Source organism: Humulus lupulus, chromosome 7 (assembly GCF_963169125.1).
Source record: "Humulus lupulus chromosome 7, drHumLupu1.1, whole genome shotgun sequence".
Taxonomy (NCBI): Eukaryota; Viridiplantae; Streptophyta; class Magnoliopsida; order Rosales; family Cannabaceae; genus Humulus; species Humulus lupulus.
In genome coordinates, this window is record NC_084799.1 from 143286856 (window position 1) to 143358944 (window position 72089).

At 39.8% G+C, this 72089-nt stretch overlaps 2 protein-coding genes across 4 annotated transcripts; one reads left to right on the forward strand and one right to left on the reverse strand.

Annotated features, from left to right (window-relative positions):
- The first annotated feature begins 17999 nt into the window (after positions 1–17999).
- Positions 18000–19767, forward strand: LOC133792250 (pentatricopeptide repeat-containing protein At2g28050). Its single transcript, XM_062230158.1, is given in 3 exon segments — positions 18000–18803; positions 18805–19250; positions 19252–19767. Coding segments are annotated over 3 exon segments (1380 nt in total). The 3' UTR covers positions 19382–19767.
- A 249-nt stretch (positions 19768–20016) lies between these two features.
- LOC133788679 (P-loop NTPase domain-containing protein LPA1 homolog 1-like) lies at positions 20017–25444 on the reverse strand. Of its 3 annotated transcripts, XM_062226227.1 has the most exons (8): positions 25139–25444; positions 24716–24864; positions 23361–23671; positions 22511–22592; positions 21880–22305; positions 21058–21759; positions 20715–20825; positions 20017–20547 (listed from the first exon to the last, which is right to left on the reverse strand). In XM_062226227.1, the coding sequence occupies exons 2-8, from the start codon at positions 24860–24862 to the stop codon at positions 20155–20157; spliced, it is 2172 nt and encodes a 723-aa protein (XP_062082211.1). In that variant the 5' UTR covers positions 24863–24864; positions 25139–25444; the 3' UTR covers positions 20017–20154. The 3 variants fall into 3 exon arrangements, with proteins under 3 accessions (XP_062082211.1, XP_062082212.1, XP_062082213.1); XM_062226228.1 differs by lacking the exons at positions 24716–24864; positions 25139–25444 and adding an exon at positions 24290–24419; XM_062226229.1 differs by lacking the exons at positions 22511–22592; positions 24716–24864; positions 25139–25444 and adding an exon at positions 24290–24419.
- Positions 25445–72089: the final 46645 nt, after the last annotated feature.

A 72089-nucleotide genomic window follows, 5' to 3' on the forward strand; every position in this document is an offset into this window, starting at 1 on the left:
GGATTGTAAGTCGTTATCAATCAAATCCTAGTTTGGAACACTAGACTGCAGTAAAGAACATTCTCAAGTATCTTAGGAGAATGAGAGATTATATGCTTTTATATTCAGGGGGTGAGTTAAACTCTATTGGATACACTGATTCTGATTTCCAATTAGACAAGGATAGTCGTAAGTCGACGTCTGGGTCAGTGTTCACTCTCGGTGGAGGAGCTATAGTCTAGAGAAGTATTAAACAATCCAGTATTGCAGATTCAACCATGGAAGCCAGGTATATAGCGGCTTGTGAAGCAACTAAGCGGTTTGGCTTAGAAAGTTCTACACTGATCTAGAAGTAATTCCAGATTTAAAGAAGCCACTAATCCTGTACTGTGACAATAGTGGAGCAATATCTAACTCTAAGGAACCCAGAAGCCACAAGAAAGGAAAACATATAGAAAGGAACTACCATCTGGTTAGAGAGATTGTTGCACCGAGGTGATATGACTATTATGAAGATAGCGTCGGAACAAAACCAAGCAGGCCTATTTTCCAAGTCACTTCCTACAAAGTCGTTTATGGGTCATTTATACAACATGGGATTAAGGGAGATGTCTCACTTGCTTTGAGGGCACGTGGGAGATTGTCAGGAGTTATGCCCAAAAAGCATGTAAGGACATTTTATTGATTTAAAAAAAAAGTACAATTTTATTATATGTTAATGTTGTAATTATTATTTGAATAATTTATATGAATATCAAGAAAATTCTATATGCATTTATGAGGATATGATCTTGTATTAGTACGAGAGAATTAAGATCATATACAATGAATAAAATAGTTAGCAACATATTAAAGTAATGAATGGTTCCTAGTATGGTTCACTAAGCATATTGGATGCAAGTAATCTAGATTCAGATTACTGATGTGGATAGACATCTTGGTAAAGGTACTATATATTATAGAGATTATATATGATAGGACCGATATGAGTTAATATCTATATAAACTTACCATTTCCCATAAAGATTTAACTTTTATCATAACAGATGATTATTTATAGATTAGTCTAAATCCTGAGTAGTCATGAACTCATGTTTGTGCTTATTGGATCTTTTGATTCACTCGTTAAGGCTTCTTAGTATAATGAGGCTAGTGACTTTTTTTTTAGATTCAATATAATGAATGGCTGGGAACATGATTTACAATAATGGAATTCATACTTTCCTAACGGATCAAATATTGGTTCCCTTAAGGGTTAATTCTGAAACTGAATAGTTATTGAGCTCAAATCTATAATTTGATTATAGATTCATTATTCTCTATTGAATTAATGGTACTTAAGGAATAAGAGGTAATTAGAAGGGTAAAACAGTAATTTTGACCAGCTTTAATTAACGAACCAATAATTGGAGGACAAAACTAAATACTTAGAGTGCAATTCCATATTTATAGTGGAGTAATCATGGAATTAATAAATAAGAGCATCAGATTAAATAGTTTGATTAATAATTTGAGTTTTGGAGCTTCGTATTATAGGTCAATGGTCCTTAGGTCACCTATGTCCTACGCTGTCAAGACTAAGGATGTCATAAGGAATATACGTAGAGAGAATGACAAAATTGCAAAGGAATTAATTTCTGGGCCAAGAAAATAACTGTGATAATTATGGGTAATTGATTAATTATGAATTAATGAATCATTTAACTATATAGTTTTTATTTTGAAAAATTATATGTTAAAATAAGTATTAATCATATTCTATTAATATAGAGAGATTAATAACTATCTTATTACAAGATGTTTATGATAAGATATTTATTTATTTAAAACTGATGTTTTAAGATAAATTTAATTTTGAATTAACATATATTTATTTTGGGATAAATATATTATCTTAAATATTAATTAAACAAAAAAATGACAAAATTAAGGAAGGAGAGAGAGTGGCTCACGCCACACTCACTGCACAGTGAGTGTGTGGCGCCACTCTCACGGATTCATATCCCTGGGATTTGAAAAGTGATACTTTAAGTGTACGCCTTGGTTTTCCCACGGGCTGATTAGCAAGCCGAGTTGCTGACTAATCGTAGTTATCTCATGAACTCCCCTAAGATCGGAGCTTCTGTCGTTAGCTCGAGGAAGCCCAAAGGGCTCGCCTCCATTGTCCAAGACTGGAGCAGGCCCCCTGAAGGCCGAAGGTCGAGTCCAGTATGCAGCTCGCGGTACGGGCTGGATATGGAGCTATGACCCCCTGAGATGTAAACACACGCAAGGTAAACATGCATATATCAGGCATCACGTGTTTGATATCCCCTGACTTCTCAGACACGCAGCAGGAACGTGCGTGATTCAGACACCCACGATTGGGTTGGGCCGTGCGGCCCATTACTTCCTTACCTATTGATTTGACCACACTTATGTGTCAGGTTTAGGAATTAATCATGAATGTCACAGAATTGATACGACAAGTAAGGAGGTCACGGGATGACCTCCCTACCAACTTCCAGGTGCCTTCTCCTATAAATATGGAGACCCTGGGAGTTGATAAGGGTTGGAAAAATAATCTCTTGTAAGAAATAGTTTGTAACCAAATACTCAGTATAGATCAATAATATTGACTAGTGGAGTAGAAGGATTTTAACCTTCGAACCACTTAAAAACCGTGTCTTGAGTCACCCATTTCGTCCTCTAAGATCATATATCTAGTTCGGTTCACATTTAGCACTAATCATTTTTCTCTCCTTCTCTTAATTACCTGTTGGCGAAGAACCGCATCAACAGTTTGGTGCTTTCATTGAGAGTCATTTCGATTAGTGCTGCTGCAAACATCCAACTATGGTGACTACTCGGTCCAGGCATGGTAACGAGACAGAACAACATGATGGGCAGGAGGCTCATCATACCACCATCCCTGATGAACAAGTTCCTGAAGTCCAGCAGCGGCCAGGAAAACAGCCGGCGGGCCAAGACGATACTGGTAGTTCAGCGCCTCGGCTGCCTAATCCGAACCCGTGTTATTATACTGCGGTGGAGATGGAGAACGCTCAACTGAGGAGCCAGTTAGCAACGGCCAGCCAGCAAATCAAGGATATCCTGGCCCGACTACCCCCTCTCACAACCGACGTTAACGTTGGAGAGAGGCAAGGTGAGGCTCCTAAGTCTCGCCGGGGTAACCGGTCCAGGCACAGCCGGTCGGATAGACCTCCAGCAGCCAACTCCACCCCTTCATCACACCATCGAGATGCAAACTTCGGAGAAATACCTAGGACCAGACAACAACAATACAGCCGTTCGGTTAGGACATCAACTCCTAGCTCTCAGCCGTCCTCGAGGACGCCCAGAGGAAACCGAGGAAATTCCCGAAGAAGATCCAGGGAGGGCTCGCGACGTCAGCCCATCCCCGATGACCGTCCAGCGCCTCGTCCAGATCGCCCGGCGCGGGACCAGCAGGTTGGCAGGGCCGAAAGGCCCCTACCAAACTTGATCCGTCCAAACGGAACTAGGATTGCCTCCCCCGTCAGGCATCCTCCATCTCCGATCAGATATATGTCTCCACCTCGGCCCATCCAGGACATCCCAACCTATGGGAGTAGGAGAAACTTGCCATCAACTGGACCTTCCCAGCGTAGCAGGGCGCCAGGGGAAAGCTCAGGTCGTCACCGCCAAAGGCGGACTCCAAGCCTATCCAGCAGGAGCCACTGGACCGGCAGTCGCCGGAGTGATCTCTCTGGGGGAGACCTGCGTCAGCGGTTAAGCTCGGCGCAAAGCCACCAGAGCACCCAGGGAGGTGACCTGCGAGATCGCCTCAACTCTCACAGAGAAGACTGAGCTGGAAGTGGTAGCCAGGCTCGCTCAGGGGGGGTCCTGTCCGAAATACGCAACGGAGGGAATGTTCCAAGTAACCTATCTCAAGATAGGAGGGGCAATAACCCACCAAATGTGTACAATGGATCCGGAGCTGTTGAACAGCCCCAGAATAACCAAGGACATCAGGACCAAACCCTCGATCGCCTGACCCAGATGGAGGAGCTGATGAGGAAACTTCTATCAGAAAAAGAACAAGACGAATATGATTCAGGGGATGAGATGGAACTCTTCGCCCCCAACATAGCAGCAACGGCATACCCGTCTGGTTTCCGTATGCCTCACCTGTCAAAATTCAACGGGGACGGAGACCCCTCGGACCATTTAGGGATGTTCAACACCCTAATGATGGCCCATAATATTGGCCCAGAGCTGAGATGCTTGATCTTCCCCTCCACACTGACCGGACCTGCCAGACAGTGGTTCAAGCAAAGTAAAAAACAGTCAATCAGCTCCTGGAAGGCCTTCTCAGCTGACTTCAAAAGGGCATTCCGAGCCTCTCAGGCCGCCCGGGTTCAGGCCGACTCCCTGGCCAAGGTGAGACAGCAGCCCGGTGAGACTCTGAAGGCCTACCTGAGTAGATTCGCAAACGTCGCTGCTCGGGCTAGAGACGCGGATGATAGCTCTAAGCTCATGGCCATGAGAACTGGAATCCTTGTCGGAGGAGACCTATGGAAGGATATACAAAGGAAGGGAGTCAGCTCGGTCAACGAATTCCTTAACAGGGCCCAAGAGTGGATAAACTTGGAAGAAGCCGAGGCCTCAACTACGGGAACCAGCCAGGTTCCCGATCAGCCTGCGGGAATAGGGGCGGAGGTTGTGGCAACGACCCCGAACGTCGCGCAGAGCAACCAGCCCGGTGTAGGCAAGAGAAAGGGCAATGGCGAAAACAATCAGCACGGCCAAAAGAAGAATAAATCTGCAGATAAGTCTAAGCCCATTTTCACGACGTATACCGAGCTCACTCATTCCAGGGAGAGTATCTTTCTAGCCAACTCTACTCGAGTCCCCTGGAAGAGGCCGGAACCACTGAAGCACCACAAAGGAAAGAGAGACACTTCCAAGTTTTGCCGTTTTCATAACGATGTGGGCCACAATACCGACGATTGCAGGCACCTAAAAGAAGAGATCGAGACTCTCATCCGAGCCGGTCCCTTGGCACAATACTCACGGAACAGGGTTCCGACGAGTCGACCTGCTCCAGAAGTCCCAGTCAGTCAGCCCGGGCCTCGGATAGATCAGGATGTTCCTCCTCCAGTGGTCGGAGGAGAGATATCCACCATCTCTGGAGGACCGCACATGGCTGGCACGAGTAGAGGCGCCCAGAAGAGATACGTGAATGAACTAAAGACTCACAACGGAGTGGAGTTCGTCCCGGAGCAGCGCCAGTCAAAGCAGCAACGATTGGAAAGACAACCAATCATTTTTACGGAGGAAGATGCAGGCCATGTCCAGTTCCCTCACAATGATCCCTTGGTTGTAGCAGTCCAGCTCGCCAACCGGAGAGTGAGAAGGGTGCTAATAGACAACGGGAGTTCGGTGAACCTCTTATTCCAGTCCACCTTAGAGAAGATGGGTTTGACCGTCGCCGAGCTAAAGGCAACCTCCATGATGCTGTATGGTTTTTCGGGAGAAGGATCAGCGGCAATGGGGACGATCGAGCTGGTGATCACCCTAGGGGAAGAGTCTCGGACAGTCTCCAAGCTACTCGAGTTCGTGGTCATAGACTGCTCCGCTGCTTACAACGCCATTTTGGGCCGGCCTACGCTCATAGCTTTCGAGGCCATCACTTCCATCCGACACCTCGCCATGAAGTTCCCCACTTCGACGGGAATCTGCACGATCTAGGGCGATCAGCTCGCTGCCAGGGAATGCTACAGCATTTCCATGAAGGGAAAATCTAAACCCGGGCAGCTGGCTATGGCCATTCTGGGTGAAGAGGAATCCCAAGAACCCTTGGCGGCTCCTGAGATTGAAAAACCTCAAAGCGCCAAAGGGGAAAATGTCGCCTTGAGTGAGGACATTGACCCCCGAGTAGGCGAAGACAGATCCGAGCTCCAGGCTATTGAGGAGCTCGAGGAGGTTAACCTTGATCCACAAAATCCATCACGGATGGTCAAGCTCGGGAAAAACCTCTGTAGCAAGAGAAAGGCGGAGCTGATTACGTTTCTGCGGGCTAACTTAGATGTATTTTCCTAGTCCCACGAGGACATGGTGGGAATTAGCCCGAGTGTCATCATGCACACGCTCCATCTGGATAAAAGCGTTCCTGCCAAGTCTCAGAAGCAAAGACGTTTAGGAACAACCCGGGCTGAAGCCCTAGAAGAAGAAGTAGCCCGGCTCAAAAAATGTGGCTTTATCCGTGAAGCCAAATTTCCAATTTGGGTCGCCAACCCCGTGCTAGTTCCAAAGCCCAACGGGAAGTGGCGAACCTGCATTGACTTCTCCGACCTGAATAAAGCCTGCCCCAAGGATTGTTTTCCATTACCAAGGATCGATCAGCTGGTGGATGCCACGGCGGGGCACGAGCTAATGTCCTTTATGGACGCGTACTCAGGCTACAATCAGATCGCGATGAATCTGGCGGACCAGGAACACACCAGCTTCATGACCCCGACTAATGTCTATTGCTACAAGGTCATGCCTTTCGGTCTGAAGAACACCGGAGCTACCTACCAAAGATTAGTAAACAGAATGTTCGCGGACCAGATCGGAAAAAACATGGAAGTGTACGTTGATGACATTCTAGTCAAGTCAAAGACTGCCGACAACCATGTTTCCGACCTGGAAGAATGTTTTAAAATACTGTGAAAATACGGCATGAGGCTCAATCCCCAGAAATACACTTTTGGAGTCGCGTCAGGAAAATTCCTGGGGTTCATAGTCAATACCCGAGGAATCGAGGCAAACCCCGACAAGATCAGGTCACTGCTCGAGCTTCCTTCACCCAGGTCGCGGAAAGATGTCCAAGGCTTAACAGGGAGAGTGGCAGCACTGAACCGGTTTATTTCCAAGTCAACCGATAAGTGTTTGCCCTTCTACAACCTGCTCCGAGGAAACAAGAAGTTTGAATGGACAGTAGAGTGCGAAAGCGCATTCCTCGACCTGAAGGCGCATCTGGTTGAACCACCTGTGCTATCCAAGCCCAAGGCAGGCGAGCCTCTCTTTCTCTACCTGGCGGTCACTGAGGATGCAGCTAATGCCGTACTGGTACGAGAAGAGGACCAAGTTCAGAAGTCAGTCTATTACATTAGCAAGAGACTTCTCGGGGCAGAATAACGATACCCACTGATGGAAAAATTGGCGTTCTGTCTAATCACGGCCTCACGAAAGCTCAGGCCGTACTTCCAATCCCACTCAGTACACGTCATGACCGATCAGCCTCTAAGGCAGGTTTTGCAAAAACCTGAAGCATCGGGACGTTTGTTAAAATGGGCGGTCGAACTCAGCCAGTTCAAGATTTTCTACACTCCATGAACTGCTATAAAAAGTCAGGCCCTCGCCGATTTCGTGGCAGAATGCACGGGATTCCAGGAGAATCCAGCAAAGGGCTCATCTCAGCTCACCTCGCCCCAATCGTTGTGGAAGATCTTTGTAAATGGTTCATCCAACGAGAACGGCTCAGGGGCCGAAATCATTCTGATATCCCTCGAGGGACATAGATTCCACTCGGCGCTAAGGTTCGAGTTCAAGGCCTCCAACAACGAGGCGGAGTACGAAGCTTTGCTGGCCAGCCTGAGGATAGCCAGGGAGTTAAAGGCGAGCTCCGTCCAGTGCTTTAGTGACTCCCAGCTCGTGGTAAACCAGGTCCTGGGCGAATATCAGGCACGAGGACCCAAGATGGCTGCCTACCTGGCAAAGGTAAAAACCGAGTTGTCCGGATTTGAACGAGGATCGATCGAACAAATACCTCGAGAACAGAACGCCAATGCAGATGCTCTCGCCAAGCTCGCCACCTCGGGAGAGACGGAGACCTTGGGGTTGGTGCCAATAGAATTCTTGGAAAAACCAAGTATAGAAGGATATCGAGCGGAGGTCGAAATGATTGACGCTAGGCCGACCTGGATGACCCCCATTCTTGAGTATCTCATCGAGGGCAAGCTGCCTGAAGGACGTAACGACGCACGGCGAATCTTGTATCAAGCTCCGAGATATACGCTGGTCGATGGGGTGTTGTACCGACGTGGGCATTCCCTACCTCTCCTCCGGTGTGTTCTTCCAAGTGAGGCAAAGGCCATCCTGCAGGAAGTTCACAAAAGATTCTGCGGAGACCACACTGGGGGGCAGAGCCTGGCCTTAAAGGTTCTCAGGCAAGGGTATTACTGGCCGACTCTGTCCAAAGACTCGATCTCATACGTGAAGAAGTGCGACAAGTGCCAGCGATTCGCTGCAGTTACCCGAGCTCCTCCAGTCGAGCTAAAAATGATCTCGGCCCCTTGGCCGTTTGCCGTTTGGGGAATAGACTTAGTAGGCGCCCTGCCCACTGGAAAGGGCGGGGTCCGTTACGCCGTGGTAGCCATCGACTACTTTACCAAGTGGGCTGAGGCAGAGCCGTTGGCAACAATCACGTCTAAAAAGGTGCTTGACTTCGTGGTTAAAAGCATCATCTGTCACTTCGGCCTGCCCAAGAAGATCGTCTCCGATAACGACACTCAGTTCGACAGCGATCTGTTCACCGAGTTCTGTGAAAGACATGGGATTGTGAAAAGTTTCTCCTCCGTGGCCTATCCTCAGGCTAATGGCCAGGTCGAGGCTGTCAACAAGACCTTAAAGGCGAGCCTCAAGAAAAGATTAGATGAAGCGAAGGGGGTCTGGCCAGAATAACTCCCCCAGGTCCTATGGGCATACCGGACCTCGCATCGGACTCCTACGGGTCATACTCCCTTTTCTTTAACTTTTGGGAGTGAGGCAGTCCTCCCCGTGGAGATAAAGGTTCTTTCGCAAATAGTCCAATCTTACGACCAAGATCGAAACCACGAGCTCCTGTGCCATTCCCTTGATCTGGTTGAGGAAAGGCGGGAGGATTCGCAACTCCAGCTCGCCCATTATCAGCAGAAAATCGCCCGCTACTTCAACACCAAGGTTAAAAAACGCACCTTTAGCGTAGGCGACTTGGTCCTGAGAAGAGTTTTCCTCGCCGGAAAAGATCCCAAAGACAGAGTTTTGGGACCGAACTGGGAAGGACCATACCAGGTCATCGAAGTCATCAAGGAGGGAACTTATAAGCTAGCTCGACTTGATGGAGGGGCGGTCCCGCGAACTTGGAACGCCGTCCACTTAAAGAGATATTACCAATGATTTACTTGTAAGGCCTGGAAGGCCACTTCTTATGTATTAATGAAAATCAACTTTTTATGCATATTTGCAAGTGTAATATAAAGTAACCACGAAAGACCCTTTCCCAGTTACTTGGGGGGCATATGGTACCTGGATATAACCAAGTCTCCTTAACGACTTAGATGTTGATTCTTATCGATTGACCGTTGTTTTCTTAAAAACGCGAGATATTGATAAGGGTTAACGCTAACTAAGTCCTATCCTGGTTTTAACCGAGTCATAAAACTTAGAAGTTGATTTAAATCTATTGATCGTTGTTCTTCTTAAAGAGCTCGAGATATGGATAAAAGTTAACACGGACTAAGTTTTCAAATTAAGTTCCTGGTTTTAACCGGGTCATAAAACTTAGAAGTTGATTTAAATCTGTTGATCGTTGTTCTTCTTAAAGAGCTCGAGATATGGATAAAAGTTAACACGGACTAAGTTTTCAAATTAAGTTCCTGGTTTTAACCGGGTCATAAAACTTAGAAGTTGATTTAAATCTATTGATCGTTGTTCTTCTTAAAGAGCTCGAGATATGGATAAAAGTTAACACGAACTAAGTTTTCAAATTAAGTTCCTGGTTTTAACCGGGTCATAAAACTTAGAAGTTGATTTAAATCTATTGATCGTTGTTCTTCTTAAAGAGCTCGAGATATGGATAAAAGTTAACACGAACTAAGTTTTCAAATTAAGTTCCTAGTTTTAACCGGGTCGTAAAACTTAGAAGTTGATTTAAATCTATTGATCGTTGTTCTCCTTAAAGAGCTCGAAATATGGGTTAAAGTTAACGCGAACTAGGTTTTTCAATAAATTATAACCGAAATGCTTAAAAGCATAAAAGAGTGTAAATTAAAAACGTCAAGGCAAATTGTCTCGAGGTGAAAACACCTCATGCAAAGGTTACAAAAAAAAAATATATACTTGAAAATGTTCAAAGGCAACAGGGAAAGAACACCCTAAGCTCCGTCAGATGGCCCCTTGGAGGTCGCTGTCTCACCCTACTCCGCCGCGCCAGAGGCTTCCCTAGTCTCTGAAGGCGGTGCCTCTTTCTCAAGGCGAGCTTGGAACTTCACCAGCAAGCGCGCCCAAAGGCTCGGTGACATGAAGGAGAAGTCAGCCTCCGGATTGTAAGCCCAACAGTGATAGAACAGATCCTGCATGGACTGCTCCGAAGTGGCCCGTTCGGCCTCTAGGGCAACCTGGGCGGCCTGGATCTCAGTCTTCGCAGCCTCGAGGTTCGTCCGCGAGGTGGCAAGGGAGGCTTCGAGCTCCTGGACCTTCGAGAGGGCTTTCTCCAACCGGCCTTCGCAGTCGTCAAGGCATCTTCAGTCGCCTTAGCCTCCTGAAGGGAAGCCTGATGCTTGGCTCTCATATCCTCGAGCTGAGTCTTGGCCCTGATGATGCTCCTGTGGAGAGCGACGACGCCCTGCGAGAAATGAACAATAAAATTGACTTAGAGGAAAAACAGGGCAAAGTGTAAGGGTAAGAGCTTTATAGAGAAAACAGGGCAGCTTACCGTTAGGGTCATGCTCATTGAAGACTCCATCACCCCAACCGGGCTCAGTGTCTCAATGGCCCGAAGTTCCTTCTCGGTGAACTTATAGATATGGTTGACGGCGTAGTTCGCCGATTCGTACACCGTCCCCCGGAATGCCTCTGGGATCTTCTCCAGGTCCTGAGGATTGACTGGGATGCGCACATCGGAGGCCACCACAGCTGGAGTCCCGAGCTCCGTTCCTACGTCCTGAGTAGCGGTTGGAGCTCGCGGAGGTGGTGGAGGCATTTGGCCTGCTCCTGCGGCAGGAAAAATTGCTCCCGTGTCCTGGGCTTCCAGGGTTTTCTCCTTCTCCTTTGCCGGAGACTTGGTGGAGGCCCCAGCGGCGCTCTTAGACCCCCGGAGCCTTTTCAGTCTTGGCCCGGCCGAGGGGTTTCCCCCGAAGACTGCGCCTCGCAAGCTATCGGGCTGAGACATCTCTTCTGTCAAAACAAAAACATGGTTAGTACAAGTTAGCAACCATACAGACAAGGACAAAGGGTTAAATATAAAAAGTGTGTGAATATTAAGGGAGCCCTACCCCCCGAGCTGGAAGAGCCTAAGACGATTATTTCCCGAACTGGCGCAAGTTCTGGGTCCGGTTCTGACTCAGGGCTAGATTATTCTACATACTGCCTAAGCCCCGGAGCATAGATACCCCTCTGGAGTGATGGCCATGTGCGTAGGTTGGTCTTATACTCCTCGAATAGGATCGACCTAAAGGCTAGGGTGTTATCTACTACTACGGTACCCCTAGGCCGGCTCTCTTGGTGATCCAGCACGAGCCGGTCGACACAATGGAGCAGGAGTGTGTTCAGGTCCGGATCGCTTCGGTGACGATGGACGAGCTGCCTAGGATTGAACCTAGCCAGCCAGGGGTCTGCAGTGGCCCTATCTAGACTCCTAAACAAGTAAGGATTACCTTGGCCAGAAGGACCCGCGGCTGCTCCGGATTGGATCCTCTCCTCGCCCATCCTCTGGGCGACCTCCAAGGTCCTCTTCCTGCTCCTCACGAGCGGAACTTCGTCGCCCTCGTCCTCCTCGTCTTCATCTCCCGCGACCTCCTCCACGATGATAAGTCTGGTGTCCCGAGCTGGGGGCGGCCCCCGGGGCCTCTTTAGGTTCAGGGTCTGATTTGGAAAAATCAGCTTGCAGAACACCATCGTCTCGTCCGTCACGAGCACGCGATAATCCTTCTCACTGGGGGGCAAGCCCGCCAGTGTTTCGTATTGGGCCCCGAGGGTCACAGATCTCTCTGTCCTCGCGAAGATGGCTGCAGGATTAGTCTGAGTCAAAATGGGGTACAGGAGGAGCTAAAATAAAACTTAAAATGCGAGCTAAGGACGGGAGAAACTTACGAGGACGATTGAAATAGTGGTGCTCGCAGTTCCAGAAACCAGTTGACATGAAGAACTGGTCCTTAAAGTCATTGGGATGGCTGGGCAGCTCGATAACCGCCGCCGTATTGGGAAACCGGGTTAAGTAGTAGAACCCATCACCTCGCCCCCGCTGGTCCGGGCTGGCTTTGAGGTAGAAGAAATATAAAATGTCTGCAGGAGTGGGAACCTCCCACTCATGCTTCTGGAACAAATACCTCAACCCTGCCAGCAGACGGTAGGAATTGGGGGGGAGCTGAAATGGGGCCAACCCCACATAGTTAAGGAAATCAGCAAAGTACCGATCCAGTGGAAGGAAGGCCCCTGCCTTAAAATGTTCACCACTCCAGGCCGCGAACGACTCGTCGAGCGGCGCACAACTCCGCTCACCTTCTAAAGCAGGTCGGGCCACTACGGACGCTTTCCCCAGGGCAATGTTGTGGGAAAGGAAGATTTTGTTAATATTCACCTGGTCGGTTATCTTCGAGACAATCCTTTCCGCCTCAAAGAAGGCATCAGGGGCCACCTCGACCTCCTTCTCCACTGCCGGCCCGAAGCGGGGGATCGGGGAGCTAGGCATCGCCGCCTTCCCTTTGTCCTGCTGGGAGGCCGAGCTGCTAACGTTCTTCTGTGGGAGATTTCTCTTTGGAGCCATCTGGTTGCCTAACGAACAAAAGAAAACATTTTAGAAAAGGCGACTCAAGCATGAGGAAAAAGCAATTATTATTTGCACGAGCTGAGGTAAGCCCAACCCGTGGAGAGTGGGACCACGCGGTTCGATGAACACGCGCTTGTGCTCCCAACCGATCTCCGATTACTCGGGATTCGTGTGTCAAGAGGGTCAGGATGGAATTTTCCTTGGGGGGAAAGGTTCAGTAGGCAGAAAATTGCAAAACCGCTTGTGAGGCGTGTTCCCTAAGCTACCCGGTTTTGCACCCAAAATTCCCAAAACTCCTACCCAGAAAAAGCATCCTGAAACCCATACTCTAAAGCGATTTCCTACAACAAGTATCCCTAACCTAAAAAGGTTGTCACCCTCCATATCCACAAAACCCAGCAAACCCTTGCATGCGGCTACAGTAAAAAAATTTACCTAAGCTACAGTAACATATTTTCAAAACACACAGGGTCAGGAAACTTACGGTGTGTGGCTGGGAGGTAGACGAAGGTGTTGCGTTGGTAAGAGCTTCGTCGGTGTAATAGCTTCCAAAGTTTCGGAGAAATCTGTGCGCCTAAGCTTCTTGAACGCTGAGAGTGGCAGTAGCAGGGTAGAGGGTTTCGTTCTTCTGGAGATATAGAGAGAAGAAGAAGAGGAGCTTGAAGCTTGAAAATTTTCGAATGAAAGGGTGGCCCATGCGTAGGGTGGCCACCCCTTTTTATATGCGTAAAGGATCACGTATAGAGGGTCGTTGGATGGCCCTGATGGGGGATCCGAGGCCCTCCACTCGAAATACGAAACGACGGCTGGGGCATGGACTAGGCCATTAAATGCGGTTCTCGTAAGACGTACCGTCACCACCCACGATGTTCCACGTATCAGACGCCTGCATAAAAGGTGGAATGCGAAGAGTTCATGGGGAAGTCCAAAAGCCCCTACTGTGGTCTTATATACGACGTGGTATACCACGAGCAGGAGCTTGGGGGGCAGATGTACGCCTTGGTTTTCCCACGGGCTGATTAGCAAGCTGAGCTGCTGACTAATCGTAGTTATCTCATGAACTCCCCTAAGATCGGAGCTTCTGTCGTTAGCTCGAGGAAGCCCAAAGGGCTCGCCTCCATTGTCCAAGACTGGAGCAGGCCCCCTGAAGGCCGAAGGTTGAGTCCAGTATGCAGCTCGCGGTACGGGCTGGATATGGAGGTATGACCCCTTGAGAAGTAAACACACGCAAGGTAAACGTGCATATATCAGGCATCACGTGTCTGATATCCCCCTGACTTCTCGGACACGCAGTAGGAACGTGCGTGATTCAGACACCCACGATTGGGTTGGGCCATGCGGCCCATTACTTCCTTACCTATTGATTTGACCACACTTATGTGTCAGGTTTAGGAATTAATCATGAATGTCACAGAATTGATACGACAAGTCAGGAGGTCAGGGGATGACCTCCCTACCAACTTCCAGGTGTCTTCTCCTATAAATATGGAGACCCTGGGAGTTGATAGGGGTTGGAAAAATAATCTCTTGTAAGAAATACTTTGTAACCAAATACTCAGTATAGATCAATAATATTGACTAGTAGAGTAGAAGAATTTTAACCTTCGAACCACTTAAAAATCGTGTCTTGAGTCACCCCTTTCGTCCTCTAAGATCATATATCTATTTCGGTTCATATTTAGCACTAATCATTTTTCTCTCCTTCTCTTAATTACCTATAGGCGAAAAACCGCGTCAACATTAAGAATAGAAGTTTAAGAAATTTCTATAGCCTCTCTTTTCTCAATCCTCTCTAGATCTCATTTGTTTAGTACATCTAAAGAGTCTAAATCAACATTTAAATCCTATGTGCCCACACACGTCCTTGTGTGTTTCAGGATTGGCTTGGAAGGCTAAGGTGTGAGATTTCATAAAGGATAGGAGATCGTTAATTTATACGAAAAGATTCAATGATATTTGATATGCTACGAAAGGTAATCTCTATTCCTTTTATGTGTTAATTAATATATTTTATATAGTATTGATCATGGTTGGTATTAATAATTTTTTTTAAAAGACCCTATTCCACGCGTATTCTTATTTTTCTAATTTAATACCAACAATAAACTCAACTATGTGCATAAACTAATCAAACACCAAAATTTTGACAAAGATAGTCTAGCTTTTACCTTTGTTGAACTAACTTTGTGTGTAGACTTCTTAGCTTCAAGCTAGCACTAAAACACTTGGAACTAGGTATAGAAGAGATAGAAGGCAGGAAAGAAAGAATTGAACGAAAGTTTTGTGATTAAAATCAAAGAGAATAGCCTAGAGTGTTCGGCCACCTTGAGAGAAAATGGAGAGAGAACTTCAACTCCAAGTTTTGATATTTGTAGATAATGAAGTCTTTTGACTTTTTTAACTATTTATAGATGGTAAAAATAAATCTAAATGCCCATTATGCCCCTCTTGCTGCCACCTCCCACTAAGCCAGATCAACCTTTGATTAGTCCTTAATTAATCTAACATAAGCTTAACTAATCTTAGGCTAATGGCATTTTTCTCCAAAAAGTTATCATGTAGTAATTTTTTCCTTAATTTTCCTAATTGAGATTTTAACCTAGGTAACCAAATTAAATTTTCTATTTAATTTAAGTGGTCACAGTCTTATATTTGTAACTCAATTAATTTAATTAGCCAAAATCTCACTTTTGGCTAAAAATTTGCATTTTTTACAAAAATGCATTTTAAAGATTTTTCACACAAAAATCAAACTTTTTGACCTTAATATAAATTAATTCAATAATTTAATGCCTAAAATTATTTTTCCATAATTATTCTTCTCAAATAAGGGTTATCCGAGAATTTATCATATTAGGGTTTCTATTTTGGTTTGTGACTAAAATGTTCAGTTTGTCGCCAAACCGCAATATCACACTTTGGCTAACACTTGCAACATGATTTTTTGCTTCTCAAGTATATATTATCATTCCTAATAATATTCATATACATCTCACCACCCCATTCTTAGCTACTCGGCCCGAAACGCAGGGCATTACAATAATGACATTAGTTTCACATTCATGAAAGACAACTCAAAGTACATACAAGTATCCAAAAACATTTGCAAAGTGGAAAGTGAAGTGGCTCTATCTAGCCACTTATGTGCACAAGAATCAAAGATGAACAAGAAATCAGGTTGTTAAGGCCTAATCGCACACAATCATTGAACACAAAAAGACCAGAACATAAATGAGAAGGTTCTATTAACCTTCACATGGACTGATCGCCCACTTCCATAAGTTTGGGGCGAACAAGGAAAGCAAGGATAACCATCTCACTGTGAAAAGTTTAATTAGCACATTCCATTAAGTGCGATTAGTCCACCCATATGTCAATGAATGGGGCGAACAGAACTTAAGGAAACGAAACTTGCATTTCATACTATTAGGTCGGGTCACTCGCGATCAGTAGTCGGAAAACGAGAGACATTGGACACAGGGGTTCTATTTGCATATATGGAGAAAATTCAAAAAAGCTTACAAGCGTCCATGGGAAAATTAGAGTCCTGAGAAAGAGAAAATAGAAAAACGGGGAAATGCTACTGGAGTTTTTTTAGACTTTTTCTTAGTTTGGTGAAACTAAGAAAGCCTGAAATTCACTCTTCAGATGCTATGAAAACAACATTTGAAAAATAAAATGGAGACGAAGCTTACCAGAAGTACGAGCTGGGATAACGTAACTGACGGTGTTCCTCTTCTTCTAGTGGGACCTCTTCTCCTTTGGCGACGACGGGTTCTTTCCGTTCCAACAGGGTCAGCGCCGAGTTCTTTTTCTGGAGGTGTCAAGATCTCTTCAGATTAGCAAGAGCGGTGGTGTCGAGTCTCACTTCGGCAACGTCAGGGCTTTTCCTGACTAACAAGGTCCGCGGCAGCTTGTTCTTGCAATCGTGGTCTATTCTCTAAATGAACAACAAGTCTTTGGGCTTTAGGTTTGCAAAGCAATGGGCCTAAAATTCTTGCAAAAATAGTGGAAGACAGTGCAATGTGATTGACAGTGCAGTAATATGAAGGTGTCATCCGCATGCATTAGGTGAGAGATTGCAGGGCTGGTAGGGCAGACCTTGAACCCATGGATAGAACCATTGGATTCTTCTCTGAGGATGAGCCTAGAGAGGATTTCACTACACATCTTGCCTCTCTTTTTCTTAAAGGAGTCCATAATTTCATGAGCGATAATTCCATTTTCAGCAATCCACCTACCATGAACGAATGCAGATTGGTTGGGAGATATGAGCGGGGGAAGAACCACCCGCAATCTATTAGCCAAGAGTTTGGAAATAACTTTATGGGTGAAGTAACACAAGCTTATAGGCCTGAAGTCATCTGAACAACGAGCAAAGGGTCTTTTTGGGATAAGAACTATGAAAGTCCTATTAAGAGCTTAAACAAACTTCCTAGTATGGAAGAACTGGCGTAGTGATTGAATAAGGTCTTTGCCAACAATGTCCCAATGGGCTCTAAAGAACCAGCATGGCATTCCACCCGATCACGGGGCTTTGAGATGCGCCATGGACCAAACCACATCACGAATTTCTTTACTGTCTGGTACAGCTAAGAGATCTAATTTCATATCTGCAATAATGCTAGGGGATACTAGCTGGAATAGGTCATCATCTCTTGGAGGATTTTATGATTTGTAAAGGATTTTGAACTTATGAAAGAAGTATTTCCCAATTTCTCGTCTTCCTAAAATCGAGTTCTCACCATCATCAGAGACTGAACCAATAAAGTTACGATGGCGGCGAATGATTATTGAAGCATGGAAGAAACGCATATTTCTATCCTCGTGTTTCATCCAAGGTTCGTGCCAAATATCATAGTGGCGGGCAGCCACTTCTTCTATCTCCAAAATGATATCGGCTTCCAATTGGATATTAGGTTGTGACTCCTCTAACTACTATGTTCCAGGCTTCCTCCACCACCCTTTGATAGCTTTGGAAACCGGTTGGTAACTCTCAACTATTTTGTGTGTTTTGAAAAAATAGGCTAAACAATAATTAAAAAATATATATTAATAGAAAATTATAAATATATATATAATTAAATTGATGTCTTCTCGACTCTTAATGAGGCGAGTAAGATTATATATAAATAACACCATTTGAAAATGAATGGCTTTTTCCCAACCAAAAAAAAAAAGAATAGCTTTTTATGATTGAGTTTTTGCTCAGGACAATATTTGATCCCTCTTTCGAAAAAAAAACGAACAATATTTTATCCAATAAACAATGTCGATTCAAAAAATCATTCGAAATCTGAAAACGGTCCAAAGGCTTCACCCATGTCTAGAAATCTTAGATGTCGTTTCTTCCAATACTCCCATGTCCTCCTCATCTTCCTCTTCCCTGTCCAATCTCGATCTCAAAACTTTGCACCTCATTCTGTCAGACCCTTATGTCAATGACTCAAATTGCTTGAAACTCTTTAACTTCATCATCAAAAACCAGTCTTTCACCTCATTTAAACCTGACCTTCAAGCCCATTTGACCATCCTTCGCAGGCTTGTCGAGGCGAGAAATTTCTCACAGGCAGAGAATCTCTTTAGGCCAGTATTAATCGATGAGAATTCCAGGTACCCATTTCCTGCTATCACTTCTACGGTTGAGATTTTGTGCGAAAGAACCATAATTAAGGCCAAATTGTTTAATGTGATGCTAAAAGTGTACTCTGATAGTGGAAAGTTTGATCAAGTGTTAGAGGTTTTTGATTACATGAAGAATAATGGAATTGAGATTGATGGAAGGACTTGTACTGTGCATCTTTTAACTCTTACAAAAGCTGATCAGGTGGAACCGAGTTTATATTTCTTGAACCGAATGCTCGAATCGAATGTGAATGTTTCTGAGTATTCTTTGAGTGCTGTGGTTGCTGGGTTGTGTTGGAATGGGGAGATTAAGAGAAGTAGGGAGTTGGTACAGGAGATGGTTAGTAAAGGAGTAACACTTGGTACAATTACATTCAATACAATGTTAGACGCTTGTTCTAAGAGATCGAACTTTGTGGAGTTGGGTTTGATATTGAGGTTGATGGAAAAAAGAAGGGCTGAGATTCAATATCAACACATACAGAATTTTGATCAATGGATTTACTAGCTCTGGAAAAGTTAAAGAAGCTGAAAGTTTGGTGAAGGAGATGCATGATAAGGGATTGAAAGTTGAAACTCATTTGTACAATTTGATAATACATGGGTACTGTAGAGCAACTTGTACGGAAAGTGCGTGTTTGGTGTTTCATGAAATGGCTGAGAAAAATCTAACCCGTAATTCTGATACATACCTAGCTGTAATATCTGGTCTTTGCAACAACGGAGAGATGGAGAAGGCAATGGAATACTTGAATGATATGCAGAACAAGAGAATTGAAGTGGACGGTCTTATGTTCAATACATTGATTGATGGTTTTCGCAGCAAAGGATTGATTAACGAAGCCTATGAGTTGCTACTTATTATGGAAATGACCGGTTTTGTCGCTGATTTATCTGTGTTATAAGATATTGACGGGGCTATGTAAGATGAATCAAAAAAGAGAAGCTACGAGACTGTTTAATGTAATGGTCAAAAGGGGTGCGGCTCCTAAATTGGCGAGCTTCACTTCCTTGCTTGATATGTGAAGCAAAGAAAGGAATTTGGTCAATGTGAAAATGGTGGTTTTGTTGCGAACAAATTTGGAGCAATCTTCATCTGCTAAGCACTAAATATTTCAAATGAAAGGATTTCACGAAGAAGTGGAGAATAGAAACATTTAAAGTTTGGTCAGAGAACACCGACTTGTATAAACGTTTCTAATTGAAATTACTGCAAATTCATTCACTAGTAGATTTTTTTTTCCTTGAGATTGTTCCATCCGGGATGTGCGACCGAGTGTTCCTTCATTGTTTTCAGAACTGTCAAGGAAAATGTGACGTTTTCATGCTTTGAACTTTGAGGACGCCACTGTTTTAATACTGGAATTCTGATTCAAATGAATCGAAGCTATACAATGTATTTTCTTGTACCACGGATACGTTACGAATACTGATTTTGTTAGCTCCGTTACAACAACCTTTATATGGGACTCTTGCTGCAGTCGATATTTGACGTACCAAAATAATGTTATTCATTATGATTCAAAACATTTAGTCACGTTTGTTTTTTTGTTGTCTATGATGACAACAATTCCAAACATCCAAGGCTGTCGGTTAACGGTAACGACGAATGAGCCCCCTTCCGATTTCTTAAAATTATGTTTCTAAAGCCAGCTTGCACAAAACCAAAATGAACATTTGCATTTCTATAAGCCATCACGATTACACAAGCATTCTGAACGATTTTACAAACCAAATGGCCACCCCCAAACACTTTTATTTTTAGAACGAAGGGGAAAACACATTCTACACCAAAATTGCTAGGCTAGTCCCGACTCCTGAGGAGCTCCAGTAAGCAAAGCTCCACTTATGACTGAACCATGCTTTCCAAGAGCTGGAATGCTAAGGGACCGCTTTCTAGTTTTACCGCTGGCAGAAGATGACATTCTCGATTCATTTCTCTGCCTGAGCAGAGACGAGTACGAACACAGTGGTTCAGACAAGGGATCACTTCTAGTTCTTTGAAATTGATCCATGTTTCGACTATCCCTTTGTTGCCTCCGCAGCAATGGATCCCCTGAAACATGCACAACAATCTTATCCTTGGCTTCTTCTTCATCTTCTGACCAGTACCCATTTTCCAACATATCCTGCATTGCCAGGTCATCATACTCTTCATCTGATTTTGTTGACTCCTCATCAACTGAGCCTACCTGAAAAACAGTTACAAAAAAGGGAGTGAATATTTGGAAATGAAAAAGGTAATTCTCTAACTATGAAGTTCGTATTTTCACCAAAGATCCATTCAGATCTCCACTGGTCGATGTGTTCTATTTCAAGTTAGTGGTTTTGAACAAAAATGCCAACCAAATATCTTTACCTCTTCATCAACAAGTTTGTCACCGTCATCACTGAAATCATCATCGCTGCCAGCCTCAGGTTGGTCATCAACCTCTTCATCACTGCCATTCACTGAATTCTCCTCCTTGAGCTGAATGTCAAGAAAACAATCAATATCCAAATTTCAAAAAAAATAATAATAAAACACTATCCAAAATAGGAAGAGTAGACCACCATAAGTTCCCTTATACCACTAAGAAAACTGAAATTCACAAAAATGAAACATTTTCCCCAACACTGCTCTTTTAATCAGACCAATAACGTCACAAAATCATCAGAGTATGTGTAAACTAGGGAATTTAAACTCTAGGGTTCAAGTATACCTCCTTGGAAGGTCCATCAGACATCCTTGGTGAGCTGCAGCAAGAAGAATAATATCTACTACCAGTTTCAGTTCCATCAGCCCTTGACTCATCAATACTTCCAGCATGACTAGTGCCACCATCACTGGGCCAAGCAGTAATTCCGTAAAGCCCAAATTGAAGATTAACTGGTTCTCCCTTGCCAGTCTGATCTACATTGCCCAGCAAAGGCTTTCCATTACCATCAACTGCTTCAATAGGCCAAGTCCTTGCCACTGTACCATCAATATTAACAAGAGTCATAAGATGCCTCGATGAACCTTTCCTTTGAATCAGCTGAAACATTCCCTTAGAACTCAAGGAATTTGCTGCACATTGGTTTCTATATTCCTCATCTACCATAGAAACTGTGTTTGTCGTGGGGTCATAGAGTTGTTCACCAGCCTCACGCCTACGAAGACAACTAAATACTGTTGCATGGATAGCTGCTACACTCTTATCAACATTGGTATTGTTTATTTTGGGTACAAGATGCTTATCAGCCCGCTTGCAGAGGTATTCCTGAATCGTTCTAATGTTGCGTATATACTTTACATATTTGTTCTTGGCTGGGTCCAAAGTCATATACTTTGCACGAACTGCAAACCGTTCCATGTGTTTATCTTCATTTGTGATGTATATCATGAATGGAACGATTGAGGGATGTTTCTTCATCAGTCCCATCTGGGGATCAAGAACAATTCATTTAATATGGAAAAAAAAAAGGCATCCTTTCAAAAAGAAAAGGTAGAAATGTTTGATAATGTATAACAAGGGTACTAGCAAGAATTAGGAACTATTTACCACAAAATTAAGGCTCAAGTGGACACCCTCAACGACCACAGATTCTTTCCTCTCTTCCCAAGCTGTAATCAAGCGATCAAGACTGTCAATTACCATCTCACTTTGAGCCTTGAAGCCTTCAACAGCCATCTGCTTTGGACTGAGCAAATCAGTAGTACCAGAGCCAACCTCCAATTTATGAGTGTCAGATATCCCAGTAGTAGAGCTATTAGCTGCTTCCTCTTTAGAAAGTGAATGTGTCGTACCAGCTAACTTTCTGGCTTTCCTCTTGGCCTTTGCTTCTGCAACTGCCACAGGATCCAAGAACTCCCCTGCATGGTAGGTTGAAGCCCATAGTAGAGGATTTTGCTTCTCGTCTACAAAGCTTCTCATCATATGCCGAATTGAGTCGGTAGATATCACTGTTGTAATTCCTAACCTGCTACCCTGCAAGACGACAAAAGTGTTGAGAACATAAATAACGGAGTAGATAATAAATTAGCATGGAACTGGGTAATTCAAACTTCCACATATTCATCCAAATGGAAAACATCACTGCTTCACTAATTACTGTAAGTATCAGAACTAACAACTAGGATCTATGAAAACTGACAAAACCGTAAAAAATGTATGTACTAGCGAACTCAAATACCAGCAAGGCAGACAAAGTAGATTTGCCACAGCCGCTAGTGCCACATAACAAGACAGTTATAGATTCCTTCCTTTCTCGAATTCTGCAGCAAGAAAATATCATAAAGGACTGTAAATACAGCAAAGAAAAGTGTGATGCCAGAGTGGAGCAGGGAAAGGAAAAAAATAAATTGTAGAACCGCTTTCAAGGTTACAATGACAATCTATTTTACAAATAAAAACACAACCTAAAAAGAAGCTACCTAACTAACCAATCTCACAATTATTAACTAATAATCTGATTTCCTAAAACATATTCTAATCAAGATAATGAGGATGGGTGTGCTAATCATAAAAGTAGAAACGACTTCTCATTATTCACCAAGCATAATCTAACAAAATAAAAATTACTATTAATTTGCAAAAAAATTGGCCTTGGACAACCAACCACTTGAGAACAAAAATGCCAAAGCATAAGTATTCAATGTATGGCCATTTCTAGAGATTGAAAAAGATTTAAAAAAAAAACACTTCCAACTCAACTATATTTCAAATAATGTAGGCAAATTCTAAAAGTACACACTACTGCTAAGATTTACAACCCATTCTATAATCACTTTTCTTTTGCTTCGAAACAGACATTGTGTTTCATCTTAAAAACATCTTACATCTAAACTTTTAACTGGCCATGGAAGAAAGCAACAAAAACCTCATAAAATTAAACACAGCTTAACTATTATCTGGAAGCATAACATATCCAAAATACTGGAAATTGTTCTAAAAATTTTGCTTATAGTGAAATCTGCTTTAAAATGTATAGGCACAAAAGTTGAAAATTAAGATACTTTTTAAGAAATCGTGTGGCTTCTGACCTGCATGCCAATACTAGGTCTGCCCTCTGGTTGGGACCAACATACTTGTACTCAGCCAAGGCATTGCAAACAACATTTAGAAAGGTTTCTCTCATTACAACAATAGTTGTGCGTCTTTTGTACAATTCGAATGGTACACTCTTACTTTTATCATCTTTCCCAGAAACTAATTGCTTGACAACCTCTGTTTTCTCCAAGCAACTGTCTCTAAGAAAAGCATTTCCCTTCTCGGCCTGGTCAAATGAGGCATTGGAACCTGCCTTCTCTTGCCCTTCTAGAATTCTTATCAACTCAAAAACTCTTTGGCTAATCTGTCAGGGAAACCATCTCAAGTGTAAGTGCATGCTCTTTACGGATTTCCAGAAAAATAAAGGAATCAGCTAGACTGAGGAAACATGAGAAGCCACCATACACCAGAAGATAGTACAGAAAGTAAATAATAATAATACCATGCGAGAAATATCTAAAATATTTGAATGTTCATAAGTGAAAATTTTGAAGTGTCAAAGTTAGAAGGATTTTAAATATAAAATCAAATAGGACAAAAAAAAGTACACAAAGATGCGAGAGAGAACCAAGAAACAACGTTTGTTCATGCAAAGTGAATAAAATCTATGGATCCAAGTTGAAATCTATGAACCCAGCTCTCAGGGTACCCCACCTCACTAACAGGTAGGGTCGGTCCAAATCAAGAACTTCCATGGTAAGGGTATCTACTAAAATCAAGAATATTGTTAACTAAATAATATTAAAAAGGTCAGCACTTGAGAGTTGAAATGGTCCGAATGACAAAAATGAATGTTGGAAAAGGACCAATGAAGACAAGAAAGACAGAAGGAAGCTAGGTTATTCATGTACAACAAAATTCAAAATTTCCCCAATAAAACGAGGTTTAATAGGTCAAGTTTGAAGGTGACAGGAAAACGCACCGTGTGTGTAATATAAACATATATGTATTTATATTTATGTAAGACCACTTCCGTGAGAAGGACATTTTACTCTGTGATTGAAGGAAAAACTTTGGATAGCAAAACAAACGCACCGACCGCAAAGTAAATAGGATAAACCTATGTTGACTCTGTAAAAGAATTACTTAGCAACGTAACCATTAAGACTTTGAATAGTGAAATTCAGAACATTCCCAGAACACGATCCATGCAAATCCAGATCTGAAAACCACAAAACGCCTTGAAAAGCAGAAATAGAACAATCAAACAAAAATCAACAAAACCCGAATATAGTAACAAATTAAGCCAAATCAAACCTAGCTTTTAAATCCAAAACAATAAAAACACGGAAGATCAGATGATCGATATCTGAAAACCAACAAGAAATGGGTAAATTAAGAAATTAACCTTAAATGCATGCCGAGCTTTGCAACCCATGAGTTGAAGAGTACTTTGCAGAACGGGACGCGTATAACGAAACGACTCTTTCCCTTTCTCCCTCTTTTCTTCTTCGTCCACCACAACTATGTACAGTACTTTCGTCACCTCCGCCATCTCTACACGCCAAACACAAAAATAAGAATCAAAATCACATTCAAACAGAACAAGAATAGCTAAATTTTTATCAACAATTTCTCGGGAAGGTGAAATTTTCCGAGAAAGGTAAGGAAAAGCAAGAGAGAATTTCAAAAGAAAGGTATTAATTGGAGAAGTAAAGTAGTTAAGAACAATGTGGGTTAGAAACGCGAGAGCTTGAACTCCATTAACGGTTTAGCAAATCGAACTTTTGAAAAAACAGCGGGTTACAGAGAGAGAGAGAGAGAGAGCGACCTGGAAGACGAGGTGGTTTGAGTTTCAGAATGAGATGGAGCAAGCTAGGGTTTGGGAGGCGTTATGATTCTTCGTCGCCATGTTTGAAGAAGGAAACGATCTAGGTACAGCCATTCTTCTTCTCTGTCACCTGGCTTCCACGCATCGCACAGGGCGACCCTCCACGAGTCCTATTCATACACAATTTCTCTCTCTAAAGTTAAAACAATAGAAAGAAACTCCCTCTTATTCTCTATGCGTGTTTCTCTCTCTAGATCGGAGGTAAGATTACGGTTTTCGCCTTCACTTGTTGGAGAATATCAACTCTGTCTAATGCCAAGTCTTTAGACGGGGTCAATTTATAGCGCGGGGACTTGGAAGGAACGTGGGCCCTTTCGCAATCAAAATTAAGAAATTTTAATTTACATTTATACCCTTTTGTTTTGTCTATACTTTTTATTGATCTCATATTCTAAATAAATTATAAATTCATACGTTGAACAATGATTTATTTGTAATATTTTTCTAGTACTCTTTCGTAATATTTTGGGTATTCAATTGTACTATTTTAAATTAATACGACAACTTCCAACTTTTTTTTATTCTTTCTTAAAAAAAACTACAATTTTCTTTTATAAAAAAAAAAAAAAAAAAAGCACATTTGCATTCAATACTAATTGCTAGTTTTTGGCATAAAATAATTTCAATATATTCGTTGTAGGCTGCACGAAAGAATTGTTATTTTTTTAATAATTATAATTTGATTAAAAAATTATATGATCTTAACCTACCAAAGGGACGTCCCACATTTTTTTTCCTCCAAACCACGTGTGAACCTTACAAAACTGAAATTGTTATGTGAATGGAAACTAAGTGCAAAATCTACATAGTCTAAGTAAAAGACTTTCAATGTATGAAATAAAATGTCTAATTTTTTATAATATAGAGAAAAAATTGTTAAATAGTCTTTCAATGAGTGATGTAAAGTTATATTTATTTACCTAAATGAATAGTATTTCTCTATATATATATAGTAAAATACTATTCATAGCTATAAATATTTTATTTTATTTTATAAAATTTTGTATATATATGAGTGTGATATTATTATATTTAATTATTTTATTTCTTAAATTAAATAAAATATTTTTAAAAAATATAATATTTAAATGATGTAGATTTAAAATAGAGAAACTGATATATAGTATAATATAAAAGTTTAAGTTAAATATAAAAAAAAAATATGTTTTTGTGGTATATTTTGTAATACACTTTCTCTATAATATTTAGTTAAAACTCACAAAAACATCTTCTATTAGCTCCTTTATAGATATATTTATAATAGTTATACATAAACTTCAATTAATTCATATCTACATTTACATAACATTTACATCTCATTTATATAATATTTTAATATTATTATTTTTCTTTATAAGTTTTCTCTCCCATTTAGTATATATATATATATATATTTTCAATTATTTTATTTTACTTTAATTAATAAAATATGTTTAAAGATATAATATTTAAATGATATAGAGAAGCTGATGTATGGTAAATGTAAAATTTAGAGGTAAAATAGAAAAATATATGTTTTGGAGAGGTATTTTAAAAAATGGAGTAGAACATCCATTAGGAGTGCTCTAAATATTTAAATTTATAAACAGAATCAAGTGTCCCAAATTTTACTTAACAATTAAGAAATTGAGAATTGAGTAAATGTTACAGGATTTTTGCTCAATATCCATGAAAAAATTATTATATTTTGATTTTTAATTTAAAGTTGAAAATTCATAGTTTGGAGATTAATTTTATTTAATGATTAATTCATAAATTTAAAAGTATCCACATTTATGTAAATATTAAAAAATTAAGTAGATTTACATCTCAATTTATAATTTATTGTAAATATCCTTATGACAAAAGTATCATAACATATAATTATCTTTCCCCAGGTGTGTTAATATAAATTTACTCAACCACCATATATTATAAGAATGATTACAAAGGTGATTGTTTGTAGGAAGATAGTATTCTCATAATCTTGAAATATTTTGACTACCATTTGCTTAGCCTAGTGAAGGCTCATTTAACTTTGTAACTAAAGAGCATGGGTTTAAACCAAACCCAAAAGAAAAATTCTACATATTTATACTACAACAAAATAGGTATTTTGTGTCAGTCAAACACATCAGTTAACGATGTTAATGGATGTTGTTGACCAAAATTTATCATATGAGTCACCTTGTAACTGACGCGAATGATATGGTATTTGCGTCAATTATAAAACTGACACTGTTAAGTACAACTGTTTGCGTCAATGTAAAACTGGCGGTAATAAGTGGAATTTATCATTTGAGTCACCTTATAAATGACGAGAATAACTAACATTGTTAAATACAATTTTTTGCACCAGTGTAAAACTGATGGTAATAGGTGGAACATTAACGTCAATTAGCCACTAACGCTATCAGAAGATTTGCGTCAGTTGGACATTGACGCAAAAGCTAAAGACAATTAAAAAAATATTGGTCAAAGCCCATTTTCCTTTAACCCTTACCTTATTATCATACTTTCATCATCTTTCTTTTTCTCAGTCGTCCTCTCTCACACTCGATATCTCCATCTCTCTCTACCAAGCGACGGCGACACGGGGGTTCAAGATGATCATGGTTCGGGGGTGGCGATGGCAGTGGGCTCAACGTACACGGGACGGTGGCATGGGGGTTCGCAGTGGTCGTGGTTCGGGGTGGCGGTGACTGCGAGCTCAGACGGGGAACGACGTTAGAGTAGTGGTAAGTTTCAGATCTGTATTTTTTTCCGGGTACATCGGTAAGGGGTTGGTGTCATGGGTTTAGGTTGTGAGGTCAGAAGGGTCTCGGGTGCTAGGTCGACAGGGGGCTCTGAATCTAAAAGTATCTTTGTTTTTATATTCAGATCTGGTTAGCTCTTTATCAAAAAAAATTCTTAGATTGTGGACAAGGGTCTCAATTTTTTCTTTGATTATGGTTGTAACGCCCTGGATAGCCAAGACCGTTACACTGTGTACTTATAAAGGTGCAGGACTTGCTAATCAAGTCATTAATTTGAAAACGTGTCACTAAATATGTAAAAGCTAAGGTTAAAAAGTTTTTGGTCTCAAAAGACTCATTTCATATATTTAAACTGTAGTAAACGTGGGATCCCATAAGAAAACAAAGTTAGAATAAGTTTACAGACTCCCAAAAATACATGAATATCCTCTAGCCATACTAAGGCAAAACAGACAGTCTTTAGGTTCCATGTCCTTGCTTAGATCTCAACCGTGGCGGCCGAGCACCTGACTATGTACATTCTGCTCGCTGAGCTCTCCAATCAGGGCTGATCTAATTTGCCCTTGCCTTTACCTGCACCACGTAGCACCCGTGAGCCAAGGCCCAGCAAGAAAACATCATAAACAACTTGAACAATAATAATAGACAAATAGTTCAATATGCATGTATTCCCATCAGATAATCCTCAACAGGTATTCAGCATATACAATCCAATTCAAGATACATTCTACCACATATAATACTCATATCACATAATATTCAGGGCCGACGACTTAGGCCGCACCCTCTGTTTAACCCACTGAATCTGGCCCGCTTAAACCGAGCTCAGTGCATAATAATCTGTCATCGGCTACCAGTGGTCGAGCCGCGCCCTGTGCGCTAGTGTAACCCTTGGCACCCTTAGGTCGTTGGTTCACCAAATGGCTTGCATGGCATAATACCATCTTTTCAAGCATTTACAATAGGGAGCCCTTAGTCCCGTCACATATATTCAACCAGGTGCAGTTTTCTTACCTTTAGTCTATGCGGTTATTGAATTACGAGCAATGCCCCTCAAGCACGATCTGTTCCCGAGCCTAAGATTTTATCACCTAGCCACCACCAAAGTATAGGGTTTCATGAATACTTAAATATAGGTTTCCGATTATAAAACTAACTCCCGGGAATCTGAATTCCACCAAGCACGGTGATGAAACAAATCCCGAACACACTAGACCACCTTCCCGAGCCTAAAACCCTCAAAAACTCATGTGTGAAACCAAGGGCTACGGCCCCTGAAGCCTAGTCGCGGCCCTTCCCCAAAACAGAACCAACACCCACTCTAAACCACACACGCGCCACGACCCTTGCCTTGGGCACCGCGGCGCTCTCCCTTGGCCGAGCCTCCTTGGCTCTTTTGCATGCTAGGGCCGCAACGCTCTAGAACAGAGCCGCGGCCCTCCCTTTCGAACCCATAATTTACACCATTTCTAAGCCTGAAACCTCACCTTAAACCATCCCAAAACTTCCCAACTCCTAACCAATTAATTCCCAACTCCTTTAGCATGATCTAAACAACATAATTCCTGAGAAAACATAGCCTAGCACACTCTAATCCTCTTTTTTCAATTTCTGAAACCCAAGAGCTATAAACACTCAAACCAGCCATTCAAACCCAATTTAAAGCCTCTAAACCAGGAGTTGAAACTTACCTTTGCTGTTGAATCACTTCACCAAGCCATAGCCAAGCTAAGTTCCCAAATTCCCTTCTTAATTCTGCATTAAAACATCAAAACCATATTTGTTTCAACACTTAACCAAAACCCAGCTAGAACTCAGAATTCAACCACAGAAAATAGAATTAGATGCTTACCTTAATCCCTGTTTTAGTTCTTGATTTACTCCTGAGCTAAACCTCCAAATCCTCACCACAAATCCCAGAAATTCCAGCTTGTTCCCCTGTTTTCTGTGTTTTCTTTCCTTTGTTTTCCCTTGAGCGTGAAAGAGAGCTGTGGTAAATGCTTTTAGTCGATTTATGTTTTTCTTCTAAAAGCTTCCTTATGTCTAACTTACCTGCTAAGTTAATCCCGAGGCTCGGGGTGCCGGAACCGTCCTCGAGGCCAAAATAGTAAAATCCCCCAATATTCCCGCCTACACATCCTAACCTCAAATATATCTCCATATATTTATTTTCATGACCCGATAGTCCTTATCACTACCCACTATCTAAAAATACTCCTGACTTATCTAAAGTCATATCTTAAGCCCCGTTGGGACTTTCCCCGCAATCTGACCCTAGAATCGTCTTGAGTCGTGCTCTGCGAACCTGTCCACATAATAATGTGGTTCTCACATATATCACATATTTATCTCATATCACATTACCACATAATATCATCAATTATCATAATAGCATTACTAAACATATAATTACTCATTTAAATCACAATTATTCCATTAATGCCCTCCTGGCACACTAATCAAGGCCCTTAAACCTTATTAGCGATTTTGGGTCATTACAGTGGTTCTTTATGAACTCTTTTTATATCATTGAATGATCTACATGACTTTTTAGCTCTGTTTCTCTTAATATTTTGCTATATGCATATAAGAACTTAATATCATGCTAGATTATTATTTGAATAGAATAAGTCCTTTTGAGTTTCATATTATTAATGAGAAAATAAATTGTATACAAGCATACGAATAAGATTTACTCATGTGGTTGTCGTACGTGCATTGTCATTTATTATTTGTGATTTTCAAAAAATAGTTTTGTGTATTTGGGTTTCTTTGATATTCGTTTAATTTGATTTATGACCCTGACAAGTCAATTTGTTTATTTGATTTAAGCTTATCTGTTCTTGGTTATAGATTCTACAATTGGAGTTCGAGAGGAGGTTTTGATGGTGGTGGTGAATCGCGGTGAGGAACAAGGACTTGTGAGGGTCAGAAGATGATGTTGTTCAGTTTGTAAATCTGATTTTGTGACTTTGTTCAGTTGGCCAAAATATTTTGTAACTTAATGTTGTTTTGGAATTAATAAATGACATGTTTTTCATTTTAGAGGTTATTGATAATATATGTAATAATGGATAAAATATGGGATTTATTTAATTTTTTTTTAGATTTTGTGCCAATGGAGAACTGCCACATATGTTAACTGACACAAATGCTTCATTTGCGCCAGTGGAGAACTTCCACAAATGTTATGTTTGTGATAGTTCTCCACTGACGCAAATGCTAAGCAGGTTTGCGTCATGGGATTCCGCATCACTTTTAAAATTGGCGTAAAAAATTAATTATGGCAGTTAGAAACTGACGCAAATGACCTTTTTTTGTAGTAGTGTTATAAATATATATATATAGATTTGTACCACAAATGGTTGTATTGTCGGTCCCCCATGTGGTGGTGGCTATGGTGTTGTTGTCCCCCTCTTCGTGGCAAGGTTCGACATTCCTTTCCCCTAATGGTGTACATGTATATCCTATGGTGGTCTTTGTCGGGTTGGGAATTGTAAATAAATTTTGGGATCATTATCATGTTCTGAGCTACAATGATGTACACAATATCTATAACATGTAATGAAAAGAAAAAAAAAATCTTGAAATATGGTGATATCACCATTTCGGAATACTAACACCAAGAAAAAAGTAATATGGAATTGTAAAAATTATTCCATCATTGCCAAACTAGACCAATTCTTATAAAATTATTTGTTTATTCTATAGATTAACCCTATGTTTGGCAGAGGAGAAAAGTGGAGGGAAAGAAAAGTTTGTAGAGAAAAGTTAAAAGAAGAAGAAAATAAATATTTGACCATATAATCAAATATTAATTTGATAGTTTCAAAATACTTAGTACTATCTTAGTGTGATATGACTTTTAATTTGTGTAAGATAGTGATTTTCTACAATAAGATGATTAGATTTAGTGGGCACTAACTACTTGTAGAACGAAAAGAAGAAAAGACTATGAAAGCCTTGGGACACCAAGATGGTGCAGGCCAAACAGAGTTCGATAGTCAAGTCAATAAATACTTTAAAAAGAAAGAAAAATGTAATGAAATGTAAAATGACACCACATATCTCTACTGTAGAGTTGTGGTGACATGCTAGTTTCAGATAACTGAAAAGTATAAAAGTAGTTTAGTTTAATGAGTGCTTGGGTATGTGATATCATGTAGCCAAGAAATGGTGTGGGGGTTTGGTACTTATAGGCCTTTGATAGAATCATTTTCGACTCCCTTGAAGATGGACTGGAAAATTGATCTTTCCCCCAATTTTGAAGGAAGACTGCTTCTCCTAGGCCATTAGCCATTGAAGACTTTAATTAAGTCTTCACGATTGTTTCAACCCTATTAGTGCATTGAACCTAGTCTTGATTATGCTCAAGTTCATATAATGGTGCATTGGGCCAGATGTTATGTTGAATTCGTCATATTCGACCTATCTTTCCAGTGAGACCAAATGGGAATTTGGCCTATACTAAAGTGGCACTAGGTCTAACTTGACCTTATGTTATTCTAGGCTTGTGTATTTTAGATAGCCCCTTATTTAACTAGGCTTGCGTTTGACTTGTTTTGGTGGGGCTTAAGTGTTGGACAAAGGTCTAACTTTGGTCACTACATTTTGTCTCTTACTCTCTAAGTTCAAACTATGTGTTAAGTCAGATAGTAATTTGATCGAAGTTTGATCATGGTTTCGTTTTGTTTATAGTATTTTATCATATTTTGACTATCATTGCTTAAAGGTTCATTCCCAACACCCAACCTGGTGTAGGGTTCAATTTACATTATGTTCTTGATGGGTGAATTTTGAGTACTTGACATGGTCTTTGGTCGACTATCACTGATTGAATTTTCGACATTTTATTATATTTTATCCCAATCCTGAGGTCCTTTTGAGTGTCCAAAAATGTCATGTACTCAGTTTTGTTTGGCTAAGTCTTTTGTGAGGAAGAATCTCGAGCATTCGATGCGATGTTGAACGCTTGGAAGAGTGTTGGGAGTTAAAGGATTCCTCCTATTGAAGGATGCATACTTGAATGATCAACATAATTGTGAGTGCTAGATGAATGCCCCATGTGAGGGCATGTGTTTGGCTAATTGACATGATGTTGAGTGTTGGATGGATGTCCCCTATAAGGGCATGTATTCGAGTGCTTGCCATGATGTCAATTGCTGGAGGATATCCTTGATGAGGGATATGTAATTGAGCACTCAATACGTTATCGAGTATTTATAGACGTCCCCTTTAAATGCACTCAATATGATCTACATGTCCATAATGTCTCTGGAGAGAATGTGGTTGAGCACTCGACATGATGTCGAGCAATGGTAGATGTTAGGATTAATGCCTTAAAAGCATGTAAAGATATTTTATTGGTTTTAAATAAAAGTACAATTTTATTATATTTAAATGTTATAATTATTGTTTGAATTAATTAAATGATAATATCAAGAAAATTCTCTATTCATTCATGAGAATATGATCTTGTATTAGTACGAGAGAATTAAGATCATATATAATGAATAAAATAGTCAGTAACATATTAAAGTAAGGAATCTTTAATGAATGGCTACTAGTATGGTTTATTAAGCATGCGAGATGCAAGCAATCTAGATTCAGATTACTGATGTGGATAGACATCTTAGTAAATGTGTTGTATATAATAGAGATTATATATGACAGGACCAATGAGAATTAATTATCTTTATAAACTTGTCGTTTGACGTAAAGATTTAATTCTTGTCATAATAGATAATCATTTGTAGATCAGTCTAAATCTCGAGTATTCATGAACTCCTGGTTATGTTTATTGGATCTTTTGATTCACTCGTTAATATTTCTTAGAATAATGAGGCTAATGACTTTTACTTTGGAGATTCGATATCATGGATGGTTGGGAACATGAATTACAATATTGGAATCCATGCTTTCCTAACGGATCGAATATTGGTTCCCATAAGGGTTGATTTTGAAACCGAATAGTTATTGAGCTCAAATCTATAATTAGATTATAGATTAATTATTCACTAGTGAATTAATGATACTTAAGGATCAAGAAGTAATTAGAAGGGCAAAACGGTAATTTTGATCAGCTCTAATTGACGAACCAATAATGGAGGAAAAAACTACATATATTGATTATATCAATGGACTACTAGAGAAAACTCTGTAAATGTAATTCTATAAATACTTAGAGTGCAATTCCATATTTATATTGGAGTAATCATTGAATTAATAAATAAGATTATTAGATTAAAGAGTTTAATTAATATTCTGATTTATTGGAACTTCATATTAGAGGTCAACGGTCCCCAAATCACCTATGTCCTACACTGTCAAGGGTAAGGGTGTCAAAAAAAAGATTTCTTAAGAGAAATGACTAAATTGCAAATGAATTAATTTTCTAGGGAAAGGAAATAATTATTTGACAATTATGGGTAATTGATTAATTGTGAATTAATTAATTATTTAACTATATAGTTTTTATTTTGAAAAACTATAGGTTAAAATTAACATTAATCTTGTTTGGATTAATATAAAGAGAGAGAGAAAAATATCTTATTTATAATATGATATTTATTTATTTAATTTAATTTAAAACTGATATTTTAAGACAAAGTTAATTTTGAATTAACTAATATTTATGTTGGAATAAATATCTTGTCTTAAAAGTTGATTAAATAAACAAATGAGAAAATTGGGGCAACCCTAATAGGGTTGGGTGACACACACTGTACAGTACAGTGTGTGGCGCCTAGCATCAAGGATTTTATCTCAAGGATTTGAATTTTGAATTTCAAATAAATTTGTTTAATCAGTTATTTAATTATTCTTTTTAAATATGATTTAAATAGATAATTAAATGAAAATATCTAATCAGATTTAATTTGAATTATATTTTAATTAAATAAAGATTATTTAATTAGATTAAATATATTTATAAATCTGATATACGTGATATTCAGAAGAATGATGGATAATCAGACTCTCTCTCTCTAAAAAGCGATAGTTTTCTCTAAACCTAAAAACTATTATAAACCTTCTCTCTGTCAAAACTCTCTAGATCTCATGTGTTAAGTACATCTAGGGAGTCACATAAATCAACTTTTTGAATCCTATGTGCCTACACACGTCCTTGTGTGTTTGAGGATTGGTCTGGAAGATCAGGGTGTGAGATCTTAAAACACTAAATAAGAAGATCGTTGATTTATATAAAAAGACTCAAGGACACTTAATAGGCTACAAGATGTAATCCCTGATCTATTTGTATGTGATTTAACATTTATATATGTATATGATCCTGGCTGATATTAATATTTATTAAAATGAGTCCATATATTCCGTTGTGTACCTTTGATTTGATCATTTAATACCAACAATTGGTACCAAAGCAGTCTATACATATATATATTAAATACTGTGTGATTTTCTTGCATTTGTTATATGTATGTTGATATGTATATTGAATGAATGGATATGTTTTTTGAATGTATGGTTGAATGATGGATCATTAATTATATGGTGCGATTGGGTTAGGATTTTATTGTTTTTTCTAGATCTTGTGTAAGCCATAAAGGGTATAGGTTTTTTTGTAAATTTATGTTAAAAAATATGTACACAAAGATGATAAGGAACCCGAGCCATGCACCTAAGAGGCACACGGCCCAAGCCCCTGCTCACCCTCGCGCACGCCTAGGCCCGAGCCTCCACCTGCTGTCGCACGCTAGACGCATCCCAGCCCCGCGGCTCCCTGCATGCAGCCCCATGGCTCCCAGCGTGCACCCAGCGCTCATGCGCACGTGCACCTGCCTGCCTCATCGTGTGCCAGGCCTGTGCACCAAGCTCCTGGTCGAGCCCTTGCACGTTAGCCTGCCACCCACCCGAGCCCTTGGCTCCTTGTGCCGCTGGCCCTAGGGCACCATTTTAGTGCCCAAAACCCTAATTCATAAGTTGTTATAAAATATCTTTTATTTAATTAATTTTTAAATGATTTGAATTTAAAAGTTTAATTATCTTATTTTATTTTATTAGAAAATAAAATATATTTTAGTTGGTTAAGATATTTTAATGTCTTAAGTTTAAATAATTATTTGAATTTGATTATTCAATTATATAAATTCAACTAAATTAAAAACATGACAAAAATGGTTATTTAATTAAAAGTTAGTATAATTAAATAAATTAATTAGAAAATTTGTTTCTAATTAATAAGTTGGGCAAAACAAAGTTCCTAAAGATTACTAAGAAAGCCTAAAGGAGAGGAGGAGCATTCTTGGAGAGTCTTGAAAGCTACATAGACTTAAATTGCAATTTTATTTCTAATTTTTTCAAAGGGTTGTAAATCTTAGAAATACCCATTAGTATTTGGTTCATCATTTATTGTTTGTTTATTTATTTATTGTATTTATTTAAATAAATGTTCATTGATGTTTGATTGATAACATAATCATGCATTAGTCAATTTCTCATTAATCATGCATCTTCTAGAAACATGATTATCTAGGATTGTCCTTTTTGTTTTTATGAATTGTTTTTGGTGAAATCAATTGCATGTAAACTACCGAGTATTAAATTAGTTAAAACTTTGTAACTCACACCATAATAAAGACAATAGTTATTTATAGGCCTTTAAGATAACAAATTGTATGTAAAAAGCGTTTTAGTAAAGTTAGATAAATGTAATGGGTAATTATTTAGATCACATTAATTATAGAAACAAGCTATATTTATAATTATGTTTTTTGTAATTAATTACATTCATAGGGTTATTAATAAACTAGTAATTAATTGATTAGTTTAATAAAACACATTTAATGTAAAATAGTAAGTGGGAGAAGGTGAACACTCAATGTGATCTATGATCTCTATTATTAGTACAACACCGTGAGATATGAATAGGGCCTCGAGGCGGCTTTGTTTCCGTCCCCCCAAGGAAGGTTTCTAGACATATCAATACCAAGGTTGGCTTCTTACAAAGATAGGAGGAAGTGATGTATTTTAGACTTGACCGACCCTAAGACGACACTCTCTAAGTTAAGTCATGAAATTCGATATAATGGGTTACACTTACAAAGATGTAATTAAGCTTTTGTGGTAGATAATTGCATCTTTACTAAACCAACGGTACTTTATATTTAAAAGAGAAAATAAAGAGTTATTTTAAGTTTTAAATTATAAAGATAAGATTGTCTTATAAGCTATTTGAATTTAACTTGACCGACCCTAAGGCGGCACTTTATTTGTTAGGTAGTTTTATCGCGGAAAAATAAATGTTAATTTATGTGTTTTAATTATTGCATTCATGCATCATGTTTGCTTTCCAAAACATTGATATTTTTTCAAATGATAATATTATTGTTTTTTATTTATTTCAGTAATGTCGAACGGTGGCAATCCAATAACTGCTTTACTATCACTTGAAAAACTTAATGGAGATAATTTTATAAGATGGAAATCAAATCTAAATCTTATGTTAGTCTGTGAGAACCAAAAATTTGTCTTGACTGAGGAATGTCCTGAAGAGCCCGCTGCCACTGCCCCAAAGAATGTTCGGGACAAGTATGATGCCTGGATTCATTCCAATAATAAGGCAAAGTGTTACATGCTTGTGAGCATGAATGATGTCCTGAGAACAAAGCATGAAACCATGGAAACTGCGTTTGAGATAATGGACTCTTTGCATGCCATGTGTTGGGTAGTAATATGATCAAAGTAGACATGAGGCTACTAGAACCTACATGACTACTAAGATGAAGAAATGTATTTTTGTACGTGAACATGTTTCACACACGATTAATGTGCTGCATGAAGCAGAAATACATGGGGCCATAATTGATGAGCGTACACAAGTAAGCATCATACTGGAATCGCTCACTCCTGCCTTTTCTGCGTTCACAACCAACTATATTATGAAGAAGTTCAACATGACTCAGTTGTTGAATAAACTATAGACATTAATCCATTACAAAAAAGACTAAAGCAAATGTGGTAGAGAAGAAATCATCAAACTCTGAGGAGAAATCCAAGAAGAGAAAGAAGAACAATAATAAGGACAAAGGAAAGGGAAAAAATTCCAATAAAGGCAAGAAGGCACCAAAAGCCAAGGAGAACAAAATTGACAACAACTCCAAGAAGAAAGAACCAAAAGGAAAATGTTTCCATAGTGGAGTTGAAGGTCATTCGAAGAGAAACGTCAAGAAGTATCTCTCTGAGCTGAAAAAGAAAGGTAAATATGATTTACTTGTACATGAAGCTTGTGTAGTGGAAGACGATATGTCATCCTGGGTTTTATATTCAGGAGCCACTAACCATGTTTGTTCTTCCATGCAGATACTTGAGTCATCAAGGGAGCTGGCAGATGGTGAGGTGACCGTGCGAGTTGGAAGTGGAGCGCTCGCTTCAGCAAGAGCAAAGGAAACAACCCATTTAAATTTTGGGAACAATTATTTAGTTTTGAACAAATTTTATTTTATTCCTGGATTTTCTAGAAACTTAGTTTCTTTATCTATGTTACATGAACAATTTTTTGTTATTTCTTTTAGTAATAATGCGATTGTTATTTCAAAGAATGGTTTCAAAATATGTCAAGCAGAACATAATAACAGACTATATATTCTCAAACCAAATGAACGAACGCTCAATAATTTAGAATTGTTTAAAGTAGAAAAACTGCAAGGTAATAAATGACAAAAAGTTTCAAATGATGATGACACATATCTTTGGCATCTTAGACTTGGTCATATAGGATGAGAACTAATAGTTTGAACTCTTCCGGTTTGTGAATCTTGTCTAAAAGGAAAAATGACCAAACATCCTTTCTCAGTGAAAGGAAATAGAGCCAAAGAACCTTTGGAGCTTGTACACAGCGATGTCTGTGGTCCAATAAATGTACAAGAAAGAGGTGGGTGTGAGTATTTCGTCAGTTTTATTGATGATTACTCAAGATATGGGCAAACTTACCTAATGCTTAGGAAATCTGAAACCTTTGGTGAGTTTCAAGAATTCAAAGTTGAGGCTGAGAAGTAGTTAGGTAAGACTCTAAAGACACTTCGATCTGATCGAGGTGGAGAATATTTGGATTTAGAATTCAAAGATTTCTTGTTGAACCATGGTATTCTATCCCAACTCACAACACTAGGACCGCCACATCAAAATGGTGTTTCTGAAAGAAGAAACAAGACCTTGTTGGACATGGTCAGATCTATGTTAAGCTACACTTCACTTCCTCTCTCATTCTGGGGATATGCACTTCAAATGGTGACGTACATTTTGAATGTAGTCCCATCTAAGACCATTAGCAAAATGCAATTGGAACTGTAGAATGGAAACAGACCTAGTTTGCACCATTTTCGCATTTGGGGTTGTCCTGCTCATGTTCTTAGACCTAAATCATGGAAACTTGAATCAAGGTTGGAAGTGTGCATTTTTGTTGGCTACACTCTAGAAACAAGAGGTGGTTATTTCTATAATCCCAAGGATCAAAAGGTATTTGTTTCCACAAATGCGACATTCCTTGAACATGACTATATGAATAACTATAAACCTTGGAGCAAGGTAGTATTGGAGGAACTCACAGCTGATAAGATTCCATCACAATCATCTTCATCATTAAATGATAAACAACAAACCGAGGAAACCATGATTTCTAGAAAAGAAACCCCAGTGCAACATCGTAGTGGGAGGATTGTGAGACAACCTGTTTGCTACGAACATGAGGCACATGTCCTTGTTTCTGATACAAATAAGGACGATCCATTAACGTTTAATTAGGCAATGGATGATCCTTAAAAGGAGAAATGGAAAGAAGCCATGAACCAAGAAATGGAATCCATGTATTCCAATTCTGTCTGGGAACTTATGGATCCACTTGAAGATGTCAGGCCTATAGGGTGTAAGTGGATATACAAGAAAAATAGAGGTGTAGATGGGAAAGTAGATACTTTCAAAGCGAGGCTTGTAACCAAAAGTTACACTTAGAGAGAAGGTGTTGATTATGAAGAAACATTATCTCTTGTGGCCATGCTCAAATCCATCTGTATCCTCTTATCTATAGCTGCTGCCAATGATTATGAGATATGGCAAATGGACGTCAAGACAACATTTCTGAATGGCTATCTTGATGAAAGTATCTATATGGTACAACCAGAAGGGTTCATAGAGAAAGGGGAAGATCAAAAGGTGTGCAAGTTGCTGAAATCCATTTATGGATTAAAGCAAGCATCTAGATCTTGGAATATCACTTTTGATGAAATAATTAAAACATATGGCTTCGAACAGAATGTCAATGAAGCATGTGCGTATAAATATATCAAAGGAAAAGTGGTGGTTTTCTTAGTTCTTTATGTTGATGACATTTTTCTCATTGGGAACAATGTAGAGACATTGCCAAACGTAAAGAAATGGTTAGCTGAAAAGTTCCAAATGAAAGATTTGGGTGAGGTGAGCTATGTTCTGGGAATCCAAATCCTAAGGGATAGGAAGAACAAGCTCCTGAAACTTTCTTAGGCTAATTATATAGATAAGGTGCTTGAAATATTCTCTATGGAGAATTCCAAGAAAGGTCAATTACCGACCAGACATGGAATTGCTCTCTCCAAGGAACAATGTCCCAAGACACCTCGGGAGGAAGAGGATATGAGAAAGTATCCCTATACTTCAGCAGTTGGGAGTCTGATGTATGCTATGTTGTGTACTAGGCCCGACATATGTTATGCAGTTGGGATTGTAAGTCGTTATCAATCAAATCTTGGTTTTGAACACTGGATTGCAGTAAAGCACATTCTCAAGTATCTCAGGAGAACGAGAGAATATACGCTGGTATATTCAGGGGGTGAGCTAAACCCTATTGGATACATTGATTCTGATTTCCAATCTAAAACAGACAGTCAAAAATCGACATCTGGGTCAGTGTTAACTCTTGGTGGAGGAGCTGTGGTCTGGAGAATGGCTTGTGAAGCAGCTAAGGAAGCGGTTTGGTTGAGGAAGTTCTACACTGATCTGGAAGTTATTCCAGATATGAATAAGCCTCTAATCCTGTATTGTGACAATAGTGGAGCAATAGCTAATTCAAAAGATCCTAGAAGCCACAAGAAAGGGAAGCATATAGAAAGGAAATACCATATAGTAAGAGAGATTGTACACCGAGGTGATGTGACTGTTATGAAGATAGGGTCAGAACAAAACCTGGCTGACCTGTTAACCAAGACACTTCCTGCAAAGTTGTTCATGGGTCACGTGCTCAATATGGGATTAAGGGAAATGTTTTGCTTGCTTTGAGGGTGTTGATTGATGATTTAGCCAACGACACAGAGTCACTAAAAACGATAAGAATTAATTAGCTGAATGCAAGAACTAAACAACACAAAGATTTTATAGTGGTTCGGCCCCAGAGATTGGTAATAACCTACATCCACTTAGTGTTTCTATTAATGTAAACTTTGAAACATGCGATGAACAAACTAGGGCACACTAAGTTTCACAAGCTCCAAAGTGGAATACAAAAGTTGTGTATAAAAACACTTGTTCTCTTTCTGAATACAAAATACTGCGCATCCCCTAAATGAATCCCATGAGTCTTATTTATAGGTTCAAGGATGTATATATGGGCCGATGGGCCGTGTTTAAACTTTGAACATAAGCATATTTGAATAATAACATAATTCATAATAGTTCCACATAAAGAGGGTCAAATATCTTAGAAACATTCGACTTATAATTGTATTTGAACTCTGGCTTTGTTACTACGACCAGATCTGGTTGCATATATCAGCATATCTTCTATCGTACTGTTCAACATCTTTCTTGAATCCATTAGTAGCTTGCTAATGTGGTCGTTGGTCGACTAGACTATCATCACTAAATAGTCACGCGTTGTCCATGTATGTCCCTATTGTGCCATGTCATCAAGCAAATATTTTTCGGGTAAACATTTGCCCCCCAAGTTTATTTTAATGCAATCAACATTTAATAAACTTACTCGACTAGCAATCCATCTGACCTGTCACATCCGTCAATAATTACTTTTTCGAAAAGGCAAGTTATCATGACCTTTACAGTTTCCTAGAAAATGTTTTGACGCTTATTACGATTCCCCATGCATCAAAACCCTATTCCCACCATTACCTTCCATTATTTTCCCAAGCAGTATAAATATAAACCTCTTCACCTTTTTTCATTTTTTACCTGAACCTTCTTTCTCCAAGAATATTCAGAAAAACCTTCAAGAAAATCCAGAGACTCAAGTGCGACTCGAGACGTCTTCGAGCAACTCCGAGCAAAACTTTCATGATTTCTCCTACAACCCGCACTCCAAGTAAGTTTTCGAATCTATCCTCTTATATTTGTAGCAATTTTCATGTATTCTGGTCCTGATTCACAAGTTTTGTTACTGAGTTTCTACTGTTCTTGAGAATTTTTTTGGGTAATCGGGTTTAGGGAAAAAATTACATAAAACAGCTATGCTAGAATATAAATTTAAGGTAATATATCATACAAAACAATGCTTAGAAGGAATATAGGGTATAGGTACACCGATTTCAGGTCCAAAATTGAAGTGAAAATTTGATTTTGAGTATTTCGGAAAAACTGGGTTTTTTCTGCCTGTTTTCAGAGTTGAAAAGTTTTTTCGAAAAAAACTTTTCACATTCACTTTTGGATCTATTTTTTCAACCTTCTCACATGTTCATTGTGTTTTTATCAAGATGTTATTGGTCGTATAAAAGCTTAACTTTTATACACGAGCAACATTATCCTTGCTTTTCTCTTTTTTCTATCTATTGGTCGTATATTCTCACTTCCCCTTTGCTCTTCTCAGATATTCATGCATGATCCCTGGGGAGGTGAGAGACCAATAGACGACGACCTTCTTGCTTTGCTGTTCAAGGATCAAGAACAACCTTCTTTACCTTTTTCTGAGCCTGCAGCCTCACACCCAAACCCTACGACCAATCTTCCTTACATTCTATCACAGAACCAATCGAACATGGGTTGTGTCAAACACATTGCTCGTAGAAAAAAGAAAACCACAAACTCTCCTTCAAACCAGCTTGCAACTAATGCCGAGGGTCCGTCAAGCGATCCTCAACCTTTAAACTTTTCACCACCAGATATCCAACCCAAAGCTCGTCCTCGTGATGGCCCTCGAGCAGAGGTAGACTGGTATGCCCCTCCTAGCGTCATATCGACCAGGATGGTGGCAAAATATCCCAAGAAGTATGGGCTTCTTGAGATTACTCTGTACAAACCTACTCCTGAACAGAGGGAAAACATGCCCGCCTATAGCGCCTGGTCGAGGTATCATATAGAAGTGGGGGTAATCTTGCCCTTGCACGACTTTTTCCTGGGGGTGGCCAATTATTTTGAGGTCGCCCCTTTCCAAATAACACACAATAGATATAGAGTGCTTTTAGCACTCTATATCTTATATAATCACAAAAAATGGCATGTGCCTACTCCTCATGAGATCAACTATCTGTTTGATTTCAAATCCAACCCCAATCAGAACAACACAGGGTTCTTTCATTTCTACCACCAGAAATCTGCTCTCACATTCCTGAGTGACATTACTCACAAGTCAAATGTAGGAAGGTACTTCCAAGAATACTTCCTCATGGCTGACTTAGTTGTAGAAACATGGCCTTCACACGAGGAGGTAAAATTTTAATCTCTGAGTGACATTTATCCAGTTATTTTTCATCTTTCATTGTCCTTAGTTATTTTGTGATGTATCTAGGTCCGTGGCACCGACCAGATCCCACTCTAGAAATGGAGCTAAGAGCCACAGCCTTGGCCAGCATGACGAATATAGAAAAAGCGTCAAGGAGCTGGTCACGGAGAGTAACTTAAGGCTGGCCGGCCTTTTAGAACCTCACCAGGAAGTGAGGGAATCCACCGCGGGGAGTGCCACTGGAGAGGGCACTGAAGGACAAGAAAACCCCGAGCAGCAGTAGGATGTGTCACAACCCCAGAGGTGCCAACCAACAAGAGTGACAAGAAACCCTGGAGAAGGCAGTGGGGAACCTTCAAGAAAAAGGGCTCGACCCGAGGCCCCTCCAACTCCCATTCCTTCTACATCAACTACACCTTCTCCTCTTCCTCGCACTGATCCCTCCAACGACTAGACAAGGAATCTTTGGCTGCAGAATTCCTGAGCAATGCCTGTAGCTCAACAAACGACAAGCTACAAATATTGAGTAAGCACCGTCGCAACCAGGAGGCCTTTGCCTATCTTCCTTCATTGAAACCTAGCCAAGTCCTTACTCGTGGGTTCAATGAACTCCTCAGTGTAGGTTTCTTCTGTATTGTGTTTTAGTCGAACAACATTTCCTTTGATTGGCTCTAAAAACTTCATTCTTCTACTATCCGTAGGGTATCTTGACCATGAATAACAGCTGGTGTCACGCTGAGGAAGTCGATGTAAAGCATGCCGAGGAGATCAAGGCATGGGAAGCCAAGGTTAAGGCAGCTGCCGAGGAGACCAAGGCATGGGAGGCCAAGGTCAAAGAAGCTGAAGACAAAGTTGTCATTTTAATCGAGGAGCTGAAGAAGAGCCAAGATGATCTAGCCAAGGCTGTTGCTGCCAAGGAGAAGTTTAAGGAAGCCTCCGAGACTAATTACAAGGAGGTAGCCAAGATTTAAGAGGATCTGGAGGCAAGCATGAAGGAGGCCACTGGTCTAGAGGAGCGTGTTAAGCTGCTCGAGGAGAAAAACTCCCAAAACTTGGAGAGGTTCCGAGGAGTCACCTTCAGCTGCTTCTACATGTTTTGGAAGAATAATCCAAAGGAAGATTTTGACTACCTTCCTGAGCAGGTAAAACAAGCCGAACTCGCCAAGTGTGCTGCTCGCCTAGAGGAGGAGAAAAATGCTCAAAATGCCTCAGATTCTCCTTAAATTTCCTTGGTGATAGACATCGATGGTGCTGGCGAAGAAGCCAAACCTTCAATTGACCAATAGCCTTAGCAGGACCCCCCTTCAGCCGCATAGTAAACAATTTGTTTATGCAATTAAAACACTCGAACAAAATGTTCATGGTGTTGAGACAATTTGCTGCCTAAGGCAGCTTTACTTTCCTTTTATTATTTTTAATTACATTCGAGCATCCATTGCTCGCAGTGTAAAGACGTTTCATTTTGATATTATAATACATTCTCATTGCTATTATAACATCTGCTCATATGATCGAACTTAGCATACCACTTTATTAAGATTTCACAAAATTAACTGAAAATTTTGAAAAATACTCTAAGTGTCATAGTATGCTTTCCCTTATTTTGCTCATGTGTTTACATATGTTTATGTTGATATTCTTTGCTCGCTTAGTATCTTATATGCCCCCAAGTGATCGAGGAGTCTAAGGTTCTTGGTCACTTTCCATGACCAATACATGTTCGAACATTACTGCTCGCGTACTTGTAAATAATCAATGATAATATAGCAAAACAACACACGTAATGAGCAGATACTTGTAATAAATACAATAATTGGCAAGAATAACTAGTTGCACACAGTTCCTTTTATTTCTTGTAATAAAATGGATAAGATTCCTGTCTGTACGAGTGATCAAAAATTGATCTTACACTTATAAGCGACCAGCCATCTAACTGGCCCGCCCTTGTTCACATACTTGTAAAAAGTAAAATTAATACAAGCCAATTCTTTAAAAAGAATTGTTCATTGATAATACTTGTGCAGGTGTTCTCCATTCCAGTAGCACGGAATGAGATCTCCGTTTAAGCAAGCAAGTTTGTATGTGCCTGGTTGAAGAATTTCTTCAATTTGATATGGACCTTCCCAGTTTGGTCCGAGTACTCCAGCAGCCTGATCGCGAGTGTTAAGAAAGACTCTTCTAAGAACCAAATCTCCCACGTCAAATTTTCTTTCGAGTACTTTAGAGTTAAAATATCGAGCGACATTTTGTTGGTATGCTGCAACTCGAAGTTGAGCCTGCTCGCGCCTTTCGTTGACCAAGTCCAAAGACTCCATTAATGATTGATTATTCGTGCTCTGGTCGTATGTCAGCCTTCTATGCGATGGTGGATCTAACTTAACAGGTAACATGGCTTCATATCCATAGGCCAAGGAAAATGGCATATGGCATGTTGCTGTTCGGTGAGATATCCTATACGACCAAAGTACTTCTGGCAATTGTTCTGGCCATGCTCCCCTTGCTTCTTCGAGCCTTTTCTTCAGTGTGTTCTTCAAAGTTTTGTTAACAGCTTCAACCTATCTGTTGGCTTGTGGATGAGCGACTGACGAAAAGCTCTTTGTGATACCATGCCACTCGCAAAAATCGGTGAAAAGGTCCCTATTAAATTGTGTGCCATTATCTGAGACAATTTTTTTGGGCAACCCATATCGACATACAATGTTTTTGACAATGAAATCCAATACTTTCTTGGTCGTGATTGTTACGAGTGGCTCAGCTTCAGCCCACCTAGTAAAGTAGTCGATAGCAACTACTGCATACTTGACATTCCCTTTTCCTGTAAGCAAAGATCCGATTAGGTCAATTCCCCAAACCGCGAATGGCCATGGGCTTTCCATCTGTTTAAGCTCATTTGGGGCTGCTCGAGGTATCTTGGAAAATCGTTGGCACTTATCACACTTCTTAACGAATTCCATAGAATCTTCGATCATTGAAGGCCAGAAATACCTTTGTCAGAGAATTTTCTTTGACAAACTTTGCCCCCCAGCGTGATCTCTATAGAAACCTTCATGTACTTCTTACATTAATTTCTTAGCCTTTTCCTTAGAGACACACCGTAATAAAGGCATTGAGTATCCTCGTCTATATAAGACTCCACCGATCAAAATAAATTGACCCAATTGCCTTTGAAGCATCCTCGCCTTATTCCTATCTGCTGGCAACAAGCCTTGTTCGAGATATTGTATGATGGGAGTCATCCATGTATCAGACACTTGTATTACTAGAGAGAATTCTTCCGCTTGAATGTTTGGTGGTAATAACGTTCGGTCGGTACTATGCTCAAAGTATCAGCATCTTTGGCACTTGCTAACTTGGCTAAGGCATCGGCGTTTGAATTTTGGTCGCAAGGTACTTGCTGGAGAGTATACTTCTCGAACTGTGCTAGTAAATCCTTTGCCTTGTTTAGATAAGCAACCATTTTAAGACCCCTAGTTTGATATTCTCCAACAATTTGATTAACTATTGGCTGGGAGTCACTGTATATTTCTAGTGACTTTATCTTCATATCCTTGGCTAGTCTTAATCCTGCGAGCAGAGCCTCGTACTCGGCTTCATTGTTGGAGGCTGTAAAGTTGAATCTGATCGCGCAGTGAAACCGATGCCCCTCAGGGGTGATTAAGATTAGCTGGCGTCTAGAAAACTGCGACCCTACTTTCAAGCTCACCCCTTAATAGTGCTCAACGACCAGCCACTACGGCAAGTCTTACAAAAACCAAATGCTGCTGGTTGACTATTAAAATGGGCAGTTGAGTTGGGGCAGTTTGAAATTTCATATGCACCACGAGTAGCCATAAAAGGGCAAGCCTTGGCGGATTTCATTGCTAAATTCATCGGGCTCCCTGCCAGCAAACCGATAATAGAGACCGATGATCAAAATCAAACCCCTGCCTGGAAACTATTCATAGACGGGTCCTCTAACGAGCACAACTCGGGGGCAGGGCTAATCTTAATCACCCCTACTAGCCTTTTGCTTATGTAGTATACTACTTTTTGAATGTTGTCTTCCTCTCTGATTAAAACAACACTAGCAAGATACTCTATTATGGCTAAGTAGATGTACAAAGTCTCTCCTTCGACCGGCTTGGACAAAATGGGCAATTGCGACATGTGGGCTTTGAGCGCCTGAAAAGCCTGTTCGCATTCCTCTGTCCATTCAAACTTTTTGTTTCCTCTGAGTAGATTAAAAAATGGGACACACTTGTCTGTAGACTTGGATATGAATCTACTCAGGGCAGTAATTTTTCCTGTTAGGCTTTGCACATCTTTAACTTTGGTTGGTTGCTGCATCTCTATCATTGCTCAAATCTTTTGGGATTGGCTTCGATTCCTTGCGAGTTTACTATGAATCCCAAAACATTTCCTGATTCGACACCAAATGAACACTTTAGAGGATTTAGCTTCATTTGATATTTGTTCAGGATATTGAAGCATTCCTGTAGGTCCTTGATGTGTTCATCGACCCTTTTTGACTTGACCAGCATATCGTTGACATAGACCTCCATGTTGTTGTCGATCAGCTCTTTGAACACGTGGTTGACTAGTCGCTGGTAAGTTGCACCAGTGTTTTTCAAACCGAAGGGCATTACTTTGTAGCAGTAAAGTCTCGTATCTGTTCGAAAGCTAGTGTGATCTTCATCAGGTGGATGCATACTAATTTGATTATAACCGGAGTACGTGTCCATGAATGATAAAACTTCATGTCTTGATGTAGCATCGACCAGCTGGTCGATTCTTGGAAGTGGGAAACAATCCTTTGGGCAGGCTTTATTTAGGTCTGTGAAATCCACGCACGTCCTCGACTTACAATTTGGCTTGGGAATTTGTACGGGATTAGAGACTCATGATGGATAAAGCACTACCCTGATGAATCCATTTTTCTTCACCTTCACAACTTCTTCTTTTAGGGCTTTATATCTATCTATGTCGAGTAGCCTTCTTTTCTGTTGTACAGGTGGATGATTTTTGTTTATATTCAAGACATGGCTAATTACTGCTGGGTCTATCCCAACCATATATTTATGCGACAAGGCAAAGAAATCCTGGTGCCTAAGAAACTCCACCAGTTTTTTTTATATAGTTGTCTCTAAGTTTTTACTGACTTTCAAAACCCTGGTCAGATTTTTCTCTTCTAGTTGGACCTCCTCGAGATCCTCCACAAGCCCAATGTTTTCTTTAAAATCCCCAAAGCGAGGATCCAAATCCCTATCCTCGCTTTGGGCAATGCCCTATTTGGTGACTTGTTCACTTGATTGGCCTTGCGTCTCATTTACCTCTAGCAACCTTTTTTCGGCTCCACCTCCCGATCCGCCTCTTCTTGCCTTTATGATCGAGGAATTGTAGCATTCTATGGCTTCTTGTTGGTTTCCCAACACACACTCAACTCCTGTATCGGTTGGAAACTTCATGGCCAGATGTTAGATCAAAGTTATCGCTCGCAGATCGACGAGTATGGGCCTTCCGATCACAGCATTATATGAGGATGGACAATCAACTACTATAAAAGTAACAAGCAATTTCCTGTTCATAGATGCAATTCCTGCTATGACTGGGAGTCTGATCAACCATATTTGTGCTAGCCCTTTGCCAGAAAAACAATAGTTGGTTTGGTTGCATGGCTCTAAATCTTGCACTGACAATTTCATTCTTTCCAGTGAAGACTTGTACAAAATATTGACCAAGCTTCTTGTATCCACCAACACTCATTTTACCATCATGTTGGCGATCTGAACATCCACGACTAGAGGATCTGAGTGGGGAAATCAGACATGCTGTGCATCTAGCTTGGAGAAAGTTAGTAATTCTTCCTCTGTTCGAGCTTTTTTGGGACTTCGTTCCTCGACATTTAGCATTTCGATGTCCTGATTGTGCGTAGGGTTCTGGCATATCTCTCCCTCACCTTACCACTGTCACCTGATATATGTGGTCCTCTGCAGATGGTCAACAATGTACCAGCGACAGGAGCTGGCTGTAGAGGAGGCAAGCATTGGTGTACAGGTGCCTGCTCATTGCCTCCGTGAGCCTCCTGCTGACAACTTCCTCGTGTTCGCACATATCTCCTCAGATGTCCTTGTCCAATAAGTAACTTGATCTCATCCGTGATCTGGCTACACTCGTTTGTATCATGGTCATAGTCGCTGTGAAAACAACAAAACTTAGTTGTATCCCTTTTGGATATGTCTTTCTTGATCAGGGCTGGTCGCCTAAAAGGAACGGTGGTATGACTGGCCTGATACACTTCAGCTCGACTATCGACTAGGGCAGTGTAATTGGAGAACCTTGGTTCATATTTGTTTTATTTGGGGCGCTTGCTATCAGATGTTGCTGGTTTAGTGTTCGCCCCTTTTCCCCCATTCATACCATTACCTTTGTCGTTGTCGTTGTCGTTGGGTTTACCAGACCCACTGACGACTTTGGTCGGGTCTTCTTTCTTACCTTGGTTGTTCTTTGGGGACTTTCCTTTATTGGCAATGGCCTCCTTGAGTTTGATCTACTTGATCTAGAAATTCTTGAGTGCTCTTGACTCTATTCTTTCGTAGACTACTCCAGAGAGGAGAATGGCGTCACACTCCAGCTGTGATTGCCATCATTTTTCCCTCGTCTCAACCAGTTTTGGCACGAGTAGCTGCTCGCATAAACCGCTGGATAGACTCCTTGAGAGTTTCTCCTTCCTTCTGTCGAATGGTGACCAACTGATTAGCCTTTGTTGGATGTATTCGACCAGCATAAAACTACCCGTAAAACTCCTTCACGAACATCTCCCAGGACACTATACTGCCTGGAGGGAATTTTAAATACCATTCCCAAGCTGATTGAGACAAAGTGGTAGGAAAAATCCTGCACCGAGCATCTTCAGACACCTTCTAGATGTCCATTTGTATTTCAAACTTGTTCATGTGAGATACTGGATCTTCTCCTCCTGTGAAGTTGGGTAGAGCTGGCATTTTGAATTTGCTCGGGATCTCTACCACAACAATTCTATTAATGAATGGGGTGCCCTTTCTTTGATCAAACTCTATGTGGGACATTTTATTCCCATCTAGCTGCTGCATAGCCTGATTCAATGCATCTATTTGAGCTTGTACAACATCTGGTATTGCTGGAGCAGCTGGGATCGGGGGAAGTACTCATCGTGTCTTTCCCTTCGATTATTGATCACGTCCCTCAGATCTTCATCCATATTTCTCTGCTTGCTTGCGCCTTGTCGGTCAAAGACATTGGGTTGTTTAGGTTGTCCCTCAACATTTTGACTCGTCGGTCGGTTCTCCATTGGCGAAGGATTTTACTATCCATTCATTTCCTCCTGCTGCCGACCATTGTTCCTCCTGCCAGAGTCTACCTCATTATATTCATGGCCATCTCTGAATTGTGACCTATGAGTGTGCAACCTGCTATATGCATTTTTCCCCTCTCTTCCTCTAGGTCCGTCTCGATAAACAAGTGGGGGCCTGCATTGGTCATTAGGTCCTCTGACATTACTATGTCGCGGGGGATCCCGGACCACAGAGCCTGAGTCCACTTGCCTCCTGCTTCTCGAGGGACGTTGTCCCCTGCCAGGAGGGTTCTATTCCCCAGCTGTTTGGCGTCTAGGGCTTTTGGGATGCTGCTCGGCCCTATTCTACCTGTGTTATTGAATGTTATTCCAACCAGATCGAGAGGGTGATTGTTACTCACTAATTCAGTCAGGATTTTGGGTTGGTCTTTGAGGACTCCTTGGGTGTGGTGGATTGTGATGATATTGGGGATGCTCTGACTATGAATTTTGGTGAGGGTGAGAGCTTGGTGGGTGATCTGGTTGAGAAGTTGGTGCAGGATGTCCTCGAGCCAACTAAATGGCTGCTTCTAAAGCTGCCGTGGCGTCTCTCTGTCGGCGGTCCATGTCAGCCTACCACTCATTTAGTTCTCGGCGTTGCTGGTCAATCTCCATTTGATGCAGCACCATCGTTTCAGCCACATTCTCTTGATTAGCTTTTAGAGTAGCTAATTTCTCTTGCAATACTATCAAATTTGTTCGCAAAGTTTCAGCATCCATCTCTTCCCCCTCCAGTTCCACTTGTGGCTCATCCTCCACTACATTTTGTGGAGGAGGTTGATTTGGCATATTATCAGATGTCTGCCCTGTCTGACCCGCTTTTTTTAGAGGTTTTTGTCATTGTTTATCTTGAAGTTCTTGAGTTCAGCTCTCAATGAAAGCACCAAAATGTTGAATGATCATTTAACCAACGACACAGAGTCACTAAAAATGATAAGAATTAATTAGTTGAATGCAAGAATTAAACAACACGAAAATTTTATAGTGGTTCGGCCCCAGAGATTGGTAATAACCTACATCCACTTAGTGTTTCTATTAATGTAAACTCTGAAACCCGCGATCAGCAAACTAGGGTTCACTAAGTTTCACAAGCTCTAAAGTGGAATACAAAAGTTGTGTATAAAAACACTTGTTCTCTTTCTGAATACAAAATATTGTGTATCCCCTAAATGAATCCATTAAGTCCTATTTATAGGTTCAAGGATGTACATATGGGCCGATGGGCCGTGTTTAACTTTGAACATAAACATATTTGAATAATAACATAATTCATAATAGTTCCACATAAAGAGGGTCAAATATCTTAGAAACATACGACTTATAACTGTATTTGAACTGTGGCTTCGTTACTACGATTAGACTTGGTCGCATATATCAGCATATCTTCTCTCGCACTGTTCATCATCTTTCTTGAATCCATCGAGCAACTTGCTATCTTAGTCGTTGGTCAACCAGGCTACCATCACTAAACAATCAAGTGCTATCCACGTATGTCCCTATTGTGCCACGTCATCAAGCAAATATTTTTCGGGTAAACAGAGGGCAAGTGGGAGAATGTTAGGATTACTGCCCTAAAAGCATGTAAAGACATTTTATTGGTTTTAAATAAAAGTATAATTTTATTATATTTGAATGTTATAATTATTGTTTGAATTAATTATATAATAATATCAAGAAAATTCCCTATTCATTCATGAGAATATGATCTTGTATTAGTACGAGAGAATTAAGATGATATATAATGAATAAAATAGTCAGTAACATATTAAAGTAAGAAATCTTTAATGAATGGTTACTAGTACGGTTTGCTAAGCATACGAGATACAAGTAATCTAGATTCAGATTACTGATGTGGATAGACATCTTAGTAAATGTGTTGTATATAATAGAGATTATATATGACAAGACTGAGGAGAATTAATTATCTTTATAAACTTGCTGTTTGATGTAAAGATTTAATTCTTGTAATAATAGATGATCATTTGTAGATCAGTCTAAATCCTGAGTATTCATGAATTCCTGTTTATGTTTATTGGATCTTTTGATTCACTTGTTAAGGTCTCTTAGAATAATGAGGCTAATGATTTTTGTTTTGGAGATTCAATATCATGGATGGCTGGGAACATGAATTACAATATTGTAATCCATGCTTTCCTAATAGATCGAATATTGGTTTCCTTAAGGGTTGATTCTAGAACTAAATAGTTATTGAGCTCAACTCTATAATTAGATTATAGATTAATTATTCGCTAGTGAATTAATGATACTTAAGGATCAAGAAGTAATTAGAAGGGTAAAACGGTAATTTTGACCAACTCTAATTAACGAACCAATAATGGATTACAAAACCACATATATTGATTATATCAATGGTCTACTAGAGAAAACTCGGTAAATATAATTCTATAAATACTTAGAGTACAATTCCATATTTATAATGGCGGAATCATGTAATTAATAAATAGGATTATTAGATTAAAGAGTTTAATTAATAATCTGGTTTATTGGAGCTTCGTATTATAGGTCCATGGTCCCCAGATCACCTTTGTCCTACACTGTCAAGGGTAAGGATGTCAAAAGAAAGATTTGTTAAGAGAAGTGACTAAATTGCAAAGGAATTAATTTTCTAGGGCAAGAAAATAATTATTTGATAATTATGGGTAATTGATTAATTGTGAATTAATTAATTATTTAACTATATAGTTTTTATTTTGAAAAACTACAGGTTAAAATTAATATTAATTTTGTTTGAATTAATATAAAAAGAGAAAATAATAAATATTTTATTTATAATATGATATTTATTTATTTAATTTAAAAAATGATATTATAAGATAAAGTTAATTTTGAATTATATGAAATTTATGTTGGAATAAATATCTTGTCTTAAAAGTTGATTAAATAAACAAATGATAAAATTAGGGCAACCCTAATAGGGCTAGGCGACACACACTGTACAGTATAGTGTGTGGCGCCTAGCATCAAAGATTTTATCTCTCAGATTTGAATTTTGAATTTCAAATAAATTTATTTAATTAGTTATTTAATTCTTCTTTTTAAATATGATTTAAATAAATTATTTAAAGAAAATGTCTAATCAGTTTTAATTTGAATTATATTTTAATTAAATAAAGATTATTTAATTAGATTAAATATCTTTATAAATCTGATATACGTGATATTCAGAAGAATGATGGATAATCAGACTCTCTCTAAAAAGTGATAGTTTTCTCTAAGCTTGAAAACTATTCTAAACGTTTTCTCTGTCAAAACTCTCTAGATCTCATGTGTTAAATATATCTAGGGAGTCACATAAATTAACTTTTTGAATCCTACGTGTCCACACACATCGTTGTGTGTTTGAGGATTAGTCTGAAAGATCAGGGTGTGAGATCTTAGAACACTTGAGAGGAAGATCGTTGATTTATACAAAAATACTCAAGGACACTTGATAGACTACAAGAAGTAATCCCTGATCTATTTGTATGTGATTTAATATTTATATATGTATATAATCTTGATTGGTATTAGTATTTATTAAAATGTGTTCATATATTCCGCTGCATACCTTTAATGTCACCATTTAATACCAATAGTAGATTCATCTAGTGATGGATGTAGTCTAGCACTTGATATGATCTCAACTATAAATTCCTTATGAAGACTTATATAGTCATATTTGAAGAGATCAATTTTGACGGTAACTTATTGACGCGTGGCAATCATACCCTTTGGGCAGGACTTTGAAAGTTTATTTTAAGTCATTCTCTCTTTTTGAGAATTGTAACAAATATGATTGTGACGTGTGTCTCCTAGAGACTTCAAGTCTTTGCGAGTCTATTTTTCTTCTTCTTCACATTGGCTTACTCTACCGTTTTATGTTCTTGAAGAATTCTTTTTTTGGGAAAACGGTGCTATTCGTCGATGGTCTTATTTTGTCCACAAACTATCTTTTCAAGTTAGTTTCCCTTTGTTTTTTGTATTTTCATGCAATTCGTTATTCTATTAATATGATTTTGGTAAAAATATTAGTTTTCTTAGCCTTATTTTGGTATTTATATAATTTGAGTTTTTAGGTTTGCTTGGTGCTCTTCATAGGTTATTGTGATTTTGTGGGAAACTATGATTTTTAATCTAAAATGATTTTGTGTGTTAACCACATTTTTTTATCAATGACAAAATAAGATTGAAACAACAATTTAAATGTTAGGTTTTTTTACATAGTTCAGATTTTAACAAATTCTACGTCTACGAGTCAATTCTATTAAATAAGACCTTTTAGAATAAGTGGGTGTGATAACTGAGTTTCCTATAAGTTTTTTTCGGGTTACAAACTTCCAGAGTTTCAATAAGTCAAAAATTTTTGTGCGTACATGTCTCATGTGTCCTCTTATATTTATAAGAGGGCTATTTACTATTCAAACCCCACAGAACTATGGTGGTTATCGTATTTAGGGCATGATTAATAACAATAAATGCAATTAGAAAATTGATAACAAATTACTAAGATATAATAAGTGTAATATCTTTCATTTCGTGATCAGTCAATTATCTAAATATCTACATGAGGTGGCATATTGATTGTGCTTGAATAAACAATTTCATAAATATAAATCATTGGGATAGCTGATACCCGAGAAGATCCCACACGACATCACATGAGTTGATATTGTCTGATTTATTTTCATGCCAAGAGCATAATCCTTGTATCTTTAAATCAACCACTTGCTTGAATATTGCCTGCTCAGGGCTCTAATTTGTCCATGTAACCACTCCACATCTTTAATTACAAGAGTTAAAAATTGATTATAACATTGGCCCCCAAGTCCTTGCTTGTCTTTGCACATTAGGGACTTTAAGCAAAAACAAACTCTGACACCATATTAAACGTCGTGTCCATATGTCAATACATTGTGGTGTCTGTTGGCTTTTCAAAGCCTAAATGATTACCCAAAGTCTTTTTGGTTGTTCTCCTCTATCGAGGGTAATTTCAGCCTTCGATTACTAAAAACAATTTCTTTTATTTATTTATTTAAGAGCCCAGATCATTTCCATTTTCTTGAATACATGATGGGTAAGTGTTGGAAGTCAAAAACTCATAACCCACATGTCACAAATATAGGATCCTAACCTCTGAGCCTCTCGCGAGGTACCATGCACCACAACCAGGGGAAAGTAAAGACTATGTCTTGCGACTAGGGGAAATGAAACACTTCAAACTCTTCTAGTACACCCTAATGAATTGTCCAACGAGTCGAGTATATGCTCCCATGAGCAAAACACTATGAGCTACGTCACATAATGAGTTGACAATGAAATATTAGACAAGATCCTTTAAACCACAGCTGTAACGCCTTACTATCTTAGAGCCGTTACTAAGTGAGTTTAAAACGGAAATTGTGCAATTAACTGACTCTACGAGGTTTCTAAAACCAAAGGTGTGACTAAACCAGAAGTTAAGGCTGTAATATTTGAAAATGCTTAGTTTCATTGAAAACATCAAATATCAAACATCTGAGATCCCAAAAATAAGGTTTACAAAATATTTACAACTCAAAAATAGATTTACACTTGGTTAACTATCAAAAGAACAAGTTAATACATCCATATTCAAAAATGCCCCCAACCAAAACAGTCGGGCAGGCCGAACATGTACGGACCGCCCCCACGCTCTCCATACTCATGGCTGGTTGACTTTTTCTTTGCCTTTACCTGCAACACGGAGCACTCGTGAGTCGAAGCCCAGCAAGAAAACTCAAACAGTAAATAGCATATGCATATCATATAGTTAACATATAATCCACAGATAAACAGGCCAACCATCAGACTAAGCAAACACGGCCATGTCGCCCCAAAAGCCTTACCAGAGCCTGGGGTCTCGGTCCTCACCGTAAGGATACCCCATGTATCCATTGGGTCCTACCCTGACTATAAGCACTCCATGTGCTAAGTGTTACTTCCGGCCCCACTTCCGTTCCCGGCCTTCGCCGCTCTCGGCCTTATCCGTTCATTTCACTATAATTACACATACCGTACAATTTGAAATGATCCTTAAAACATATGATAATTCAAATAAGGTTATATCCTAGCATGTAATACAGTCTAGGGCCATGCCCTGCAATAACACTATGGGCCCACGCCCTGTTCTCGAGTGCTACAGTTTTCTTACCTTTCAATTCGATAGCTTAGATCACTTGACTCCTCGAGCACGATCCCACTCAAGCCCTAGCGCTCACCTAAACACAATTCATAGGTCAAAGTCATCACCAAACCTCAAGTCCAAAACCTAGCTTCGGGACCAATCCCGAGCCCCCCGGGAAGTCCTAGATCCACAAAACAAGGTGGTGGAATCAAACCCCGAACCTTAGGTCAAAATCCCTCAAAAATAACCCAAAACCCCTTTCTGGGAACAGTGTAGCGCTATAGCGCTCAAAAGAGGGCGCTATAGCGCTACAAGCAGAACTGAACATCCCCAGAAACAGGGCCTAGCGCTACAGCGCCCAAAGACTAGCGCTGTAGCGCTAGTTGCAGACAGGCAACACCCAATTTCGTTTTCTGCGATTTCTTTCAACCAATTCAACCCCAAACTTGTCCAAATCTTTCCCAAACCCAAAAACAAACTTATCAATACCTCCCACACATCCCAAGCATCCCAAGAACTCATAACCCAAGCTCATGCAACCTAAAACTCAAAGTCTACCATAGTTAACCCTAAACCCAGAAATTCAGTCAAACATCAAAGTTAAAGACTTAGAATTCATACCGTGGATGGAAATTCGACCTTGAGTTCAACCCTAGACCTCCTTAGCTTGCTCCTCCTCAACCTTGGCCTGAATTCCCCTAAAATCCCCATCAATTTAGCTTAAATACACAACTCAAACCAGTCAAACCCTAAAACTGAAATTTCTAAAAACTTACCTCAACTTTTGATGTGTTCTTGCAAATCCCTTGCCAATCTTCAAGTCTAGCTTAGGATCCTTGATGCTCAGCCTACCCTAGCTCTCCACTGAGCTTAACTCCAAGAAAAATGAAGGGAAATGGTGGGAGAACCACAAACCGTTCCTTTTGAGACAAAACTCCTCTGTTTTTCTCTCTTTTCTTTTTCTTCCTTTATTTTTCTTTTCTACAGCCTTATAACTTTTTTCTACCAATCTCAGTTAGTATAAAGCTTAGATAAACTTATCTCTAATAAGCCTATTGACCAAAATTCCCTCCCTATTAATTCTACATCCTTTTTATCCATGTAGGGCCATTTTAGTCATTTTACCCAATTCCCACTAATTCCTCGAGTGTCTCTAATAATTTCCCGCTTGCTACCCAATACCTGATTAATCACCAAATATATATATATATTCCTCATCATCAAAATTAACCTCAATATATATATTCTCTAAATTCCCATTTAAACTCCCCAGGCTTAACCCAAGCCGGGTATAAATTCCCGCTTTGACTTTTCCGCTAAGTCGCTTATTCTAGGATCGTCTCGAGTCACAGATATCAATACAGTTGTGCCCAAAATGGCCAAAATTACAATTATGCCCTTTCAACACAATCAGGGCCTACATGCATACTAATACACATAGTCATGCATCTCAAATAGTCAAATAGTCATACAATCATGCTTTAAATCATAATCATGCATTTAACTCAATAAAGTCACACATAAAAATCCCATTATGCCCTCCAGGCACACTAATCAAGGCCCTTAAGTCTTATTAGCGGATTTGAGTCGCTACAACGGCAATGCATCTGACGCAACATATTTCCTTTTTACCACACAAATCAACCATGTACCATGTCATCTAACATAATGGCCACAAATACATACCCAACTACCACTGTTGTAACACCCCACTAATTCAGGAGCGTTACACTGTATGTTTAAAATAGTACTTTAACTCGTTAAGGGAGTCACGTGGACTCAAAAATGTAATTAAAATTAAACTTGAGGTTTAGGTGTTATAAATTTTGGTCTAAAAGAATAAAACTCTTCATTAAAACCTTAAACATTTACATGGGATCCCACAAAAGGTTTTTAAAAGTATAATTACATCCAAATATACAAAATAGTTGGCCTAAGCAAAAAAAATTGAACTTATAAGCTAAGTCCCTCAAACTAACTTGACCATGGCGACCGTGTTGGGAATAGTGCCCTTAAAGCAGTTGTAGTTGACAAATGTTTTGAATGAAATAATAATTGAATTGAATTATTATATATACAGACTATGTCCGATATTATATGATATTATTAAGTGAATATCATAAAATTCTAAAGTTGATCTATGTGGTCTTAATCTCATATTGGTATGGGAGGATCAAGATTAAAATAATAAACTTAAATAGTTTGCAGTAAAATAAAGTTATGGAATCTTTAGATTAATTACTGCTAGTATGGTCCATTAGTATTATGAATACATGTGACCTAAATTTGGGTTACTAGTGTAGTAGGACACTTTAGTGGAGGTACTTTGCATGCTGAGAGTATGTAGAACTGGACCAGATGTGCTTTGTTAATACTTGTTTAAACACTGTTTCATAGTATTAATCAAATACATCAAAGGATGATCATATACACGATGATCTTAATCCTGAGGTTACTTTGAACTTCTATATATGTCATCTGATCCTTTGATTCATGCGTTAAGGTTTGTCAGAATGATCAGGCTAAGAGAAATTATTTTGGGGACTCAATGATGTATATGGCTGGGGACGTAGTTTAACAGATATGGAATATATACCTTCTTATAGATTGAATAATGGCTCCCTATTGGGTTGGCTTTTGGAACTGAAAAGGTTATGAGCGCTCACGTCGCAAACTTGTTGTGACACAACCTTCACTAGTAAAGTCAATGGTACTCTAGGAACAAGATATAGCTAAAAGGGTAAAACAATAATTTTATTCCCTTTTAATTATGAACCATTAATAGAGGATTAACGTTGTATGTAATGATTATATCAATGGACACTTTATTCTTTAATAAAGTACTCAATAAATATATGTCTATAATTATCAAGAGTTCAATCTCATATTTTTAATGGAGTAATCATGAGATTAATTGTAATGCCCTGGATAACCAAGACTGTTACACTGTGTATTTGAAATAGTGCAAGACTTGCAAATCAAGTCATTTGAATAAAAATGTGTTCCTAAGGTCAACCATCAGGTTAGGGTTAAAATATTTTGAACATAAATAGTTAATTTTCATTTAAAATGGACGTTTAATACATGGGATCCCAAAAAACGGGTATAAGTGATAATTTACAACTCTCAAAAGTTTTTGTACAACCAAAAGCCACTCTAATGGCAAAATATAAATTTTAAGGCTCTGTCCTTGTACTTTCCCTTGACTATGACGGACGAGCAGCCGACAATGTACATCTTGCCCCCAGAGCTCTCCAACTCACGGCTAGTCCAGCTTCCCTTTACCTGCACCATGTAGCACCCGTGAGCCAAGGCTCAGCAACAAAACCAAAGAAAACAGGAGACGCATGTAGTAATATTTATAATCATCAAGCTTAACTCATTCAATTCAACCATAAAACAGAGTACGAATAATCAACTAATCAATGATAAACACATAATTTCAAGCTCACAAATATTCAGGGTTGGCACACATAGGCCAAGCCCTCTGTTGATCTAGCTAACCCTAGCTCACTTAGGTTGAGCTGCGTTCAGTACGCTTACTGTCGGCCCTGACTCTCTTAGGCCATATATTCTCGTACATCACATCAATCTAACAAACACGTAGTACAAGCATTCAATAATTAGGAATCTCAGTCCCGTTCACCACCACACAGGGGTGCAGTTTTCTTACCTTGAATCCCGAGCGGAGAATTAAGAATGGTCCCGAGCACGATCCTTAGTTCTGAGCCTTGGCGATAAACCTAGATCAATGGGTAATCATCAATTCTAAACCCAAATAAATACTTAGGTAACAAAAGCTAGCCTCTGGGACCTTGATGTCTACTAAACCGGGTAGTAGAAATCTGTAGTAGAAATCGGCTCGAGCGCTTAGGTTCGAACCCCCGAGCCTTACTAACCCTAAAAACCAACCTAGGAAAAAATTCCCTAGGTGAGCCGTAACCTGGCCTTAAGGGTCATGGAACGCCCTCAAAATAGAGATCCCTCCAAGGTCATATTGGGCATGCGGGCCGCGACTCGCGTGCCCCCCCTACCTAGAATTTTCTGGGTTTTCCTCAACATTCTTCCCAGCCAAATTCTCACAATTCAAACTTAACAAGCCCCCCAACCACAAATCAAGCTCAGCTACGAGTTTAGGACTTTTAGTCACATATTCTAAACATAAAACCTTAACAATCCTACTAAAACCACTACCTCAACTCAGTAGTAATTCATCACCCAATATTCAGCTTAATTCCACCCCCAACAACCAAAATTCCTAGCAAACAAGACATGGTTCTTACCTCAGTTGTGGCTTGGATCCCCTAGTTGTTCCTTGTTCCCTTCTAGCCTCAATCTTCAATCCTCAAGCTCTAAGTCCCAGCCCTTTTCTTTAGCAGCTCAAGCTTCAATCACAAGAGGGAGTGAGGGAGAAATCGTGGGTGAGAGAGAGCTATGAGTTTCCACTACTTTCTACTTTATTTCCTAAGCCTTCTGAGTATATCCTACCCCACAAAAGACTATTTTGCCCCTTCAAGCTTATTAGTCCTCTAGTTCTCTCTAGGGGTAAAATGGTCATTCCGCTCCCGGTTCCCCCTAAATTCCTCAAGTGTTCCTACTATTAACCAATTAACGCCGTCATGTCCAGTTAATTACCACATACTTATTCAATATCTAATAAATCCAAAAATATTATCTAAATTCCCAAAAATACCCCTAGACTCCCCCGAGCCGGGTATTAAACCCCGCTATGACTATTTCTCTAATTTGCTCACTAGGACCGTCTAAAGCCATACACTGCAAATATATCCACATAATAATGTGGTCTTAGCCATTTATCACACATAATCACATTTATGCCCTCAACGGGCCAAAATTACAAATATGCCCTTATAAGCTACAAAGGGCCCACATGCATATCTAATACTTATAAACATGCATATAAAATACTCACATAGTCATATTAATCATGCATGCCACATAGTCACAAATTTAACCAATTAAACTCACATATAAATCAATTACGCCCTCCTGACATGCTAACCAAGGCCTTAAGCCCTATTAGAAATTTTGGGTCGTTACAACTATCCCCTTGTATTGAGAATTTTGTCCTCAAAGTTTACCTAAATAACTCGGGATACTGATCCCGCATCGCTGACTCAAGCTCCCAGGTCGCTTCCTCGACCTTGCTATTCCTCCATAACACTTTGACTAGAGGAATTGTCTTGTTCCGTAGAACCTTGTCTATCCTGTTTAGGACCTGAACCAGTCGCTCCTCATATGACAAACCTGTCTGCAACTCCAAATCCTCATACTTAAACTCATGAGTCGTATCTGAGATGTACTTCCATAGAATAGAAATGTGGAATACGTCATGAACCCCTGATAGTGATGGTTGCAGTGCCAATCTGTAGGCCACCTGGTTGATCCTCTCCAGAATCTCAAAAGGTCCTATGAGTCTAGGGCTCAGCTTGCCCTTTTTTCCAAACCTTTTCACCCCTCGTAGTGGTGATACTCGCAGAAACACATGGTCCCCTACTTGGAACTCCACACCCCTATGCTTAGGATCAACGTACCTTTTCTATCTGCTCTGCGAAGTGAGCATTCGAGCTTGGATCTTCTCAATAACTTCATTAGTCTTCTAAACCAACTCCGGTCCCAAATACTTCCTCTCACCCGTCTCATCCCAATGAATAGGCGACCTACACCTTCTTCCATATAACATCTCATATGGAGCTACTCCAATCATTAATTGATAACTGTTGTTGTATGAGAACTCAATCAGCGGAAGATACTTACTCCAAGACCCCTCAAAATCTAACACACATGCTTTAAGCATGTCTTGCAATACCTGAATGGTCCTCTCAGACTGTCCATCTGTATGAGGATGAAAGACTGTACTGAACTTCAACTAAGTTCCCATAGCCTTCTGCAAACCACCCCAAAACATGGAGGTAAATATGGGATCCCGATCTGATACTATAGACTTGGGAACCCCATGGAGAAGTACAATCTTCCTCACGTACAACTCCGCGTACTGATCCACAATATAGGTCATCTTCACTGGCAGAAAGTGAGTTGACTTGGTGTATCTATCTACTATCACCCACACCGAGTCATCTAGCCCCATTGTTCTGGGTAAACCTCCCACAAAATCCATACTAATATCCTCCCACTTCCATTCGGGAATACCCAAAGGTTGTAGCAACTCGGCTGGTCGCTGGTGCTCAGCCTTCACCTGCTGACAGGTCAAACACTTTGCCACATACTCCACTACATCCTTCTTCATCCCAGGCCACTAATCTAAAGTCTGTAGATCCTAATACATCTTCGTGGTGCCTGGATGGAGTGAGTATGGTGTAGTATGTGATTCATCAAGTATTTCTTGTCTAATTTCCACATCTGTCAGGACACAAATCCAACCCTTATACCGCAATAAACCTGTCTCTGAAATAGAATAATCCTTAGCCACTCCAGCTAAGACATTCCCTCTAACCTCCTACAACAGTGCATCATCCAACTGACTCTCTCCTATCCTCTCTAGAAGGGTCGACTATAAAGTGATATTGGCCAACCGGCCCACAACCAATTCTATCCTCGCTCTAGTCATCTCCTCTGCCAACTCCTTTGATATCTGTGTAGAGCTAAACAACTGCCCCGAACCCTTCCGACTCAATGCATCTGCCACTACATGCTTTCCCTAGGTGGTAAAGGATATCACAATCATAATCATTCACCAACTCCAGCCAACGTCTGTGCCTCATATTTAAATCATTATGGGTGAAGAAATACTTCAAGCTCTTATGATCAGTGTATATCTCGCACTTCTCCCCATATAGGTAATGTCACCAAACTTTCAGCGCGAATACCACCACTGCCAACTCTAGGTCATGGGTAGGGTACCACTGGTCATACTCTTTCAGCTGCCATGATGCATAAGCAATAATCTTCTCATTATGCATCAACACGCATCCCAATCCCAACCTCGATGCGTCACAATATACCACAAACTTCCCTCCCTCCAAAGGAAGACTCAACACAGGAGTAGTAATCAATTGTCACTTCAATTCCTGGAAGCTATTCTCACACTTATCTGACCAGGTGAACTTCAGATTCTTCTGTGTCAATTCTATCATCGATGCAACAATCTTTAAGAACCCTTCCACGAACCATCTGTAATATCCTGCTAATCCAAGGAAGGTCCTAACCTCTGAGGCGTTCCTTGGCCTCAGCCAATCTCTCACCGCCTCTACCTTAGCTGGATCCACCTTAATCCCATCTTCACCAAAAATATGTCCGAGAAATGTCACTTGTGATAGCCAAAACTCATACTTTTGAAACTTGGCATACAACCAATGCTTTCTTAATCTCTGCAAGACCTATTGGAGATGCTGTTCATGTTCTGCCTCTGAACTGGAGTAAACTAATATATCATCGATGAAGACAATCACAAACTGATCCAAGAAGTCCTTGAACACCCTAATAATGCCAAACTGAATGCAGCTGGGGCATTGGTCAGACCAAACGACATGACCAGAAACTAATAATGCCCATACCTCGTTCGGAAGGCCGTCTTCTAAATATCCTCATCCTTGATCGTCAGCTGATGATAACCAGTTCAAAGATCAATCTTCAAGAACACCGTCTTTCCCTGCAGCTGTTCGAACAAGTCATTGATCCTTGTTAAGGGATATTTATTCTTGATGGTCAACTTGTTCAACTCCCTGTAGTCTATACAAATTCTCAGAGTCTCGTCCTTCTTCTTCACAAACGAAACCGGTGCACCCCATGGCGAAAAGTTATGTTTGATAAACCCCAAATCAAGAAGTTCTTGCAACTGTATCTTCATTTCTTTCAGTTCTTTTGGAGCCATCTTATATGGTGCCCTCAACACTGGCTCTGTACCCATCGCTAACTCAATGACGAACTAGATCTCCCTACGTGGCGAAAGTCTTGGTAAATACTCAGGAAACACATCCAAGAACTCCCGTACCAATCTGGTCTCTCCCAGCCCTGTTGGCATAACTCTGTTGGTATGTGGGGTCCACGCACAGCGCCCACAAAAACAAAGGGATCCTCACCCTCAGGCTCAAAAGTCACCATCTTCTTCCTACAATCTATCGTAGCCCCATATCTGACCAGCCAATCCATCCCTAGAATCATATTAAAGTCATCCATACTCAACTCGATCAAATCTACTGATAGTTCCCTACTATCTACTATCACTGGTAGTGCTCTAATCCATCTCCTAGAAACTACCAGTTCCCTTGTAGGCAATATAGTCCCAAATACCGCAGTATAATACTCACTAGGTCTACACAATCTATCAATTACCTTACTAGAAACAAATGAATGTGTAGCACCAGAGTCAATCAATACAGTATATGAAGAGCCAGTGCTAGAAAGCTGACCTGTCGCAACTGAGGGACTAGCCTCAGCCTCTGCCTACGTTAGGGTGAACACTCGAGCTGGAGTCAAGCTGTCCACCTTCCCTGGTTCCTCCTTCTTCATTGTTGGGCAGTCCTTCTTGAGGTGTCCCACCACCCCGCACAAGTAGCAAGCCTTTGCCCGAGATTCACCCAGATGGCGCTTCCTGCATATGGTGTACTCTGGATAACTTCTCCATGTCTCACCGCCTCCCTGGAGCCCACCCTCAACACCCCGACCCCTCCTATCAGAACCAGTAGTGGTTGAAGTGTCAGGGGTTTTCCTCTTCAGATAGATCACTGGGGTCTCCACCCCTACCAAACCCTGTGGATGGAGGCACTGCCCTACGAACATCCCGTCTTGTAGCGTTCTCCCTCCAGATCTTGTTTTCCGCCTCTTCAGCGGTAAGAGCTTTCTCAATGGCATAGGCATAAGTCGTCTGCCTAGGTACCGATGTAATCCTCACATCCTGGGCTATCCTACCATTAAGCCCTCGAACAAACCTGTCCTGTCTGGCCGCATCTGTAGGCACCTAGTCTGATGCGTACTTTGCCAACATATCAAACCTTAGGGCATACTATGTAACTATCATGCTACCCTGTACCAGCTTTGTGAATTCATTCACCTTCGCTGCCCTGATGGAAACATTGTAGTATTTCATGTTGAACAGATCTCTGAACCCATCCCAACTCAAATTCAGGCATCCTCTCTAAGCATATAGGTGGCACAGACCACTCTGTCATTACCTTCTACCCTCATAAAATCCAGGATGGAGGTAATCATACTCATCCACTGCTCAGCCTTCAGTGGATCCGATCCTCTCTCAAAAGTTGAAGGATGCTGTCTCTTGAACCGCTCATAAAATGGCTCCCACCTGCTCCCAACCTCAGGTGGTTGTACAATTGGTGCCACAACTGGTGGCATAATAGGTACAACACTCCCTGACGGAGCCTGCTGTCTCAAAAGATGAATATGCTCTTCTTGACTCTGTAACCGGGCTTGTATATCAGCAAGTATCTGCTGCCAGTTCTCAGGGATTGGCGGAGGGTTCTGGCCTTGTTCATCACCTCTAACCTCGGAACCTGTGCCGAATAGTCATATCAATCGCCTTGGACACATAGCTATCCAAGTTTATCTGCAATCAACGACTCAGCGGTCAGGCAATGATGACAGGTTAACAGTCTTTCCATAGTCCACCATTGAAACTCAACTAACCACAAGCAATCAAGATGCAAACAAGCATTTAAATGTTCATTAACTTGCAACAGCAATGCTAATAAGCATGCCTCATTATAATCACACAGCAGTCAAGGGCCAGGCCTTACTAATATCTCATGCTCCCTATTATTAATACAGATTAAAATAGTTATATTTCATTTAAGCACTTAAGCATGTAATCACATATATATTGTTACCAAACCCTGAGTTAAGCATGTCTTTAGCGGCGAGTGTACATGCCCAGCCAGTCTTCAAGAACCCTTAAACCTAGACTGCTCTGATACCAAGTTGTAACGCCCTGGATAACCAAGACTGTTACACTGTGTATTTGAAATAGTGCAACACTTGCTAATAAAGTCATTTGAATAAAAATGTGTTCCTAAGGTCAAACATCAGGTTAGGGTTAAAAGATTTTGAACATAAACAGTTAATTTTCATTAGAAACAGACGTTTATTACATGAGATCCCAAAAACAAGGTATAAGTGATAATTTACAACTCTAAAAAGTTTTTATACAACCAAAAGCTACTCTAATGGCAAAATACAAAATTTAAGGCTTTATCCCTGTACTTTCCCTCGACTGCGACGGACGAGCAACTAACAATGTACATCTCGCCCCCAAAGCTCTCCAACTCATGGTTGGTCCAGCTTCCCCTTACCTTTACTTGCACCATGTAGCACCTGTGAGCCAAGGCTCAATAAGAAAACTAAAGAAAACAACATAAACATGTAGTAATAATGGTATCAAGCTTAACTCATGCAATTCAACCATAAAACAAGGTACGAATAATCAACTAATCAATGATAAACACATAATTTCAAGCTCACAAATATTCAGGGTTGGCATACATAGGCCAAGCCCCCTGTTGATCTCGCTAACCCCAGCTCGCTTAGGCCGAGCTGCGTTCAGTACGCTTACCGTCAGCCCCGACTCACTTACGCCGTATATTCTCGTACATCACATCAATCTTACAAACACGTAGTACATGCATTCAATAATTAGGAATCTCAGTCCCGTTCACCACCACACAGGGGTGCAGTTTTCTTAACTCGAATTCCGAGCGGAGAATTAAGAACGGTCCCGAGGACGATCCTCAGTCCCGAGCCTTGGCGATAAACCTAGTCACAAAATCAATTGGTAATCATCAATTCTAAACCCAAATAAACACTTAGGTAACAAAAGCTAGCCTCCGAGACCTCCATTTCTACTAAATCGGGTAGTAGAAATCATCCCAAGCGCTTAGGTTCGAACTCTCGAGCCTTACTAACCCTAAAAACCAACTTAGGCCAAAATCCCCTAGGCGGGCTGCGACCTAGCCCTAAGGGTCACGACGTGCCCCCAAGATAGAGACATAACCCCACGCATCTGGGGGAGGCAGACTGCGACTTTCCCCTTAGGGTCGCGACACGCCCTCAAACACAGAGAGCCCTCCAAGGGCATTCTGGGCATGCGGGCCGCGGCGCTCATGAGCTGGGTCGCGATGCGCCCCCGATACCCATAATTTTCTGGGTTTTCCTCAACATTCTTCCCAGCCGAATTCTCACAATTCAAACTTAACAAGCCCCCCAACCAAAAATCAAGCTCAGCTACGAGTTTAGCACCTTTAATCACATATTCTAAACACAAAACCTTAACAATCCTACTGAAACCACTACCTCAACTTAGTAGTAATTCATCACCCAATATTCAGCTTAATTCCACCCCCAACAGCCAAAATTCCTAGCAAACAAGACATGGTTCTTACCTCAGTTGTGGCTTGGAACCCCTAGTTGTTCCTTGTTCCCTTCTAGCCTAAATCTTCAATCCTCAAGCTCTAAGTCCCAGCCCTTTTCTTCAGCAGCTCAAGCTTCAATCACAAGAGGGAGTGGGGGAGAAATCGTGGGTGAGAGAGAGCTGTGAGTTTCTTCTACTTTCTAGTTTATTTCCTAAGCCTTTTGAGTATATCCTACCCCATAAAAGACTATTTTGCCCTTTCATGCTTATTAGTCCTCTAGTTGTCTCTAGGGGTAAAATGGTCATTCCGCTCTCGGTTCTCGCTAATTCCTCAAGAGTTCCTACTTTTAACCAATTAACCCCGTCATGTCCAATTAATTAACACATACTTATTCAATATCTAAAAAATCCCAAAATATACTCTAAATTATGAAAAATACCCCTAGGCTCCCCCCGAGCCAAGTATTAAACCCTGCTGTGAGTATTTCACTAATCCGCTCACTAGGACTGTCTCGAGCCATATACTGCAAATATGGCCTTACAAGCTATAAAGGGCCCACATGTATATCTAATACTCATAAACATGCATATAACATACTCACATAGTCATATTAATCATGCATGGCACATAGTCATTTATTTAACAAATTAAACTCACATATAAATCAATTACGCCCTCCTGGCACGCTAACCAAGGTCCTATGCCCTATTAGAAATTTTGGGTCGTTACATTAATAAATATGATTGTCTAATCAGAGAACTTTGATTAATAATGTAATATTTATTGGAGCTTGATATTATAAGTCCATATGTCCTCAGGGTGGCTCTATCAACATCATATCAATGCTAGAGTTGATACAGGGGTATAACTGTAATGTGAGAATTTGAAAAGAATTTTATTCTTCGAGTTAAGTATGCAATTATATGATAATTGAGGTTGAATAATTATTAATTTTTGAATTATTAATCTATAATTAATTATTAATTTTTGAAAATATATTTATTAATTTAAATATATAAAATTTTGAATTTCATATATATATATATATAAATAAATAAATTATTTTATTTGAGTGGGAGAAAATAAAATTGGTAAGTCCAAAATAGTTTTTGATTTATTTAATTTTAAGAAATGATGATAATGATGATCATCAATTTGAATTTTGAATTTAAAATTTGAAATATGACTGTCATCGTTTCCTTAAAAAGATTAACACCTTATTTTGTGGGAGATTGATTTTAATTAAATAATTAAATAAAAAAATACAAAATCCCTAAAAAGGGAATAACAGTACATGTCTGACATAGTCCAATGACTGTGCCATGCGTGTACCACATATACATATATTGTATATGTATAGTTTTTATTTTATTTATTTAATTATTTAATAATTTGAAAATAGTTTTTCAAATTTGGTAAGTTAGATATTTACCTAAATCAAATCCTATCATCATTATGATATTTTAACATATTACTATTATTATTAGGAATAATAAGGTGATATATATATCTCTCTATATATGATATAGAAGAAGAAGAAAGAAAAAAAACATAGAAGAGAAAATACATAGAAAGAAAAGACAACACAATACATAATTCAGAATAGTTCTCAAAGTTTTTGTGAGGCAAAACTCTTTTTCTTCTTCTTCTTTATTCTAGCCATTCTCAGACCATAATCCAAGTTCTCATGTGTCGAGAAACACTTGTGATTCCTATAATACAAACCCATGTTCTCTATGTGCCCACACACATCTTGAGGTGTAGAGAACACTCCGGAAGATCGTGGTTTGAGTGTTCAAAACTTTGGATAGGAAGATTGATAATAATATGAAAATACTTAAGGACACTTGATAGACTTCAAGAGGTAAAAGTTTATGTTCTTGATTTTGTGTGTGTTTATATGCTGTATATAAATATATTGTATATATATATATTTGTTACATGATTAATAGTATTGTATGATAATGTTTGTGGATTATTTTCTTGGTCATATAAATTCTTTATATGATTAATGAATTTTTTATATTGTTGTTGTTCCTTATAAAAACACAATGGGCCCACCACGCAAAGTTTCTACTGCGTGCTCTGAATGTTTTCCAATAGGCCGAGCCGGTTAAACATGAAAGCGCCGCTCCAAAGCCCACCAACTCATGGTTGGTCGAATTTCCCCTTTCCCTTACCTGCACCATAGAGCACCCACGAGCCAAGGCCCAACAAGAAAAGTTTCACAAGACATACATAATAACCACAACATGAACATATAAAAATTCATATAAATAACAATTCACATAACTCATAAGTCACAACCACATATATTCAATAATCATATTAGCATTCAATATTGACTATATCATGTGATTCGCATCACCAGCACCATTTGTACGGTCGATGCCTAGTAGAGTGCATCTCTTGACACTAGGCTTGTAATGCCCTACTTCCTTAAAGCCGCTACTAAGTGAGTTAAAAATGTGCCATTAGCTCGACAATCGAGGTTTTAGGTTAAAAGTGTAGCTAAACTGAAATAAAAGTCGTTTTAAGACATTTAATATAAAAACATGGTCATTCATTGAAATCGTAAAGAGGTACACATTTGGGATCCCAAAATACTGTTTAGAAAATACTTTACATCTAAAAAATATAGTTACGGTCGACCTAAGCGACAAATAAACTAATACATTACATCTTCCCAAAATAACCCTGGCTGTGACGGCCAGGCAGGCCGAACATGTACCCTTCACTCCACACTCTCCATACTCATGGTTGGTCGACCTTTCCTTTGCCCTTACCTGCACCCAGCAAGAAAACTCAACACAAAACAAATAACATATGCATATCTATCAATAACATATAACAAAGCAGCCAACATGTTAAGCACTTAGTGGCTATGTCGTCCTAGGCGCTTTACCACGCCTTGGGTTTGCGGTCTTCACCGAGAGGATGTCTCCAGCATCCTAGGAGGGTCTCGCCCTATCGTCCTGCACTGTGCGTGCTCAACGCCGATCCCGGCCCCTTTCCGTACTCGGCTTCTTGCCGTTCCTGGCCCTCACCATACCCGGCCTTAGCCATTCACTCACAAATACACAGCACATAGCACAATATCAAAATATATTTAAACATCTACTAAACATAAATAGTAGGGCTACGCCCTGAAATTCAATCATTAGGGACATGCCCTGCAGTACAAACATTAGGGCCATGCTCTACTCTATGGTTACAACAGTTTTCTTACCTGTGTCCCGAGCTATCTGATCACCACGATCCCGAGCACAATTCTCTAACCCGAGCCTTGCTGAAAACATAGTCACAACGCATTCATAATAACCATCCATCAAATTCTAATCCATTAAATAACTTCAAAATATAAATCTAGCCTTCGGGACCTTGGATTCTACCAAACTAGGTAGTAGAAACCTTCCCCAGCCTTAACATTTGAGTTCTCGAGCTAAAACCTTCAAACAGCCAATATTCCACATTTGAGCCGCGACCTAACCCCCTTAAGGGCCGCGGTGCGCCCCAAGTTAGAGGCAAAATGCCTCTCTATTGAGGGACACGGGCCGCGACATGCTACACCTTGCACTGTGACACTTGGGCAAGTTTCTGAAGCCCCTAGGCCTAATTGTTCAAGCGGGCGGCGACACCTGATGAACAGGGCTGCGACTTGGGTCTCGAAAC

What these genes read in the sequence shown, in the direction of transcription:
- LOC133788679 (XM_062226227.1), bottom strand. Translation starts at nt 24,862, where the DNA reads ATGGCGGAGGTGACGAAAGTACTGTACATAGTTGTGGTGGACGAAGAA. An exon ending in AAGCTCGGCATGCATTTAAG is followed by an intron (nt 23,672 to 24,715) that starts GTTAATTTCTTA and finishes TTTCCCTGACAG; the next exon opens with ATTAGCCAAAGAGTTTTTGA. An exon ending in ACTTGAGCCTTAATTTTGTG is followed by an intron (nt 21,760 to 21,879) that starts GTAAATAGTTCC and finishes CTTGATCCCCAG; the next exon opens with ATGGGACTGATGAAGAAACA.